This window comes from Simochromis diagramma, unplaced genomic scaffold (genome assembly GCF_900408965.1).
Source record: "Simochromis diagramma unplaced genomic scaffold, fSimDia1.1 OVJJ01000585.1, whole genome shotgun sequence".
NCBI classification, from domain to species: domain Eukaryota; kingdom Metazoa; phylum Chordata; class Actinopteri; order Cichliformes; family Cichlidae; genus Simochromis; species Simochromis diagramma.
This window is the reverse complement of record NW_024387398.1, coordinates 7,104,199-7,176,287: the sequence shown is the minus strand read 5'-3', so window position 1 is coordinate 7,176,287 and position 72,089 is coordinate 7,104,199. Positions and strand designations below refer to the sequence as shown.

General features: G+C 39.8%; 1 protein-coding gene and 1 long non-coding RNA gene across 2 annotated transcripts; both read left to right on the top strand.

Annotated features, from left to right (window-relative positions):
• Window positions 1–19,028: 19,028 nt before the first annotated feature.
• On the top strand, window positions 19,029–55,319 carry ankrd50 (ankyrin repeat domain 50). Its single transcript, XM_040010299.1, has 6 exons — window positions 19,029–19,297; window positions 20,583–20,868; window positions 21,011–21,696; window positions 36,755–36,987; window positions 51,417–54,961; window positions 55,242–55,319. The coding sequence occupies exons 3-5, from the start codon at window positions 21,191–21,193 to the stop codon at window positions 54,956–54,958; spliced, it is 4,281 nt and encodes a 1,426-aa protein (XP_039866233.1). The 5' UTR covers window positions 19,029–19,297; window positions 20,583–20,868; window positions 21,011–21,190; the 3' UTR covers window positions 54,959–54,961; window positions 55,242–55,319.
• Window positions 37,005–48,113, top strand: LOC120720576. Its single transcript, XR_005692990.1, has 2 exons — window positions 37,005–45,584; window positions 46,316–48,113. It is a non-coding gene; the product is annotated as an uncharacterized LOC120720576 (long non-coding RNA).
• Window positions 55,320–72,089: the final 16,770 nt, after the last annotated feature.

Genomic DNA, 72,089 nt, shown 5'->3' with positions numbered 1-72,089 from the left:
TAGGTGGTTGTGGGCCCGTGTTGCACCAAAACAGAGTTAACAGTGAGTTTTCTGCTTCTTTCCCATTCATTATTTCCCCTGCGCCAGCATTGGAGGAAGAAAGGCTATGCTCTTTTTTTTGTGTTCATTTTCCTTAGGTCATCAACAATGTCAATTCACAAGCTTTTAAATCTGTGTCAATCATCATATCTGCATAGATATTATGCTGCATTTACATAAAGGGCCCATAATAGCAAGAGGAAAAAAGTTAATGTCTGACTGGATATCATTCCTGCAAAACACTATTTCCAGCACCTGCTACAGCATAGAGCCCACTTTAGGCAATAATTGCATATTGGTTGCGAAGGGGAAGGAAGTGGCACGCTGTGAATCGCCACCTTTAAAGAGGTTGACAGAGCAATCTTCCCTGAAATGCATTGGAGGATCGCTAGAGCACGCTCAGAAAGGGAGAGAAGAGGAATACAGAGACAGATAGAAAGAAAATAGGTGAACAGCTTGTGAATGTTGTAGATTATTTGTGTTTTTCTCAAGGCATTAGAACCCTGTTCATATTGCACTTTCAAGTTACAGTTGCTGCTAATAATTTTACTAGCACATGAAAAACAAAACAAAAAATGTGATTCACACTGTATTTGTGAATTTTGGGGGAGGGTTGCTGCAAAAATTGGATATGGGATTTATCCAACTCCATCGCTGTAATGGAGACCAGGGGTTCCATTACCTGGTTGGTATTGTTAATAATAAATTGTTGGATTGGGAATTTAAAATAGGGTAATAAAGACAACACATTAGTTCTTTTGGAGTCTTTTATTAGGTTATTTGACATACGATTAAATTGACAGCTTGTAACAGAAAAGAGACAGTGGGACTGGCCATCCTACCTGTGTCGGAGAAGAGCCAAAGTTAGAGCTGCTTGCAGTTAATCATTTATCAATAACCTAAACATATGTGAAATGAGAACTTGTAAAGGTACTCACCGGTCCTGGTTGCTTCTTGCAGGATGTGGAGCAAAAGAGTGAAAGCGGCTCAATCACCTGTTTAAGAGCACTTGGAGCAGACCAGTGTGCCAGGTTAGGGAGTATGGTTAAAGAGGGTTTTAATTTAGATAGGAATGGGTGAAGCTTATGTTATTGGTTTGTTTATAGTATGTGTTGGAAATATGTATATGTTTGTGATGTGCTTTAATGTTATTGTATGTTTGTTTGTGTGGAGGGTTATGTGTTCATTTTGATTATTTAACCCCCATACTTGGGCTATTCCAGATGCTCACCTGAAAAGGTAGAGTATAAAAGGAAGCCATTTTGTTTAGTTGTAGTTAGTGTTTTGTGCTGTTATCATGCTCCTTCTTTAATAAAGTGCCAATCCATGGATGTCTTTTACTCCAGTCTCGCGTCATATTATTGGACAGAACCTATGACCGCCGGCCAAAACTGACAATCGCTCAGAATGTGAAGATGTCAGAGTTTCAAAAAGAAAGCGTGCTGTCTCCAAAAGCAGAAAAGTTCACCTTTAGAGCAAACAGAGTTTGGAGTTTCCACAGACAGCTGATCAGAACAGAAAGCTTTAGTTTAAAGCATCACAGACTTGCTGACTTCAACATGAACTTTGAGTGCACAATGTTTTGCCAATAACTATTTTTGTTGTTTCTGGTCTGAATGAAAATGAAGATGGAACTCTCACTTTAAACCATTCAAGCAGTCATTTATGTAATTTTACCACTTGAGGATGAGATGAGCTTGCTGGACACCTTGTTTCCATGGGTCTCCTCTGAAGTCAAAGTCTATAATTTATCTTTCACTGACACTTTCTCACTTTATTAAATTGATTGGAGAAGGGCGATTTTACCAGAGACTGTATGCAAAACACAAATGTTGTCTGAAAACTGGAGCCAGTGTAGAAGTATCATGTTTAACAGCCATCAGGAGGAGACACCTCTGGCTGCAAAAAGAAGTAGATTGTATGATTGTCTATGAGATACTTCCCACTCACTAAGGTCTCGGTCAAATGTCATTTTCAAAGTAATTACTGCACCTTTAGCTTGCAGTGATGCCACTGGGAACATATGGAAATGCATTTTTTCAGGAAACAATAAATTCATTTTAAGAAAAACCTTCTAAATTTGGACCACAATCCTAAACAAAGCAAATTGTTTAACAACCAGCCAGCAAGCCGTAGTCTCTTTGATTGAACACTTTTAAGCCAGTATATACTCTAAGTCCACAGACTCAGAGAAAGCTTCTTCAAAATATTCTGATACGATGCAGCATAGCCTTCTAAGCAACAAAACAAATACTCAAGGTTCTTCTTCCTCATGTTATTGGTCTATTCCAGACATTACTGTTTTTTTATGACTACTGTATATTACTTTATTGCAGCAGTGATGCTCAAACAGCTGCCATATCACTGTGTGACAAAGTGGGTGAGAAGACCATTTGTCTATATTCTTAGTTAACATTCTTGTTTTGATTTAACCATATTTCATATGTAGTCTGCAATAGGCAAACATCTACTATCCCGGGTTTGTTTATGTTTTGCACTTTTACAGATTATATAATATAGCATCTTGGTTTAAATCAATCCCTACAAGTTTGTTAAGTTAACATGTTCTTTATCTCAACTGTTAATTTGTATTGTTTAGAACTTACCTTACCTACCTGTCTCCCAGAAGCAAAAGGAGGAAATGTAGTTTTACTTCCTGCTTTATAACTTCTGGGTTCATCTGAGGTCACAGGAAGAGGCCAAGTGCAGAAGGAGAAGAACTCTTCTAATTTAATAAAGTTGATTTTAGAGGGTTTATGAAGAAATAGATTTATTGTTGTAATATGTATTGATTACACCACAGAGTTTATGTTGCCAGTAAAGAGGAGTAGTAGAGGTTTGAATATAATCGTGTTCATCTTACCTACATGCTGAATGAAATAGTCCAGAGGAGAAATTGTTTGGTTAAGTGGACTATTTAAGCTGAAGAACTCAGGTGTTTGAGGAAAAAAGAGGTTCCGGTCAGTGTAGCTGTGTGCAGTTTGACCTTAATTTCCGTTGATTTAAGTTGAGTTATGTTTATTTGAACTGAGTTGATTTGGAGTTGAGTTTCTTTATTTCTTTGTAAATATTGTTTGGGTCACAAAATGGTGAATAAATCACTTGCTACACTGGACAGCATCAGTCTCCTGCACTTCTTTGACCGCTTAAGTCAAGTCCTACCACACACTGAATCTTTAAAAGCAGACGTTAGATTCTGTGGTTAGCAGGGGGTTTCAGGAAAGCTATTTTAATGAGATGTTCAGTTAATAATTTAATTTTTTTCTCGATGACCTCCTGGCAACACTTTCAAAACTCCCACAGCTTGTGGGTGGGTCACGACTTGAAAGAAAAAATCCTTAGCATTAACTTCAGCTCTGCGGGAAATGAGATGGGACTAATCTCATGTCTCCAGTTTACCTTAAATTACCTCCATATGGAAAACGGTAAAAGAGATTTTGTTTTTGTTTGTCTAAATGTTTTTTTAATTTCCTTGCGTGACTTGCACTCTCTGAAAATAATTGTAGAAGGGTAATTGTACCTGTAAGGATTCAGGAACTAGTCCCTCAGGTAACCCTCTAACGTATTGTGATTGTACTGTTTAGAGAGTGAAACTTATTTGTGGTTTGTAAAAAACTTTAAGCTCTCTGGTGATAATTTTGTAATGGAAAAAAATCAATCATGTTTTTAAATGTGTAAAATGAGGTTTGCATTTGATTTATTTTGTATATTATAATCACTAGTCATTCATACGTCTCAAGGGGGACTGACATTTACATAGCATATTTATAGCCACACTGATGACTCAAAGCTTTAGCTGTTTAACATTGCCAGCAGTGCCTAACTTACCAGTTACTCTAAAATGCAAATCTTTGGACTGTTTGAAAGAGGCCCCACAAAGTTTTGACTTTGTTGCTGTGAGGTAAGCGTGCTAACTGAGTAAATCTCAAAAAAAATGGTGCTAACATGTTCCTCCTGCTGCTCGGAAACATCTTATTGTTCCTCAAGGATGTACACATAATTACTTTGAGGTTCACTCGTAAGTCCTATGCGCTACGTTCATTTGCACTGCTCTTGGAACTAAAACTGAGTTTATTGTATTGTGACTTTAAAGGTGGAATTAGCATAACAATGAACCGTTTATGATAAAGTGAGGTGTATTGCCAATAGAAAACACATTATTCACAAAAAACTGCAGGGCAACCAGGAATGATCAAAGTGTTGTGAGAAAAAGATCTGAAGAGAGCGTGAAAGACAGACAGGCCGGGGGGATTTTTTTAACAGCAACTGCATTTGTGATTGATTTTCATTTCACGTTCCATCTCACACTCTCTTCTTGCAGGACTTTTGAAAGAGATTTTGGTTTACCCACAGTTTGATGACAGTCGTCACTGTCCCTGACTGTCACAGAACCAAGACCAGCTTCCATATAAAGAAGTCCTCGTTTCACCCAAGCTTTCTTTTCTATTTTTTTTTTTTCAAGCGGTGAGCATTTATGATGCATTTTATGGCTTCTATACACTTATTCATTTATGGGAAGTTTTACTGCAGCACCACTTTTAGCTTTATGCAAGTCAACTCTTTCTGCAAGGCACTGGTCATTAAGTCACCAAATTAGTCCATGTGGAAGAGAGAGAAGAAAAGTTCAGAGCCTCTGCTCAGAGTGCAGTGACCTTTGAACCTTGGCCATTGCACACTTGAGTGAGTGTGACTGTGTGTGACAGCGCGGGGTTAACCAGAGAATGCATGAAGTCTGCTGGTACCTTGGATAATTGAGCCATTTGTTGCAAGGTCACTGCAGAGCATATGCCCCTCCCACCAAAAAAAACAACCATGTGTTATTTGTAGCCATGACCAAAGCAACCAAGCCAAGGTTTGATGGCATGTGTACAAAAATCATTTGTTTAAGTTATTTTTCATCTTTGACACAGAGTAAAAAAATTTTTGGAACAACACAGATGTTTTATATTTGTAGTGAAAGATTTATTGTCAACTTAAAATTATCATTTGGCCTAACATGCATACCTTTGACCGCAGGCCCAGGACCGTCTGGCTGTGAGACAACAGTGCTAACCACTGTGACACCACGAATGCTTTTCATTCAATTTTAATAAATGAGGAAACAGTAAAACCTCAAAATTCAAGAGTAAAATTCCTATTTTACCTTACTCTGTTTTGTATTTGATGACATATAGACTCTCCACTGTTTTCTGGAAGAAAACCCACTATAGCTAGATATATATTTATTATAAGAAATATATATAGGAAATGTTACTTTTACAGATACACTTACCTACAGTTTGTTGTAGAAATCAAATAATCCCTTTTAATCTTATCAAAATGGCCACATTTGTAGTCACACAACCTTAAAAATGTGTTTTGTTTTGTTTTTTAGTGTCCTGTCCTTACATTGCAGGACTGGTCTCTAGGCCTCTGTGACCGACATCCTAGTCACAGTTTTCATATTCCTGTGTCACACCCCTCTCATTCATCTATTTAAAGATGTGTTCTGCAGTTATGTAAAAGATCAGACAAACAGGAAAGTGTAAAGAGGAAAGCCTAGAGAAGCTTTGGTGTAATTGTCTTTATGGCGTCTGCAAACATAAACTGCATTTTGAACAACCACTGTTAGGGTCATAAAATCCCACAGCGCAGCTCCTCTCTAAATACAGAAGGAAACTCTGAGTGAAAGTCAACAAATCCAAGGCAAACTTTGTTTAATTTCTTTAATTTCACAAAATCCTTTTTAATTAAGCTTTTTTTCCCCAATTGACAGTCACAAACAAACAAACTGCGCTGTCTGTTTGCATTTACTTACAAAGGAATACAGTTTGCGCACAGATTTGGGAGTAAAGTGCCCATTGCACAAACCTGGCTCGTGTATTTGTCCGACTCGCAACTGCTCTCCAAGACTGCACCTAATGGCATTGAAGAAAGCTGCAGGAAACACCCAACAACGCGATTTTCTGTTAAAACTGTTCAGTTTTGCTGCTGTAGAGCCTCTGTGCTACACTAGGTTTCCCCTTTATGTAAACATGTTGGTATTCTAACCACCACTGAAATAAATCTCAAATATCAAAAGGAAGCTTTTGAAATTAACATTTTACATTTCCACCATTTTTATTTTTTACGCAGCCTCTTAATTTGAAGTCTTCTTTTGTGTTTCCTGGCATGACTGCAAAAAGAGGAAACAAATAGGCATTTCATTACTCAGGGCTGCATTGGATTCAGCTACTTGTCAACATAAACACTACAGCAATGACACTTCTGAGACCACATTGCACCGAGCTCTCCTTAAGGAATGGGTAGACACTATGGAGTTTAATTTGAATGCCTCCTGTTCCATCTGCAGGGAGAAAACTGCCATTCTAGAGGAATGCAATCTCAAGCAGCATGACTCCACTAAATATGCAGTGAAGAAACGATGGAATGACTTCAATGTCTTCAGTATATTTGAGTCATTTATTCTATTTTCTACTCATATTTTGTACATAAAAAACATTTATTATTAAATGAATCATTTAATAACCGTCTTTATCTCACCGAGTGCTCGGCGGTCATATTTAGAGCTAACGCCTCAGAATTCAGAACTGAGGAGGGGAAAAAAAGGATGGCTGTAGCTGTGGTGGTGGTTATGTAACAGAAGCACAACCAGATGATATTTTTAAACCCAGTCCTGTGCAGAGGTAGAGAAACAAACATCACACAGCTCACCCACCTCTATTGTCTCCTTCATCATATTTGTCATTAATGATGCACAAACTGTATGAGCTGTTTTACGGTGTTCGCAAGTCGATTTCCATGTCCCAGATTTCAGGAAATAACATGTAGGTACGTATTCCTGTTGTTTTGGAATAAATTAAGAATGAGGAGTTATGAATTTACAATGAAACGGAAACTGCAGTAATATCATCACCTCAGAGCAGCCAAGGTCCTTTTGGCAGGTTGGTGAAGACGGCGGTTAAATTAATTTATTCATTTTGATTAGCACCCTCCTTCTTTATATAATTAAATTGATTGGCTTCATCATTTAGTTGTTTTGTTTAATTATTTGTTAGCATCATCCCAAATAGTCACAATAAGGCATAACAAACACAACATTAGAGATGACTTTATAAGGAAGCATTGCATGGTGCTCTTAGCTGCTATTATGCTAGCATGCTAACATGCTTCCAGTGGCAATGTTAAACACCTCTAATGTTTATCATGGTAATTACTCACATTTAATGTGTCACCACACCATTGTTTTCCATTTAAAGCTTCAAAAGGTCATGGTTTGGAATGAAATCCCCCCTTTTGAAATGTTAAACCCAGTGTTAGAAAGCTCAATTTCTTAGCTTCCATACTAACAAATTCTCCAATCCATTAAAGAAATCAGATAGTTTTCAATGAATCAAAGATTTTAGCCTGCTGGCAATTAGGGGATCAACAGAGTTATTACAGCTTGTGCATTTTCTGGAAACAATAAACATCAACAGAATCAGATTTGGCGCTAATGTATATTTCCAGTCTGTGTTTACTGAATCACTCGAGCTGCTAATTATAAGCATCATTCAGACCTTACAAATTGATATCCATGTTAAGCTCTTCTGTACTAACATCACCTGTCGTGTCAGATTTCTTGTCTATTGTGGGATTTTTCAGGGCCTTTAATTCTTACAAAGTGGATCTGGTAATCTGAGCCAAACTGCTTGTGTTTCTAGGTCAACTGTGAAGCATTGTTGAAGAAGCTACTGTGTTCAGATAGCGGCCATCATTCTGGAGAATTTGATGAAAATTATATACTAATATGGAAATATCTACAAAAAAAAAAAAAAAGTAACAAAAGAAAAAACTTCCGAATGCATTTTGTTTTTCTGATTTAAAATAACCCCCAAACTACAAACTCTAAAGGTTTTTTTTTGAATGCCTGTGACAAAATGGTATAAGGACTGATTTATGTACCTGACAACCTTAATAATTGTGTGAATTTGAGGTAATGCTGACAGTGACAAAGAAGGAAACAGCCTGCAGGCAAAGGGAAAAAACAAGGAAAAACCTTTTCTTTTATGCAGGGTACACAGAGCTGGGAAGTTTATTGTGCCACTTCTAAACACACACACACAGAGACCCACACAGACACACACACACCCTTAGATGGTCTCTGGAGACATAAATATTTCAGAGAGTTGTTGTTAGTTTCAGTCTGCTGGGCTGGACAAGCCCATAGCAAAGGAGCATAAACCAGAGTAGATGCACACGAGTTCATGACCCATATAGATGAAATAAAGTCAATAAAAGCAATCTGGCTTAATGATTTTATGTTTTCTTGCATCAAAGGGAAGTCTTTTGGTGTAATATTAAAATTTAGAAAATAAACACGAAAGCTTAATATATCAGGACGGGTTGGTTTCTTTACGTGCCAACTTTTCCTTTTGCTATCTTCTGTGCTGAAGGTAGATTTTTCTCCGCTCTGCTTCAGTTTGACCTTTGACTCCAATTAAATCAATTAGCTTCATTAGCTTGGTGAAGATGCCAGATGTTCAGTCACAACAGCTTCAGTAATTATTCAGCTCAGTCTGTCCTTTACTTAAATACATTTTGCAGTAATTATTTTATCTTGGGGTTTTTTTTTTCTTATAAAAGCACATCCTTCTCATCGTTGTATGGTGTGAATATAAACTGAAGTTAAAAAACTTTCCACAAAATGTCAAAAATTTAATGCGAAGAACAAGAAAGATTTTAAGAGCCAGGATGAGCTTAATAAATGTAAGATGGATGTTTCTGCAATGCAATCTGCAAGCCCTAAAGCATTACAACTGGAAAAGATTCAAAAGATGACATTTTAATTTCGTCCTCTTCTTCTTAGCAGACATACCGCAATTTCCACCTCAAAAAAATACCTAAGTATGCTACCAAGCTACTGACATATTTATCACCATATCCCTCTGATCTGAGGAACGCTGTGCTGTGAAACACAACATAATTTTCCGCTTTCAAATGTCATGCAGCTCAGTAGCCTTGAAACTGCCATGTGTGCTCCCTCGTTTTCTCAGGGGTCACTCATCTGAATCATGCAGTTTGCCTGTCAGCTGTTTGCGTATAAGCCTGAGGACAGTGAGCATGGACGACTTGTCCAATCTGACAGAGAAAAAAGAAAAACTATATTCACCCCAAAAAGCTTTGGGCTCTTCTTTTTGTAATGTACCATCTTCACCATGTTTGCAGCAACCAAAGCAAGACACAAAGAACATGTTGGATTTACTTAATTCAATAGTGGACAGTGGTGCACACAATTGTTTTGCTTTGGCAGGAAATTAAACAACTGAGTTAAATCAACACAACTTATTCATATTCAATAAACCTGTGCATTTTATGTCAATAAAACATGATTGAAACATGTTTAGATGAAGTAAGTTGAGCTCTTGGAATATTTTAGTCCTTCACGATTGTGTCACTTTAGTCCAACACTATTCAATAACTTTTTCCCCAAAACTACTTGGTCACTTAAATACTACATGTTGTCTACATATTACATAATGTTCAACAAGTCTAGAGTCTGGTTAACATAAAAATTGAATAGATTTACAACAACTTCCATCCTCATATTTTTATCTGGCTCGCAGGGGGTCTGGGGCATAACCAAGAAGTGATAGGGTAAGAAGCAGGGTACACCCTGGACAGCTCACCAGTCTATCACATAGAGACAAACAACCATTTACACTTATGGGTAATTTAGACTCACCAATTAACCTAACTTTAATAACTGCATGACTTTTAACTGTAGAAGGAAACCAGAGTACTCAGGGGAACCCACTGCAAACTAGCCAGATTGTGGATTTGAACCCAGGACTTTGTTGCTGTGTGTGTGTAGTTGTCTGCCTCTTATAACTCCAGTGATTTTCCTACAGTTTGAAATCTCGTGTGATCGTGTGAATTTCGTGAGTCCAGGCAACTAACCACTCTTACTAGATCCTATTATGTCATCTCAACAAGAACAAATTAAGTTGTTGAATTTCATACAGATCCTACATGATTTAATTACGTTCACGATAGAAACGTGAAATTATTTTGTTCAAATTACAAGTTAGACTTTTGTAAATGTAACAACCACCCAATTTCTTTTTTTCAGTGTGAATCCATTATTTGAAAGCAAGAACGTAGTCTGATAAAAAAAAAATTTTTTTGGAGGCTAAAAGCAGCAAAACTAAAAGAAAAAAGAGTTATTACATCTTATGCATTTTCTGGAAACAATAAACATCAACAGTATCAGATTTGGTGCTAATGCATAAGCATATTTCCAGTCTGTGTTTGCTATATCACTCAAGCTGCTAATTATCAACATCATTCAGACCTTACAAACGGATATCCATGTTAAGCTCTTCTGTACTAACGTTACCTGTCGGTGTCAGATTTCTTGTCTATTGTGAGATTATTCAGGGCCTTTCAGGGAAACTCACCTTTTGGATTTATTTCTTGCAAAGTGGATGTAGCAGCACACCTGTGCTGGTGGTTACTATTAATGTAATAACATTACATTTTTCAGTACTGCAGTAATGTACTGTATTAAAGTCAGTTATTTCATTACAGTCACAGTTGTGCTCTTAGTTCTTACAATGGTTCTTCAGTTATCTCGACACTGTGCAGATAGCTGTTTGTTTTCACTTTGTGTGCCAGGAAGAGGAAAATTGTGGCTTTGTACATCACTTCTGACGAGTGGAGATATGAACATTATTGATGGTTTTTTGTGCACAGACACACAGGAAGCCTAAATATGTTTTCCGATTCTGTTCATAATTTTTATGGATAGAATTTCTGGGCGTAGCCAAGTGACGGAGTGGAAGAGTCTAAGTATCTCTGGGTCTTGTTCATGAGTTAGTGGAGAGGGGAGATCAACAGATGGATTGTTGCTGCTGCTGCAGTGATGCCGGACGTTGTAACAGTCCGTTGTGGTGAAGAGAGAGCTGAGCGTAAAACCACAGCTGTCGATTCACTGGTCGATCTATGTCCCTACCCTGAGCTATTGTCACGAGTTTTCGGTAGTGAACGAAAGAACGAGATCGCGGGTACAAGCAAAAGAAACGAACTTTCTCCGAAGGGTGGCTGGCCTTTCCCTTATAGATAAGGTGAGGAGTTGTTCCATCCAGGACCAGCTCAGAGTAGAGCTGTTACTGCTCCACATTGCCAGTTGATGAGCCAGTTGAGGTTGTTTGGGCATCTCACAAGGATGCCTGCACAGTGCCTCCTAGGTAAGGTGTCCGGGAATGTCTCACCCACGGACAATCTGGAGGAGGTGGCTGGGGAGAGGGAGGTCTGGGCTTAAGCTGCTGTCTCCACGACACAGCCCTAGATAAACGGAAGGAAAGGGATGGAACAATAACAATAACAATAACAATAACAATAATAATAACAATAATAATAATAATAATAATAACACCTCAATTGGCCAGGTGGATGAGTTAAACAAACATCACATTCAGAGTTGTTATGAAGAGGGAAACTATCTATAGAGAACAACCATTTTGTCACAGGGTTTATATATACTTTTTAATTACGTAGACTTGGTATTTTAACCCTTTCATGCATGAATTATGACAACCTAAATCTGGTTTTTTTCTCAAGTGTTTTTATTCATCTTTAGCATGAAAAAAAAAAACCATTTGAACTTTTAAAACATGTACTTTTCAAAGAGTTTTTTTACATGTCCACTTAGGTGGACAGCTGGCTGACCAGTGGGTGGCAGGGTATGGAGTGACACATCAGTGTCCAGTGTAGTGGTTTATGTGCAACACTGACACAAATACAAGAAAACAGCTTTTGAATAGTGTGTGAAAGGGTTGACAAGGAGTCTACGTGGACTGATTCACTTTTGGAGGCAACCCAAGTGTACAATAGAGGAACTGCAGGTATTTTCACATACGTGTCAGCTTCATTTTCCAGCTTTGAAGGATGTTCCTTGTCTTTGACCTGCAGAGGGAAGATGGTAACAGGCTGATATCAAATGCTGTTTGCTAGATGCTGCATCAGGTAATTCAAGTGACTGAAATAAACCTCTCAACCCAATTGTGATGTTGGTACAGCATTTGTAATAACATTATTTGACAAATAACACAGGTTACTGTGCAGTTTTTTATTCTGAAAGCTGCATTTTGAAGAGTATCATTTGGGTTTTTTTTAGCTTGGTGTAATATTTTGTATCTGTAGCATTTTGCTTGGCGCTAACTAGCAGGGACTGTCCCTGCTAGTTAGCGCTAGCAGTTTATCTGATAACTTTGGACTCCACCATCTTTTCCAAAGTTTGGTGTGTTTTGGATGAATTTTCAAGCAAATGAGTGATCTTCTCAAATTAAACAAGATATCAACAGGAATTGGCAAAACAATCCAGTGAACACATGTTGAAACAACTTTTGGATGTAACACAAACCAGATGTAACACAATGCTGGAGCTTTGTGAAAAACAGAATCCGACATGCAATAATTGCAAAATGCATTTAGAACACATTTCAGTGAATGTATGATGAATTCGTATTTCTCCTCCAAACAGCCTGCTGATCTGAGGTCAGTAAGGCAAGTCTATATTCAAAAACAATTCTAAAACCTTTTTGTACCCACAGTCTTACACTTAATAGCCCTGTTAGTGTGTATGTATCTTAACTTATTTATTTGTACAAATTAATCTTGTACTTCATATTAATTTAAGTCACATTTTTATGTTTTTATCTTTTAAGTTAAGCACATTCAGTTTACGTGAATAAAACTGCCACTGAGGACCGATATCAAAGACTGACAAAGGATTCTTTTTTTGTCAAAGTTGAGGCGAGCTGAGAATAATGCTGTTTCTTTTCTTCTTTTCACTCTTTATCGATAAGCCATTTTAGGGACTCGTATTACCAACAAAAATGGTTTAAGTTAGATTGATTTTTCCCACTGAATTTTCTTGTCTGGTGCTACACAAAGACGTATTGTATAAAAGGAAAGATGAACACTCTTTTATGAATCGAGTGTGTGCCACCACCAATCATTTAAATGAAATATTATTCTATAAATAAATGGACACACTAATTGGCTGCGAATGCTACCAAGGTACATGCCAGGTTTAATCTTTCCTCGTACAGCTTATTATCGCTCAAAGTAACAGAAATTGATCATGCATTCAAATTATTTCAGCAGTTTGTGACTCATGAGCACACACACACAAACGCACACACCCCGAATACTCTTGGAGTACCAGCGTTGCCCCATCCTGTGATTGCAAATTAGCGCTTACAGGCCTGTAGCTTCGGGTTCCATGATTGCCAATTATGTTTTACTCAGCCTCTATTCAGAGACTGAGTGGAGTGCTGTTGCATGAGTTATCACGGTCAGCATCCTCATTGTTCATTATTGCCACATTATCATTCTGGGTGGTGAAGTATTGATTTTGCTTGTCATTGTGTAGAAATCATGGCCATAAATATTACACAGTATTTGTTCTGCAGGGACGTGTACGGGCATTTTGAGAGGTGGTGGCTGAAATTTTAAAAAGGGCCCCCTGCCCCAGTAGTAATTTCTATTGTCCTCATTGCGGTGTCAGTTATAAGTCAGCAAACAAAATACCCTGCCAGGGCACACACATTTATCTCTCATATGTATGCACACACACACATTCGCATTTTTCTGCTGTAGTACTGATGTATTTAAATATTTTACACTGCAGACATTTTGTAATTGTGATGCTTACACTTTCAGGCACATCTGGTGGAGTTTTTCTCTCTGTTTAACATTGTTTAATATTTAAAGAATCATTAAATAGCCTTTAACCTGCCTGTTCCCTAGTATAGAATCCAATTGTGTGTATTCAGGGCTAGTGAGTGGTTAAACCAAAGAGAGCATTGCTATTTCCATTAGTGAGAACCCATTTGAATTGGATAATCTCCTGTTGTGTACCGCATATGAGAAAGGACAGGTTCTGACAATATCTAGGCCAGATTCTCCTGACATCCTCCCCCTGACACCATTTCGGTCAAACATGCAAAACACCACAATAACCAGAATTTATAGATAAGCTGTTTCTCCAGAGAGGAAAAGACACAAAAACAGAAAATCAACGGACCACTCCAACTCAATTTTCTAAAGCAAACCTAACGCTCTCTAGCCAAGCCCCAATCACCAAACATGCGTCATCGTGTTCTTAATAACAAGGTGGAGAATAATCGTGAGTATACACAAAAGTGGGAACAATTATGGCAGCTCAAGTTGGTCTGGCCTCCTGAGGACTATGACTTGGACTGGTTGATATTTAGTTGACAGAAAGACAAAAAATAGCCGTAATTATCTGAATTTGGCAGATTGGGGAGTGTGGATAGGAGCACACTGTGAAAAAAAACTGAATAAACGGCATGCAGCTTTGCAGTTTTCCTAAGGGGAGGAGTGAGCTTGTAACTTGGCTCCTGCTGATCCTGGAATGGCAGGCAGATTGGAGAGTACTAGTGTTTTGCACTCTTAGAACTACACACATTATCCTGACACTCACTGTGCATAAGAAAATATGTCTAAGCTACTTCAGGACTAAGGTTTACTTTGTAATATCTAAGGTGTGTAACAAATTCTAGTGCCAGGTGACAATTTGCATTCCAAATTTTGACACAAACAAGTCTCTAGCTTTGAGGTACATCCTAAAGTTAGCATGCTAAAATATTCACAATGACAATGTCCTGTTGATATTTAGTGCATAATGTTAACCATTGTCACTATCTAACATGATATTGTTGGCTTCATCATTCTGTCAAAGTATAAAAGGCGTAGATTGTGCACAATTGGCACCTATTGTACTTTTGTGTTTTTCTCAGGGCATCAAGTTGTTCATATACTTTATTCTTCCAAGCTGTGTTTTTTTTCTTTGTTTTTTCAGACTCGTAGAGGAGCCCCCTGTCCACTGTCACTCTCAAGCTGAGATGAATCAGATCTTTCAGTATGACATTACAGGAGTTGATGTGGAACACGTCCCAGTCAGCTTGGCTTTATTTGCAGCTTTATAATCTACAGGGTGTTTCACAATATCCAGTTCACCTGCTTTTGCTGTACAGTATTTTATACAAGCATCCATTTAATATATAAGTGACCTTAAAGAATATGACAAATGTTGCTTTAAAGCACATTTGGTGCTTCAGTATACATAAATATAAGATATATCTTTAACCTACTTTAGTGTGTGTAATTAAACTTTTTATAATCATGCAAAACTGCTGATTATTGTCATGCAAGAGTTTTGCATGTACATTATAATGCAACCACATGCAGAGTTATTAAAACCAAAGCAGAGATTTACTGAGTGCTGTTTCTTTGTTTTGCTTTGCTTTTTCGGTCCATTAAATGATTTTTCCTTGGAATTAACAGCTTAAAAGAAGCGGTGAACAAAAAGACTTAAAAGAAAAAAAATAAATGGGCCGGAGTTCAGAAAAAATACAGCTTTTCTGTTATGCAACAACAAAAAAGGTTTTTACTATGGATTATAGCCGTTGTGCTGAACAATTCTGATGAAATATTTATTTAATTACTGTGTTTGAAGTGACTACCTTTGAATTTTGGACAGTGATGAACAATTTTTTTCAAAAAAGTTGTTTATAGATTAATGGAAAGCATCATTAGTTTCAGCCCTATAATCGCCCAAAGTAAGATGTAAAATGGAAAACCTGAGTCATTTATCTGCCTCCTGTCTTCTTCTTGTTTATTTGCTGAGGGGCAACATTAGCAGACTGAGTATCATGTAAGGTAGATGAGTGTTTGTGATTACTCTGGAGGGGAGTTCAATATATGGATTTGCTTATCTCCTCTCTGCATCCAAAGGGGGCACGTCCATGTTTCCTGCTCTGGGTGGTAACACCAACAACAGGCTATCTGAAAGAACAAAAAACTGAAGCAGCTGGTAGATGTAGAGCAAGTGTTTTGTTTCTCTAAAGATGGGATATTTCCTATACTTGTTAAGTATTTTTTTCCAAAACTGCCTTTATCTGGATGGAATGATCATTTTGTGTAAGAGATAAAGCTATGACAAAGATCATTTTCCAACAATATTCCAGTGGATGCAGCTAATGTATTTGTGGAACTTTGTGCTTTGTAGTTTTAGAGAACCTTTTCAGAGTTAAGCCTATTAATGTTTTTAGTTATTCTTTAATAGTATATCTTCTAAGATGCTATCCATATGGCATCATGATCTCATCACTCTGTTTGTGTGCAATGTAGTCTGTTCAGATTAATCATTAATTCATCTGATTAATTAATTATTAGTTAATCATTCACTTTTTTGGTTTTTGTTGGGAGAAAGCAATTGTTAAGACATTAAAGCCTTGAACCTGCAAAGCCCAAGCGGTGTCACTGTGAGAATAGCACAGGTATACTCAGTGGATTCACAATGTCATGCCTCCTGCATTCACTAGTGAGTACAGTATTTCCAGTAGTGACAACAGAATTATTACCTATTTTGCGCATCATTTGAAAACTGTCAAGTGTGAACAATGTCCTGACTTGATTGCCCCAACATCGTTTGGAGTTTCCCATCATACTGAGTCTACAGTTTTGTCATCATCACACCAATCATCATTCCTCTTCTGCTTATCTGGTTCAGGGTTGCAGGGGTGCTGGAGCCTATGTTAGCTGCCAGTGGGCAGCGCATACCTTAGACAGGTCGCCCTATGGCTAATTCACTAGAAGTCAGCCAAAATGCACGTCTTTGGACTGCAGGAGGAAACCAGCATTTCCGGAGAGAAACTGCACAGGAAGAACACGCTAACTCCACACAGGCAGATGGATTTAAACCCAGGAACTTCTTACTGTGAGGTAACACTGGTGACCACCATACCACTGTGCTGCTGTGCTACCCACATCATCACACTTTGCATAATTTAATTATATAAGGTGTGGGATAGTTTGGAGGTTACACCTTTCAAACTTTTTCTATTATTGCGTATCCTCAGACTTTTTTGATTTTTACTTGTTTTGTGTCTGAGTCTATATCATGTCTTGTTTTGCCTTATTTTAACCACCAATCCTAGCTCCTGTCTTTTTCTTCCTGTCTGTCTTGAACCCAGCCTTGAGCCTATCCCCAAGCAATCATTTCTGTAATACCTTACCATGAAGAAAAAGGCTGTTATGCGACTATAGAAAATTAGATCTGAAGTGGAACTTCACTTTAGCACAAGACTGAATTATCTTCATTTGAGCACAGTCAGCTTCAGCCGGCAACACACTGTCAGCTATTACAACCTACTGCAGCTACACCTCACAGTAAAAGTCCCTGAAGTTATTCTTCAGGGAGTGATAAATAAGTTGTGAGATCAGCAGCCTCCAGTTAGATGAAAAAGTATCAGCGTGAAAGCCCCGTGTGCATCCCTGCTGGAAGGAAGAAAAAAACTTTTTGGGAAACTCATTTCTGCTGCATCTCGATCGCTTACGGATTTCATTTCTAAAGTGGCTTATGTAACAAACAGAATTTCTTTGTGCAGCTTTGGTCGAAACACACACAAATCAGCTGGTGTTGCTCATCAGTGAATTTCTCTTGAATTATAAAACACATGCAGCCATTTAGTTGGTTTGTTCACAAATCAAAAACAATCACTCAGAGACTAAAATGGGGAAGGTCTGCACACAGGTGAACTACAATTTAATCATCGGAGAATCCAGTCATTAAATTGTTTATTGTGTAGCCCTTTTCCATTTTGTCACATGCAGTGACTGAATATTTTGTCTTTGGTGTGAGCACACTCAGTCTTTTTTCCTGTCATTACTCTGGTGCTGCCAAATTTAGAAGCCTCATCAGAGTCAAAAGGAAGACCTAATTCTAAAGCACGCACCTGCCTTCTGCTCTCTAACAATGACAGCATCTGGTGTGTCAGCCATGAAGCAGGAAGTACATCACAGTTAATAGCTTTCTAATGAAAGGAAAAACCTGAGATTGATTATATATAGACGGTATAATGTAATTATAAAGACATTCTCATATACTCCCCAGATAAAGACCTTGGAGCCATAATTCAGCCAGGTATAAGGCATCGTTGATTTACTGTGAGTTCACAGCTAATCTTCTGCTCAACATCAGTGGCTGCACTTCATTCGTAAAAAGTGTGCAAATGTTGCAGTGTCCTTAATTAAAAAGCCTTAGGCAGAATCAAAGCAGGGTCATTTTTCTCATGTTCAAGTAATGAAATATTTTCAGACATCATCATGTGCATGTACAACTTTGCTGCTATCGGTTGCAATGGCAATAGTGTGAGTGAAAAGCAAACTATAAATCTTAGTCAATGTTATGTCATTCATGACAGTTCCTCCATCCCATGCATCTATCTATCTATCTATCTATCTATCTATCTATCTATCTATCTATCTATCTATCTATCTATAAACAAAATTCAGTTATTCATTTTTTTCAAGTAAGGTGCATATTTTATCTCTTTATAATTAAAACAACTTGGTGATCAACACAGTTAAATAAAAGTACCACAGGCACTCGGTGAGGGCCTTATACAATGTGAGAGAATTTTTTTTTTATATTTAAAACAATGATAAAAACAAATAAAAGTAAACACTAAAGTTAGTTAAAAACAGTAAATGTAAGACTGACATTGTGTAAGAGAAGAGATAAGTGCAGATTGCATGAACAAATACATATAAACTATAAATCAAAGAAAAACATTGGGATCTTAACCTGACAGGTGTGCTCACCTGTCATAAAATGAAAGTGTTCACTCCTGTCTAGTATAATTAGACAGGAAGTACATTATATTGAAAAACTGGATTGGATATGAGCAGAACCAGTCTTTGTAATGACATTATTGGACCGGTTTGTACCGTTCGTTTTGGCCCCCGGGCCACATGTTTGACACCCTGGCTTTAAAGCGAAATAACTGTTCCATGAGAAAATAATTCATCTGCAGTTGTTATTCCGCTTTTATATTGAACCACCTGTTTGTACACAATGAAGAGCGACCAAAGGTTGAAAACTACAAATCCCAAAAAGCTTTGCGCCACTCATTAGCGTGTGTTCTGCATGCAGTGGGGAGAAATGTAGAGTGTTAGGAGGCGGAGAGTCAGTCTGCTCACTGTGGAGCTGTGCAGGGGCAGCAGGAGGAGCCGACACCGACAGAAAGGAGCGATTCAAAGAAAGACGTGAACGTTGCTCAAATGCACAAAATTGGGCTTTGAATTACGCCGGGAGCAACGGTCGTGTGGTTTATTCGGAGCCTTTGGTTTGGACAGAAAGGGTGTAGACTACGGACACGGCAATCCCCTTTACCCCCCCTAAAACAGCGAGAGGAATCGGAAAGAGGTGAGAGGACAACCGTTTGGGACTGTGAGACATTTAAAACTAGCGAAGACAGAGAAACGCTCCACAATTGGCTCAATTGAAGTTGAAGGAACAGTTCTGGTGGGCTGCAGGAACATGACCGTCTTCAGTTAGCCTTTATATGATTTTTTCCTTCTTAATAAATGCAGTTGTTCGCCGGTCTAGTCATTTTTTAAAAGCCCCCATAGGTGTAAATTGTATCCCATTAGAAATGGGTGAGGTTTGTCTGCTATACAAAAGACTTGCGCTTCCTTTCCAGTCAGCTGAAGTGAATTTATGTCGTTTTCTCTGATGGATGTATTTTTTTGTTTGTTTTTTTGGTCGCCTTCCGTCTTAAGACAGCTAAGGTTTGATGTATTGAACACTTATTTGGAAGGCTTTGTGTTGACGGCGGGGAGCGCCTTAGAAAAACAGAAATGTGGAAATGCATAGCAGCCCGTGTAAACCCTTGTTATTTGGCAGTGTTACAAAGTAACCAGCAAGACTACGTGTGTGCGCGCGCACGTGTGCGTGTAAGCCTCTGGGTGTGTGTAAGCGTGTGGTTTCTTGGCTGGGGAGACTGGGGAATATTTGCATTTGCTCCAGTATAGAAACAACAGCGATGATGAACAACTAAATAGGAAGATGGTTAAAGTGCAGCTGACCACCAAAGCGCCAGAATCTTCTCGGTGAGAGCTTCAATGGGCCTTTTTGCCCTCTAAAGTTTAATCATTGCTGCAAAACCTTAGAAAAAAGCTGTTATGTTACATTTACGCCCATGTTAACGACCTTTGTACGTGCAGGAAAGGGGGTCCTGTTACTTGGACTTTATTCCCCCTCACAGTTCAGGACGGATGTGGACTGTTTGGGATTTAAAGCCACATAGGAAGGAAGAGGGGATCAGTGGATAGACTAGAGAAACTGGACGAACCCCTGCCAAGAATTTAGTTGCAGGGCAGGCAGGCAGTGATGTGGGATGTGGAGGATGAAAGCACCGAAAAACCAGCTTGCCCACCTCTTGTAGCTCACTAAATAGAGTTCACTCTTCTTTGTAGGCTGGAAAATATCTGTAAAAGTACTGTGCATGATGATAAATGGTGTCAAACTGCTTCAGCTTATATGGAGAATCTTTAGGGCAGTAGATGTGTAAATAAATTACGCACTTGTGTTTTCCACTGCCTGCTTCTAGGAGAGTAAAATATGTCTCATCAACTGCTTACTTGACTAATTAGGACATATTGATGATTTTTTTTAATTTGTGTCTTCTCATTTTGTTTCTGTTTTCCAGGGAAGGAGGCATGCTTAGTGTGTTATTGGAGAAAGCCATTCAGCACTGGCAGTCTATTCCATGTTAATGTAATGGAAACACCCTTTTGATCGGTGGCATCTGAAATGCATCAGTGGAAATATATCAGTAACTTCCATGGCTAATTCTATCAAGCAGCGGTGGCTTGAGTTTGCCAGTGGATGCACTCAAGAGCCGAGTGCCCTGCCATGCCCAGCGCCATGCTAAGGCAACACATTCATAATAACAAGGAGCACTTAGTTCAACCAGTGGGGAAGCTATGGAAAAAGTTGGTGGAAAATCTATGGTTTAAACCTCAATTTTAAACTTCCTTTTTTCAGTTTGACCTACATTTTCTCTAACGCTTCATAGCTCAGTTGCTTTTCCTGCCATCCACAGCGACTCTGCTTTTTTCTCTACTTTTCACCCAGCTTGCCTTCACTCTCGCTGCTTCTTAAAACCAAGGACATCTAAAGTGCATCCTTCTTTTGCACCTGACAAAATGGATGTTCGAATTTAAAGCCAGCCTTTGTTGGAGATGAAAATGTGAAGGGGCGTAATGAAGGGAACCTGAAGAGGAGGAATAGGTGGAACAGCAGCACTAGATCAAAATGGCCCAAACCAGTTTGCTGAAAGGGAAGCGCTTTTACTGCCGGGAGTGGGTGTTCCATAAGATCCAGCATTGCCTCCAGGAGAAAACCAACAACCTCAGTGGAGTAATCAGCACTCCCAGTAAACAGCCCCCGTTGGCACCTGGTGGTAGTGCGTCCAACCCTGGCACCCTCACAGCAGGATCTGCAAAGTCGGGTAGCTCCTGGGGTGTGTTGCTGGTGGGAGGGCCAGGGAGTGGGAAAACTGCACTGTGTACAGAGCTGTTATGGCCCACATCAGCCCAGGGAACCCACCGCGGTCTACACCAGCAAAGCCTGGCTTTCCACTTCTGCCGGGCAGATGACTCGGACACGCTGTGCGTCGGCGGTTTCATCCGAGGTCTGGTGGCTCAGATTTGCCGCAGCGGGCTACTGCCAGGATATGAGGAAAAGGTGCGCGATCCGGCTGTGCAGAACACTTTGCAGCCTGGAGAGTGCGAGAGGAACCCCACAGAGGCTTTCAAGAGGTAAAGACACACACACTCACACAGTTAAAGTATGACTGCAAGCAGATGATTTCACAGATTAGCACCTCTTTACAGTGAGACGGATAACTAATCCATGTCGACAGGACCTCATTCTTTGCTTAATCAATTAGTCAACATTGATAATAAAAGCAGATTTTGCAGCTTGCCTAATGTGACTATTATGTGTTTTTGTCAGCTTTTATCTCATTGTTAAATACTGGATGATTAGACATGTACACCACCATCCTGTTTTTCAGTCTCTATCAGTTTTTTCCTGTTGATTCATTAAAAAAAAATAAACTGATGCAGTTATATATCTTACTGAAACAGCTACCTATTGCAGCACTGCACAAAATTACCTGAATTATGATTCCTTTTTGGAAAATATAAATCTGCCTATTAAGTGTTTCTTCATATCTTCTTGCAACTTTAAGTTTAAAAAAAAAAAGAAATGGTAAAAAAAACGGTGTTTCAGGTAGTAACGGAAATCTAGGAATTTGGTTTGACTAGAAATGTAAAGTGCAGTCAGCCCATCCCCCCCAAACCTACCCTCTCCACCTCCTGACCCTGATGCACCTCCCCCCGTTTATTTTTTTTCCCTGCACACACTCATGACATAGCTCCGCCCCAGCAGCCTCTCTAGTTATTTCTTGTCATGGTTTTGTCTGTCCCCCCTGTGCGACATGCTGGGTGGGACTGTCCCTGCTTGGCTTCGGATTCAGGAAAGGTCAGATATTTTTAAGTTGTAGCTTAGCTCACGAGGTGAGAGACTCATGAGAAAGAAGCTTTGAAGTACCACTGACTCACTGACCTGGGTGAACTGAACTGTGATTGTTAGGTTCACCTGGGTCAGTCCAACACTGTGCAAGATGATGAAGTGCACATGTAAGGCTGAAGTACAGTAGGCTTGTGGGATTCGAGCACCCTGCCCGGACATGTAATACGATCAAGATGGACTGTTATTGCAGACGGGGGCTTTAAACGGAGCTGCGTGTGTGCGTTACTTGCACGACTTGTCTACACAGTATAGGTCAGGCCGTCTATGCAACACAGGCTGGAATGCAGCACTGTACACACACACGCTCACGTTTCTCATCTGGCCATCTGATGATGCTTATTGTACCATCTCAGCATCACACACAGGAAGAAAAGTAGGTCAAATGTTCAGTAAGGTAAATCATTTTTCAATTACTCACCAGAGTCAACCTAACCCACTTTTCTTTTTTTTTTTTTTTTTTTTTTAAACCCACTCATTCCTAAGGGAATGCTTGTCTTGTCATCGTCTTGTAATCACAAGGCTTCCACCAATGATTCAGACTTCAGTTTGCCCCTCTGAGGTAAAACACAGGTTATCATAGAAACATTGAAAAAAAGACTGAACCCAACAGGGACAGATTTTTCACTTCAGCTCTGCTCTGTGTCACTCTGAATGTTGAGGGCCTTTTGCGGACACTTCACTGAACCCAGCCTCGTTAAGCAAATATTCTGTAACACTCGAGACCTCAGGCTTTAAATCTGCAGACAACAAAGACACAAGGCCCATTATCTCTGCCTGTTGTGTTCGTCAGCCACATAAACAGTTGACTAAATGCCTTATCACCATCTCAGGTGTAAAAGCATCCCAGGCGCTGTTGTACACAAAAATCTGAACAGATCCCCTGCTGATTGAGATGCTATCTGGATTCAGGAAGTCAAGATTGCATCTGGCAGTGGCATTTAGAAAAGTACAACACAAAGCAGGACGTGGAACAGTGTTATTCTATGAGTAGTAATTTACATCAGGACTAACGTTTACACAGGGATTCACGTCTTGTTTGGGTTCAACTACCTTTGGGTTCACATTTATTGCAATAAAAGTCACACAAGTTTCATTTAGTTAAGGGTCTTGTTTAACACAGTTTTTTTTTTTGAGGAGCTGTTGACCCCCTCCTCCTCCTCCCCTGCCTTCCAGCTGTGATTTTAAACATTACCTAGTGAGTGCATGCAAGAGGCCCTGCAAAATTCTTTGGCCTAGTCAAAGACAAACAAGTCAGTTTGTTGGTAGTAATCACCAGCACTGTGTTAATACAATGGGTTTACATGGGTTTACGTCCACTTACTTCCACTCTGATACCACAACTAACCAAAATTTGGACATTTTAATAAATCCCTGCACATTTTTATGAACCTGAAGGTTTCCCCCATGTTGTAATCCTTAATTTCTGTGTTTTATTGCTGACAGGTTACAAACAGATGTAGCATGAGCAGTGACTTTAATAATAAGAACCAAATGTACTATTTAAATGAAGGATATCTTCAAAGTAGAGTTAATTTTTAAGTATCACTAGAACAATCTTGCATTTTAAGATGTGTCCTGTGGACATGATGATTAAATTAACAATAAATGGCAATCAAGTGAATAAACAGAATTAAAGCAAGTTCTTAAAATTTACCTGATTATCTACTCATTGATTCATTGATTGGATACTTATCTGTCGGTCCAGTATCTCTGTTACAGGACAGATCAGTTCAGTTTTGATGTTAGTTCATGTTTACTAGATCAGATGTCAGCAGTGCATCCGTAAACCTGCGTGTGGAGCACGGAGAGTGCTAATGACGAAAGGTCAGGACTTTGGAGGCATTTCACGCTGGCACACAACAAGTTTTGTTCATTTCTTTGCAGTTGTTTGTAACTTTACCGATTCAACAGCAAACGGTGATTCGACGATGACGGAAAAGAGGTTTTCCTTGTTTCCCTCGCTCTTAAGTCCAATTTGCTCAATCGGATGAATTTCCATCTTAACCTGTCTGTCAACTGCTCTGTAAAGTTTGCAAAGGAGCAAGTGGTGAAACAGAGAGCAGTGGAGGCAATACGGGAAAGAGGCACAGAAAAGCAATAATTCAGAAATTTACATGGGAATTTATGCTATCAAGTTTCTCAGATCCTGTTTTTTTTTTTTTTTTTTTTTAAAGTTTTTGTATGTTGGATAGACAAAAACATCTGAAATGCTTTTTCTGAGTTTTTTTGGCCTAAAATAATAGAAAGGAAATAACCCGAAGGTCAGTAAAAAAAGAAAAATCTGTGGCCTTAATCGTAACATTAACAAAAAAAATCCTTTATTAGATTGTGATCATGACTTTATAGAAAGTCTTGCTAAAAGAACTAAAGTCTTTTTTTAATTCATGCCTGCATCAAAAGGCAGTTTCACCTTTTAATTTGCCCTTTGTGTGCTTCAAGTCTGCCAGTGCCAACGTGTGTCTTGTTCAGACAATAAACTTCATAAAATAAACTTTGGTACATTCACTGCTTGCCGTCAGAGCTATCTAAAGGCTTTGACACTTGAGTTGCAGTGTATCATCAAAGATTCGACTTCCAGACAAAGCCAAAGCACATTCCTCTGTCTTTATCGCTTCTTCTGTAGTCTGTCTTAGCGCTATCAAAGGCCACTGCCATGTTTTGACTGGAGTCCTCCCGTTTGAATCAGTTTGTGATTTTTAAACAACCAGTCAGCCTCCTGTCATCCAACATGCGTCACTTTCTCCCTTCAGGACAAAAGAGCTGGCTTCGAAGAGGTGGAATTAACTCAGTCGCGTTGGTCAAATGACAGGCAACAGTTGCTTTTTTTTTTTTTTTTTTTTTTTTTTTTCCCCTGATGGGACAAAGCAGGCTTTTAGTGTAGGTGTGACTTATATGTTGTAAGGCTATTCTCCAGTAAGCAGGAGTTAAGTTTGAATTGCAGCTGGATGAGTTTCTATTTTTATAGAAAGGGCACAGACTTCAGAAATGATGAATGACTGTGGCTTTAACTGGTGAAAAAGATTTGAACTTTCTTGGCAATGTTTTATTCCCTGAAGAATTGTCTGTGGAAGAAATTGATGATGCAGTTTTGAGATTTTCCTAAAAGATGGTTAGAAATGTTGATTTTCTGGCAGCTTCATCAGACGGTTCTTTGTAAAAGATTTTGCTTGTTGCTTTGTTCCAAACAACTGTTGATACTCTGGAAAAATAGTCACATCAGTCAAAGCTAAAGAAAGATTAGATCAGCTGTTCTTGCCTCCGGTGAGATCATGAATATTGTTAAACCTTTTTTTTCCCCCTAGTCATTTTTCTAGACAGTATTGCAACAATGGGATTTCCTTTTTAAGCATCTTGACATGTGACCGATTATGCCAGAGAGATAAATGTAGTGACGTTTGCGAAGGCCTCCGATCTGATTGTTACCTAAACAAGAGAAAGCTTTAAATAATATAAAATTAACGTAAAACTGTGACCTCACCCATATTGGCTTCCCGAGTCTGAAGTAAAACTAACCAAGCGGGAGCTCTGCGGTGTTTTTTTCTCTTTGTGTTGACTTTTTGACTGTTACACGTTGGGCGGCCGTGCTTATTGGGGTTAAGGGACCTTAAATGAAAGCAGCTCGCTGGCTTTCATGTGGTGCACGGCTGTGGAAAACTCGCTGCAGATTAGGCCCACATTTTAGAAACCAAAAAAAGACTCCCAGTGTGACGCATCAGCTCCAGTAGAGCAGATGAGGAGAAATGGCAGCACTGGTGCGGCTGCACCGATGACTCAGCAATCTAATGCCAACGTCTGTCTCCACACCACCGGCTATGTGTGTACTTTTTGTTAGAGCTTATTTGTTTGTGGATATGTCTGCCTACATGCTGCATGTGGATATACAAAACTGATTCATGTAATTGTTACCCTCACACACTCACAGTCAGCATTGCTGCAAGTTTATACTCATTCATGAAGTGGAGCTCCTTTCTGATTGTTCATTTAGTCTACAGAATATTGGATAATTGTGGAAAATGTAAATCATGTTTGTAGAACCCAAGATTAAATCTCCATATGATCTCACAGTCTAAAAAGTCTCTAATTTATTAGGGCTTGGAACAGAGGAAAGCAGCAAATCCTAGCTTTTTTCAAAGCTAGACTTGCTGAATGTTTGCCTGACATATTACTTAAATGGTTAAAGCCCCTGAAAACTTGATGAAAAGTTGATGAGTCAGTTACAATTTGAAACTTTCAAATTAAATACAAGCAAACTTCTAAGACTTTCTAGTGTTTGAATGGTTTAAAGAAAAGGGTTAAAAACAAACTGGACAAGTCTTCTGTGGCTCATCCGGATTGTGTGGGTGTGTTTTAAACCCGTTTGATTGATAATGGTCTGGAAACCTAAGCAAACAATCCCACAACTGTCATCGCATTTTGCTGCAGAACCCTGATTGGTAGAGATGAATATGAGATCACCTTTTTCCAGCAGAGTTCCACCCACTTGAATACTAAGGAGCTTGGAAGAAAAATGTCTGGACTTCTTTAAGTCTCCTTGAAGATGTTTCACCTCTCATCCGAGAAGCTTCTTCAGTTCTAAGAGCAGTTGGTGGAGAGTCCCAGTTTTTAAGCCCTATCACATGTGGGACCACCACATGTCCCAGTGGATACTGGACTACCTCACAGAACGTCCACAGTATGTGAAGACACAGGGCTGTCTCTGACATGCTGGTCTGCAGTACGGGGGCCCCACAGGGAACTGTGCTGGCACCGTTCCTCTTCACCCTCTACACTGCACACTTCTCCATCAACTTCCCACGCTGCCACCTACAGAAGTTCTCTGACGACTCTGCCATAGTCTGCCTCATCACAGGTGAGGACGACTCAGAGTACAGACAGTGGACTCTGGACTTTGTTGACTGGTGTCAGCAGAACCACCTGCTGATCAACGCCGGGAAAACCAAGGAGTTGGTGGTGGACCTCTGGAGACGCAGACCCACCACACTGACACTGGTGAACATCCAGGGAGTGGACATTGAGATAGTGGACTCGTATAGGTACCTGGGTGTTCACCTGAATAATAAATTGGACTGGAGCCACAACACTGATGCTCTTTACAGGAAGGGTCAGAGCAGACTCCACCTGCTGAGGCGGCTCAGGTCATTTGGAGTACAGGGAGCGCTTTTAAAGACCTTCTATGACTCTGTGGTGGCATCTGTCATTTTTTTACAGTGTTGTATGTTGGAGCAGCGGTTTATCGGCAGCTGAGAGGAAGAGGTTGGATAAACTCATCAGGAAGGCCAGCTCTGTTCTGGGATGCATCCTGGACCCAGTGCAGGTGGTGGGAGACAGATGGACTCTGGCCAAAATAACATCTCTGATGGACAGAGTCTCCCACCCCATGCATGTAAATGTTGCTGAACTGCAGAGCTGCTTCAGTGACAGACTGCTGCATCCTCGATGCATGAAGGAGTGTTTCCGCAGGTCCTTCCTCCCTGCAGCTGTCAGACTGTACAATCAGAACTGCTCCCAACAAACATAGATGTTTACATCTGTGCTGAAACTGCAATAAGTTAATTAACCGATTCGCACTACAACCTGGTTTACCTCTTATCTGTAGTTATCTTTATTTAATTTAATAACTGTACAGTACTCTCTGTATATAGTAACCATTGTCCTTAATGTAAATATGTAAGAAAAATTGTGTATCTTTCTGTTCTGTGTCCTGTGTACTGTTTGTTTGTATATGTGTCTTTTTGGCTGCTGTTACAACCAAATTTCCCCTTGTGGGACAATTAAAGGATTATTCTATTCTATTGGAGTGTATTCAAGAAACTTAAAGAAGTCCAGATGCTTGTCTTTCCAAGCTCCTTAGCTTACGATGACCTTGACGGACACCCACTTTCAACCCATCGAAACAACTAAGGACCAAAAACAAAGACAAATTTTGCTCATTGGAGCACTTCTCGGGGGCTTTAATCGAATATTGAGATTATTTTTAGAAAGCAGAAAGCTTCAGCATCACTCTGCTGCCCTTTGTTACCAGAAATCTGTGAATCCAGGTAAAACCTCTGCTTGAAGGTTTACCTGTCAGTGCTGAAATCCTTCCCATTGTGTGTATTTGTGTGCTTAAGCTGCATGGACCCAGCTGTGGGTCTGTGTACATCTGTGTGTGAGGAGAGCAGGAGCACAGCAGAGTACTGGATGAGGACAAGAGGGAGGGGAGGGGGGCCCAAAAAGGATAAAATTTCAGATTCCTTTGACGGTATTGGATAGCTGGCCAGGAATGCACACCTCGTCTGGGTTGGGAAGAGCTCGGGGGGATTTGGAATAGTTATGGTATGAGGAGGTATGCATGGTGGCAATGAAAGAAGTGTGTTTACACTTTGTCAAATCATTAAAGAGCATCATTATATAGATGCATAACGTTGAATGAGGAGATCCCGTTTTATTATAATTTACCAAGAAATTGGTCCATTTTGAACAACTACAATTGGAATTACTTTGGGTAATAAGTTGACTATAATACTCTCACACAGTGAACACAGTGTAGTCATTGTGTGTGATCAGTCTCGTGAGATGCTTTCAAATAAAAAAATAAAAGTCATATGACTCACATTTTAGTTAATCTAATCTTTATCACTTTAGCAATGGTCTATTAAGAAGATTCTTTTCGGACTTGCCTTTGAAAGCTGTAGCTGTTTTTGCATGAAAGCAACTTGGATCTCTTTTCATATGCTTCTCACTTCCCCCTGACCAAGCAGTCTCCAACACACCATTTCTCGGTCAAGCAGGAGGCATTTGTCTGCTGAGGGATTCAGCGCAGAATTGATCGTGCAAATCCATTAAGAAGAGATCAGATTCTTGCATTGTCCAGCAGGTTTAAAGAACCGCTGAAGAGAACACTTTTCAAATACTTACAGGGCTTTTCTAAAATGATTTTTGTTTTGTTACTTTTGTGTTATGTCAGATAATCTGCCTTCAAGGTTTATACACCTGTTTTGATGCCACAGGCTAAAGCGTGGCCTGAAGTGGAGCACGGCTGAGATGTCGGAGCCCTTTTTCCAAATCCTGGGATACTTAAGACGTCAATATAGTAATTCATTTTTCTACCAATGGCACAAGCAGGTGCAGCTTTTCATGCTGTATGCCCACATTATAGCCTGACATAAACCCCCACCTATTGCAAATGTGGTGAACACTATACAATGTTCAAAAAATAATGCTGTCTCAAATTACTCTAAATAAAAGAAGAAATACACCAGATCAGCTACAGTCTTAGAGTTGTCATTAAGCTGTCAAAAATGATACTCGCATATTTTGTCATACTTTTTCTGTTATTGTTTTATGGTTGTCCATAAACTGCCTTTAAAAAATCTTTTTTATAGGGAATCTTTTAAAAAATATACATATAATTCAATTGAAAAATTAATAAATTAAGATGTAAAGGGTGGTGGTGGTGGACACAAGTTCATCAAGAAGAGGAGTTGGGCCCTAACTAGGCTTTGTTTTGACTCTAAAGTCTGTCTCGCAAGGGCAGCTGCCGGTCGTTGGCAGTCTGCTTCCACCTGGGGATGTCTGCGGGGGCAGATGAGGCGAAGAGAGAGCCCCAGGCGGCAGTGGACTCAGATGCCTGCTTGAGACATGCTCAGCAGCCAGTGGGTGAATATTAGAGAGCTGGTGCAGACATCTGAAAGTTGGATTGGGTAAGAGACCCTGAACAGTTTGGAGACACTAAGGAACCAATAACCCACCTACAGCTTTAACTGTGAGACTTTGAGAGATTTACGTCCTGTAGATGCGTCTTGTTGACCGAAGGCTCTCCGTCATCCTGGCTGAAGCTGCTCTAAGCAACAAGTGAGTTTAGTGTGGGTTTAAATTTCTCTGCTGTAAAGGAAAGGTGTGCGCTTGATTTGCTGCAAGTGCTTCATAGCAAAATTGAATGCTAGACAGTAATAATTTTCGCATTATTCCCACTTCCATAAGCATTCAAAGCAGAACTGATACTTAAATTATTTGGTCACCCAGCCCCAGGTCTACCTGCAGTTCTGGCAGTAGTCATATGTCTGTCTGGTTGTGGATGGAAATATTTGTCAGCAGTTGATCCCTTTTAGTTGTGATGGTTGGAGCCTTTGTGGATTGGGGTTTTCAGTTAAGATGCTAGTTACCCTTAGATTTAGACAAGGTCACACTTCCACAGTTAGCCCATTCCTCCACCTGACAAAAATAATGTCTCTCTTCTGAAAGGCTGTTGAACTCTCACCTTTTTCCTTCTGAAAGTAACACTGGAAATTGAATGCTCACTAAGAATTTGTTGGGATGAGGGAATTCACATGAATGCCAAGGTTTTCTAGCTGAATACTGGATTGTGAGGCGATAAGGTTGTTTGCTTTTCTTGACAGTGGTTTATTTGCTGTGGCTGATGAGTGTAAAATTTCAGTTTCTGTTATTTGATGTGGTATTTTTTCTATTTTAGATAAATTAGTCCTGAACACATTGATATTTTGTAAGAAATCTGTGTTTACATCCTGTAAATATATTAAACAATCTTAGAGGCTTTACAGTCAGGTATCTCTATTTAGATTACACGTTTACTGTTTTTTCTAAGAGACAACTCGAATGTCTTTTTGCTGATTAGGCAGCACTAAATGTACCATACTGGTGCACTTAGTACAACATACTGGTGGCTTTGTCAGGCTAGACATGAACAGAGTGGTGCGTTTTAAGCAAAATGTTTGTGTGGGTGTGCTAATATGGTTCACGATGACATTATTTGAAAAGTCAAAGGATCACCGAAGTTAATAGCAGCCATCTTAGTTGGCTTTTTACTCCAAACGGGAAATGTCAACCTCAAAGTCGTGTTGGAGTAAAAGTGAAGGGATCACCAAAGTCAACAGACTGTGTCCTTTGGGGACCTGGAATGGCAATCCATCAAGAAGTAATTTAAATACCCAAGTCAGGAGTAAAGTGGTGGGATAAATAATAAATTGTCATAATTTTTTTTTTTAATCGAAATTATAAATCTATTATAATTCAGCCCTGTCCAGGAAACAACATACAGTCCTGCAGAGTCTTGTGAAAACTAAATATATCCTTACTCTCTTAATTCCTATAGAATCAGTAAGTAGTAGCCATGTGCTGATAATCAAATGGACTTGATTACTTGATCATCAGCGTGTGTGATATTGTGCCATTTACAGGTCAGGAGAGTTCAGATGTGTCTTAACACAATGCCACAATCTTCCCAAGAGGGGATGTCCCCAACAGATTTATCTAAAGGTTGGACTATGCAGTCCAAACTTTAGGTAAACCCCAAAAGCATTGGGTCTCACAGACAACAGGCCTCAATTGGCATATTAAAAGTTCATCACGGCACAATTAGAAATTGAGTCAACAAGGATGGCTTGCTTGTAAAGGTTGTCAAGCGAAGGCCTCTTTTCTCAAAAAACAGCGTAGCAGCACATTTTAAGGCTTGCCAACCTGGATCTGAACAAACTAATAGACCGCTGTGTCCTTTCGAGAGATGAGACCAAAGTGGAGATGTCTGAATTTAAGGCAAAGCACCACTTTGGCAAAAACCAAACGCTTACTGTCATCTCGGTTGTTGGCAACTGCAACTGACAAAGGCTACCTCATGTCATCATTATTGGCTTAAACTTCTCATACCACCTGTCAAGCAAGGTGGCCGAGGGGCAGCGAAATTGGTGATTGGCTTTTTTGCGGAGTTGATCATGAACTGTCACATAGTTAAAAAGAACTATGATTAAATGCCTGTGAACCTCAACGGACAGAAGTAATGTTGAAATGAAGAGAATTCATCCACCACGACATAAGAGACTGATAAGTCATTCAGAAAATGAGGAGAATAAGTTATTGATGCGAAATGAGGTTCTGCAAGCTATTGAATCATGGGCCGTACTTGCTTCTTACAAGCTCACATAGAGAACGAGAAGTGTGTGCAGAGTAGCTTTATGTCAGGGGGGATGTTAATAAAATGGTGCCGTTAATCAGAAAAATGTCATGACATGTTTTAAGCTCATATTCCACTCCAACAAAATACAGTTGTTTGAGTTTAATAGGGATTTTTTTTAACATCACCTAATTCTCCGCTCAGTCATTTTGAACAAATGATTATCATGCCCATTTCAGTATTTTTGAAAAGCAACTAATTTTCTGCTGCAAGGTTGACATCCTCAGAGGATTATCTGTCTAATAACTCAACTCAAATTAATGTAAATATGCCAGTCCAAAGCTTACATAAGTGCTGTTCTGCTCCTGTGTAACCACTCTGGATCAGACCACGTTTTTTTGTTTTTGTTAAAGCTTAAAAGTCCAGCTTTTTTCAGTGCATAAATGTTTTCCCCAAGTCTGTAATAAACCCATAGAATTGCAATTTATGTCCAATCAGATGAAACTGGAGTTGGATGATAACAGATTGAGCAGGAAACAAGACCATATGGTCGATCCCAACATAATGGGAAGAATACAGTTAAAGTGTGTGAGCCTCTTTGTTCAGAACATTTTGCCCACAGCACCAGTCACTCTTATTGTTCTTGTCAGTGTGATTACTTTCGACGGGATGATTGCAGTAATATAATTCATAATGTACGAATCGCAAAGGAAACTGTGAGCAAACGATCTGCAAGATAGTCGTCCCTTTCAGTTTGGATGAGCCGGTGTATGAGTCAGCTGATGTCATTGAGCTCTGTGGTATTAAATTGTCTTGATTTTGCAAAGATGCTGAGCAGGCTTCCTCCAAATTGACTCAATACTAAATGAAGAGAGAGAGGGTTTTTTTGCTTTGTTTTTTAAAAGCAAAGGCCTCGCTTCAACTTTTGTGTCTTTTTAAGCCATTATGGAAGAAAGATTTGTCGGTATCTCTCCATGTTGTGATCTGTCTGAAGCTAAGCGCTAAACTCACCTGCTGGTTATTCTTCAATTAACAGAGCAGTGTCAAGGCCATGCATGAATCTTATTTTTGCTGTTTTCTAATCATAGTTTTGGTGTGCATACAGTGTGTGGGTATGGGCTAGCTCTCTAAAATGAGCTGCGTAAATTTACAAGGCACTGGCTCGGTGCCCAGCGCTGCCTTGTCGCCCCAGACGTCTTCACTGAACGTTTCACTGGAAGCTTCGCTTTGACCATTGTGGTGGGAGTGACGGCTGCCGCGGTTGTGAATACAACATGACAGATGGTGACTGCGTTAGGTGCATTTCACATCCCCCTCTTCTACTTTTTCTTTTCCTTTTTGCTCTAGACTTAAATGGCAATTGGCATTGGGTTGGGCATATGTTAAGGATTTGAACAAGAACTAAAAGGTTGGTAAAAAAGTCAGAGACCACCATGTGAAGCTTAAATACTTTTGGTTTTCTGGTCCAGGTATGCTGCAGGTTTGTCTGGCAAACTAAATCAGCTTTTCCTGAGCTCATTTTCTCTCCATGTCCCACATCCCGCTAAGTTTCCTTTGTCTGCAGTCCTTGTCTTTTGACTCTTTGACAGCCCGAAAGTAGCTGAATAGTGAGAGAAGAATGGCTCTTTGTTTCGACCGCTTGCTGTCGCTGTGGATTTGATTGTCTCAGTAGGCAACATGGCCTCAAACATGACTATTCACACACTCACACACACACAGTCACCCCTGTGGATGGACATTCCTTTTGGCAGGGCTCCCAGATGGCACTGCAGGTTCTGTGCGGGCTGCGACCATAAGAAGCAGTGATTGACTGTGTTTCTCAAAGGCTGAGCAGCATCACACTGGAGTGTGAAGGTTATAAAACCATAACTCTGTTTGTTTTTTTGCTGTTGAGAGTTCAGATTTCTCTGTAAAGTCTTCAACAAAAGTTGAAGCTTCACAGAAACATGTATAACTATTGATTGCGGACTTTGGACGGATTTCATCTGGTACTGAAATGACCAATTAAAAGAGAACAAACTTTTAATTCCAGCTTTTTAATTATGATTGATTGCTACTTTTCCAATTATAACATCAGTAATTTGGAGGTTATGTCTGTTTAGAAAAAAGAACATATTTTGAAGAGATTGCCTTAGGCTATCAAAACAACAATAGAATAGAATAGACATTGGATTTGCTTTTAATTTCCTGAATACTAGAAGTTAGGGTGTTATACGAGTCCCATATTGTCAGATTTCTGTATAACATAAAAGTTTTTCTTTTATTCTATCAGAGTTTTGGGGATTTTTTTTTTAGTCAAAGTTCTTTTAGTATTCAAGAAGAATTAATTGTAGAAGTGGCGTCTTTTGTATTTTAGACTGAAATTGCATCCCAAATAACATGGCTTTTCCTGCACTCATGTTCATTACGGACAATAAATTGAAGTAAAATTTAGGTCTTGAATGGTAGAACCTCAAAAAGGGAATGTCTTTGCAGCCGCAGGGTTAGTAACAGGCTGTTGAACATCCAAAAAAACATCTTGTTAAAACTGCGTCTTGGTGTTTTATGACAACGCTTACAAGCAATGTCAGTTCCATTAAAGAAGAGTGGTAGTTAAAGAGACCATCCCATCATCCGGAAGGTGACTGATTTTTATCTGCGCGGCAGCTACCCTAAAAGATCCTCAAATGCCCCGCAGCCACGTCTACTCTTGAGTCAAGTTTTTATGTTGAGTAATCGATTTGTTCAACCTCCTTTAAATGTTTAATTAACCTAGACCCAGAGTAAAATGTCACTAATATGAAATCCTCAGATCCTTTATCACAGCCAGCTGAGCTGGAAGCAATTTTGTGAGTATTAGGAGATGACATTTTCCCCAGGCAGACATCTTATGGGGGATTCAAACTAGTTGCAGTCACAGTGGAACAGAAGTCCTGCGAACAAAAATTAGTTCAGTGTACATTTACGTGTGATCTGCATATTAGCCTTGAAGCAGAATCATGCCTCACTTACATTTGGACTTTCATAAACGGTTAATGTGGCATATGCTTAAAATACACATTTGCTTTCTTACTGAATGCTACAGTTTGTTTTTTAATGGATGTTAATGTTCAGGCATCAATTTTAATGTTATTGGGAGATCAGTTGAGATTCGACTTGAAGAAAATATCCATGTTTAGTTGTGGTTAAAGTTGCAAAACACTTTTCTCCTTCCGCATCTTTGGCATAATCTCAAAGCTGAAAATCTAGTTGTCGGGCAAAGTTTTTTCACTGGGGGGGAGTGGTAGGCGGACGAATTATAGTGATTGTATCATCTGTAAATCTCTCTTTGAGCGCAGATCATCGGTAGCAGGCCTGTTAATGGATCCAATTTGAGCTGGATGGAGATGTACTTAAACACCTTTGCTCTCCCTATTTAAACAGTTTAACTGAAATTGGTTGTGTTGTGACTCTTGTGTCCTTGTAAAGCCACTGTTTCACTGTATTAGACCAACTGTTTGTATTCATCTTGAAGCGAAGCACTTGCTGTGCAGAGAATGTCAATAGTATGTTTATTACTGTTACTAACAGTTTTTATTTCATAAGCATGAATATCTGAGCTCATTAGAAGGGGAAATAAAAACATGCATCACTTTCTGGGTAAATAAGAGTGAATATAGAATTTAGCTAGCTAAACCAACATAAAAAAATAAAAGTGACAATGCACTGACCTATCAAGGTTTAGGTAGGTTTTTTTTTTTGTTTTTTTTTGTTTTTTTGTTTTTTTTTACTCTTTGTCAAGATAGGTTGACAGATGATGTCAGGACAGAGTCTACATGGATTAGGATGTTTGTAGATGACCCTGATCTGCAGTTAGAGTAGGGAGCAGGTGGAAGATGGTCTGGAGTGTTGGAGGTATGCTCTAGTGAGAAGTGGAATGAAAGCCGGTGGAGGCAAGACAGAATATGTGTGTGTGAATGAGAGGGAGACAGTTGTAACAGGGAAGATGCAGAGTGGAGGTACATGACTTTAAATACATGCTACAAAAAGACAGGAGGCCGAACTGGAGGTGGCAGAACTGAAGATTTTAAGATTTTTACTGGGAGTGGCCAACAACATTACATTAGTGTACATTGGAGGGACACCACAGGTGGAGCTGGTAAAGACGCAAGCTTAACATGGTTTGGACATATGTAGAGTACCAAGGCTGTTTGATATGAAGCTGCTAGGCAGGAGAAGAAGCAGAAAATTAGAAGATTCGTGGAAGTAGTGAAAGGGAACATGCAGATGAGTATGCTAGAGACCAGAATCTGCAGTGGCAACCCCTGAAAGAAGATGATTTATGTCATCAATTGAACAAAATCAAAAAGATGAAAACATTGTAACAGTTTGTTTTTTTTTTCTTTCTCCTTCCATGTCTCATCCTTTTTCATCAGGTGTGTACTCCTGCCTCTCTTGAGTGTGAAGCCTCCTCAGCAGGCACTCTTCCTGCTTGTGGACTCCATTGATGAAGGCAGTCAGCTGGGTGAGGGGGAACAGAGGTCCTCCCCAGGTTCTCCCAGGACCATTGCAGAGCTCCTGGCCAGTCACCATGAGTTTCTGCCTCCTTGGCTGCTGCTCATCTGCTCCGCACGACGACAGAACAAAGCCATTACCAAACTATTCACAGGTAAATGGTTCAACTTTTCTCGTTGCTCAGTTAAGATAACTGTTCTCCAAGTGTAGAGGCAATTTTCCAAAAGCTTTAGGGTGTTACATGTAGTTTTTTAAAAATCAATACATCATTGTCAAAATCACTATGATACCATTATTACAACTGAGCTGAGCTGTTGAAAAGAGACAGTTTGATGTATGAGAAAGTACTTGCAATTGTCAGTACTGCTGTATGCTTGTTCCGCTTGATGGCAACCATTTTTCAGATTTAATAATACACATTTTGACAAAAAAAATACAGCAGTTACAAACAAAGCCTGCAGCATCATTCTTTTTTTTTTTTGGTCACTGCTTCGAATGCTTTCTAACATTATGACATGCCTGAAGGGATTAGTCACCACTGCAGACTTCTGTAAGAGATGCAGCTTTTCCTTGTCTTGTGACACTGTACCATACCCACTGCTATTATCTCCTTGTCAGGCCAGCAGCCTACTCTGTGGCGATGAGCTGGCATAACATTAATCAAAAACCTAACTGTGTGGGAGGAAGTTGCCTCTGCAGACTCACATTGCTGCGTGTCCCCCGTCTACCTTTCCAAAGCCATTGAATGTGGGAGCTTCTAGTGCCCTCACTTTACCCTGTTTACTGTTACACAACATCCCAGCAGTCTGAATAGTTGTGCTGCTCCCTCCTCAGGAGGTGCTTGCAGTCAGGTTTGGGGATGAACAAGCTACATGCGTTCTTCCTTTTGTTCCTGCATAAATTATGAAATGCCTATGTTTGTATGATCTAATTCTCCAAAAGCAGTTCTATTTGTAGTGCTGATATTTCTATTGATTTTATATTGGATCGGGTATGATCGCGATTAGGTCTCTGTGCATAGTATGTACAGAAATGCTAAAATCCTATAGAATTAATAGGACAGGTAACAAGCATCCTTCTTTAATATCTAGTCCCAGCAGCAAATTAATTTGCTTGGCAGTCTGTTCATGTTCTGGCTTGTCTTCAGTGGATTATGTTGCTTGCCTCTTATCATTTTAGATAATACAAATAGTATTCCTGTATATATTCCAAATTAAATGCAACAGTGTAATTAGAATTAAGAGGTCACGCTCAAAGTTGTTTTCAGGACTCTTAAAATATGCTTTCCATATATACAGCAGGTAAAGTAAATCATGAACGCGTCACCAGTTTTCTTAGTAACTATATTTCTAAAGGTGCTATTGACATGAAATTTTCACCAGATGTTGGTAACCCCTCAATCCAATTCACACATGCAAAGTAATCAAACTATAACTGTCCATATTTTAAGTTGTTTGCAATAATGAGACATGACACAGGGAAAAGCTGTTGAACACATGAAGAAATGGAGGTGCAAAAAGACCTAGAAAGTCATGACAGCAGCTGAAATCTATCAGTAATTAGAAAGCAATCCTGCCACTTAATGCTAATGAATAACAGCTGGTTCAGTCCCTATAAAAAGGTATCTCATTACCAAAGATACAACCCATGATGGGTAAAACCAGTGAGCTCTTGCAAGACCTTGCAACCTTATTTTTGCAACAGATACTGATGGCATTGGTTGCAGAAGAATTTCAAAACCACTTGAAGATTCCAGTGAGCGCTGCTGGAGCCATAATCCAGGAGTGGAAAGAATATCATTTCACCATAAACTGGCCACGACCAGGTTCTCCCAGCACGATTTCAGACAGAGGAGTGAAAAGAATTATCAGATGAGCTTTCCAGGAGCCAAGGACCACTTGTGGAGAGCTACACAAAGAGTTGGAATCAGCAGGAACAATTGTTTTAAAGAAAACAATAAGAAATGCAGTCAACCACCATGGCCTGTATGCACGCTCGCTACACAAGACTTTGTTGCTAAAGGAAAAGCATGTTGGAGCAAGTTTAAAGTTTGCTGAGAAGCTCAAAAGGCACTGCATAACATCCCAAAAGTAAATAAGTTTGGAGGTGGGACCATCATGGTGTGGGGCTGTTTTCCAGCATACAACAATGGCACGCTTCATATAATTAAAGGAAGGATAAATAGAAAACATATACAGAGACATTCCTAATAGAAAACTGCTGCCGTCAGGAGGATGAAGACTAAACGAGGATGGATGTTTCACCAAAACAATGATCCCAAACACAGCTGAGGAAACTCTTTTGGTTTCAGAGAAAGACAATAAAGCTGCTAGAATGGCCGAGTCAATCACCTGCTCTCAATCCAATTGAAAATCTATGGAAAGAACAAAAGTTCATAGAAGGGGTCAAGGAAACCTTCAGGTATGTGTGTAAGAACGGGCCAAAATCACCCCTGAGCAATGCATGAGAAGAATTTCTCTATACAGGAGGCATCACCAAAGGCTTCTGTACAAAGTATTAAATACATTTCAGTAAGTGTGTTCAATACTGTGTCATTTCTCATTATTACACTTAATTTTATGGACATCTATGGTTTGATTTCTTTGTTTGTGGGGCTTGGATGGGACATCTGGTGAGAATTTCATCTCAATAGCACATTTTGTATTAACTTAGAAAACTGGTAACACATTTAGTACTTATTTAACCCACTGTAGGTCTCCTGCAAGAAAATGAATTGTCAGCTATTTTGATCATTATTTCCGTGCAAAAGTTCCAGCCACTCCGTGGGTCTAGTTTCTCCATTGGGAGTTTGTTTCTTAGTCATTGTTTGTATAAGAGTGGAAACAGGAATTCAGGACACTAGAGTCTCACTTTGAGTCGTTCATGGGCATCGTGCATGTAATTCAACAAACCAACCGTGATGCAGGCTGCCCACTTCATAATTTCAAAGACACGCCCACCCACGCTTTCCTCTAACTTAAAAGGTTCTGTGTAGGAACCCGTGTGGATTGGTATCAGTTTAGTTTAAAGCGTTTTCCAAAACTTTGTGTCCACAGACAACACAGATGGAAGAAGTTTTATATTTGATTTTCTTTCGGCAGCAGTTTGTGTCTGGCCCAAATCATTAATTTCAATAGTGAGATTTTATCTGGTGTGCACTTCATGTTCAGAGCAGACTCAGCAGGGGAACATAGTCTTAAAAAACATTTTCGTCTTTGGTATATGTTTTTTTTTTTTTTTTTTTTTTTTTTTTTTAACTTGTTAGTTCTGTTTCTGCTTGTTGCACCTCTTTTGTTTGTACTTATCTTTTGTTTTTTTTTTTAACTTGTTAGTTCTGTTTCTGCTTGTTGCACCTCTTTTGTTTGTACTTATCTTTTTTTTTTTTTTTTTTTTTTTTAATATATGGTTTGAGGTGAGTTTCATCGTGGAACAATCTGATAAGTGGCAGTTATCATCTTTTTCTCCATTTTTGAAGCTCATTCTCTCTTTACTGCCTCTTTGATGATGGCCAAGCTTTTGTTGAGCTCTTACTCCAATTGCCAAGCAATTGGTTCAAAAAGATTAATCTACTTTTGAAAAGAGTGCCAGCCTCACATATGAGATGTGATGTCCCTACTTGAAGGGAGTGAAGGACATATTTGGTTTTGTTTTTCCTTTCCGTTTAGACTTGCTGATGTCTTTTTATTTCTATGAACATATTCCACAGTTAAAGAACTGAAATAAAAGGTATTATCTAGTCTATGCACTGAAATCCTCCTGCAGAACTACAGTAAGCCTTGATCTAATGCTTTTAGCAGTGTCTTTGTTTTGTCTGGATCCAGTCTTCCGCTTTTAGTCCAGTGCTGGAAATTCTTCTACAAGACTGACTTTTTCTTTTTTTCCCATCACACTTAGACGGATGTGGACTTGCACACACACACACTCACTCACTCACTCACAGTGTATTCTATTGCCTTTTGTACCTTATTATTAATATGGCACTATGAATGCTCCTTATTCATGCAGCAGTGGACTGAAAATAGACCAAAGAACTTCAGAGTATCAGACTGAGGCCAAGTGTCCCCTAAAAATATCTTGCATATTGTTTACAATTTAGAGATGGCAGTGACCTGCCAAAAGCGTCCACTTTCATGCTCGCTGCAAAGCAAACTACTATTTTATATGAGCGTCCGTTTTAGTCGCAGTGGAGGTTGTCAGTTTCCCAGTATACTCTGGTTTGTGGTAATACGAACTTTGTGGTTTTGTAAATACAGTGCTGATAAAGTTTGAGGAATGACCTTTAACCACAAGGTTTTGAAGGGAGCTCACTGGACCTGAATTTTGGTCCTGTATTTCTAAAATGACTAAAAGAATTCAGACTCCTTTTATGTGAGTAACTCAAAGCTTTCTGTTACCTTTGATTTTTGCAAAATTTGCTTCAGTCTGACTCACAGCAAGTGCATTCAGCTGGAATTTCTCATTTAATTTTTTTTAAGGAGATGACTTTATTCCCCAGGAGCAAAACTCAGAGTTCCTTGTCTCTTGCTCAACTGTTATTCCTTGTGTCTATCTCTGAGTGGAATGTGCTTTGGGAAGTTTTCAGCACCTCAGAGACCGAACAGGAAGGAGGCATACTGACTTCTGCTGCAGAATGCCTCACTCACATCCGCTTGGCTAATGCCTCACAAACAAAGAGTGGTCAGTTTGTGAGGAGTACAAGAATTTTGCACAGTATCCCTCTGGCAGACCCGTGTTATGTGATCATTCCGATTCGAATAAGCGTCAGACTTGTTACCTTTGACTTGGACTAAAATTTCACTCTTGAGATGCAAATTGTAGCGAAAAAAAATCCTGCTTTTTCTGACTTTACCTTTTCTTTGAGCTGTGCTACTGTAAGGGCATTGTAGCGGTAGCGCAGTGGAAACACTTAGGCAGCGATTTTGGTTGGGAGCCGGGTAGAATCTGTGCCAATTTATCAAGGCCTCCAGCAGAAGGTGGAGCAGGGACAGAGAAAAGAGGGCTGTATGAAGGTGCAAGGTGGGGGTTGGCTGTTTAAATACCCCCCCCCCCCCCCCCCCCCCCCCCCCCCGTGTGTGTGTGTGTGTGTGTGTGTGTGTATTTATTTTTTTCAGCTCAAACCTCAATCTCTTGCCATCTTTTTTTTCTTTTTTCTTCCTACTTTGCTATTGGTCTCATCGAAATACTTACAGCCCATTTTTTAAATCATAGTTCCAACATAGCATTTGAATCAGACTCATGTGATTTTTTTTTTTTTTTTCCATCTGTCACATGAAAGCATCACTGGACTGTAAGGGCTCCTATCCGAACAATACTGTTTGATTCATACTTGTTAAAGTCACTGTTTCTCAACAGGCATGTATGTGTGGGGGCTCGAGAGAGTACTGCACGGACTACATGAAGGTGTCTGATCAGCTGATGAATATATATATATTTTTTTTATTAGGGAATGGCTCATATTGACATTTACTTCTGGAAAAGCAAGGCTTCATTTTTCATTTCTTTAAGTAAAAATGCCTTCTTCTTCCCAGTCAGAAAGTGTGACATCCAGCCAACAAGTCATTTAAGGTCACAGTTGTAGCACGGTGACGACATTCCTGACAGTGACACAAAAATGCAGACAGGGTTGACTCATCAGATCAAAGTGTAAATCCAGTCTGGTGCTATAAATAGATAAAATATATACAACTGGACTAAGGTAATAATCACTGCCATCTCTTACTTGTAAACGATATGGGGGGTATTTTTAGCAGACACTTTGCCTCAGTCTGATAATCTAAAGTCTTGGTTTGTTCTCTAGGTACAAAGTGCTTAAAATTATGTTTTATAATTTATCAGAAATGAACTGCATCATTAACTTTTTGCTAATAACTTTAAAAAATTTAGATAAAACATTTTTGGTTAAGAACCAAACATAAAATTTTATGATTAACAGGCCACAGCGTCTCAGATACATGTGTATCTGGGTCCTGTATACTGTCACTTAAATTCACTCTGTTTACCTTTCTTTTGCCAACCTTGGCACAAACATATATGGGCAGTACTTGTGGATGGAAGTCTTGCTGTCCTGCAAGACTTCCACTGGAACAGTTAGGCAAACCTCTCCACCAATTAGCATCCAGAAAGGGCTGTGCAATGTTCGAGCTGTACGCTGAATATTTCATTTGCTGATGATTACTACTGAAGCTTCTGCACTCAAAAATCATAACTCCTACCTAATGTCCATATTTTAGCTTATTTTTTTTATTTAATTCAAGTATTACTGGCTAACAGCCAACCTTATGGAGAGCTCAAGGCATGTGTTTTTAAGATCTGAGATAATCAGAGTGAGGAGAGAATTGCTACCGAAATCTTTTCTTCTGTCTGCAAGCATCTTCTGACTAATCCTCGAGTACAGGAGGAGGAAGGTAACCGTGATAGAGCCTGTTTTAAAGGAAACGCAAAACAAAACCTCGTGCAAGCTGTATTTAGGATTTTGAGTGAAAAGCCAACATGAGCGAGGGATGAGGAAGGATGGAGAAGGCATGGAGTGCCAGTAGTTATAATAATATAGTATCAGTGTGCTCCTGAAGCTGTGAAACATAATGACTCCCCTTAAACAAGCACATTCCTGCTCAGGAGTGTTACAGCAACTTCAATTAGATTGATTTCCACTGTAATAAAATACATAATTATTTTAACTCCTTTCCCGATTTTACTTCTTCAAGTGGGTGAAAAGGAGCAACGTTGCCAGCGTTAAGGGGGGCCTACCAGTCAAAACTTGGAAAGTAGCCACCACAAAACCTCACATAAAAGCTTGTCTTGGTTATGAATCACAGCTTTAATTAATACGGTTATACCCCAGCTTAGTCTTAGGAATGTTACAGGAGTGTGTGGCTGCTTTAAAAAGACACTCATCCTTTGAGACATTTTGATGGTGGGTTTACTCATTTCCTTCCCAACGTGACACATTTGCTCATGCTCGTGAGGATTTTTGTTTTTAAAAAAAAAAAACCAAGAGTAATTTGCAGGACTGCTTGCATATAGATAAGTCATTAGATTTCACAGCTATTGTGTAGTAAAAGCTACACTTTCAGGAAATTGTGCTACTCTGGGGTGGGACTGTGTTTCTGTTTCCTGTATTTGTGTCTTTTTCGGGTGAGGGTAGACCACCCTAGCAAGGGCTTGAACCACATCTTCCACCTTCGTTCTGTCCACCATGAATGGAGCTTTCTTAACCCAACATGCCAAGAAGCTGAACTAATTTACCACTAGTGACCACAAAAGAAAAGAGAAGCTCTGTTTTAAAGTGCATGCACTTCTTCAAGAAGCCCTTTGTCTGGAGGCCTATGGTTGAATCCCTTCACAGAAAGGTCAGCAAAACTCTTAACATCGCACTAGATGTGTTTTTTTTTTTTTGGTAAGGTTTCTTTTTGGTCAAATGTAAGACCTCTCTGGAGGGACCACAAGATCTTACTGGCCAACTGACAAGACAAACACAGTCATAAAGCAGAGAGGACAGTTTATTTCTTTTCTGCTGTGGAATGCTCCCCGAAGAGAGGCAAAAACTGCTTTGCTTACTGACTCCACAGTAAAATGCCATTTTGTGGCACAGTTTGGACAACTGGATATATGGTTGCACAAACAACAGATGAATTTGGAGCTTAACAATGCCAAGACTTTTCAGCAGTGAAAGAAGAAGCACTTCCACAGTTAATAGTCAAAAGAATTTAATAATTGATTCCAACATATTTTGGTCATGCTGCGGCCTTCACCAGAAACTAAATTGCTCAACACTAAACCAAAATCACGTTCAGCAAATGCCTCCTGCTATTAAAACACAAAGTTCACTCTGTTCTCTTTTTAGTTTTCGTTATAGATTCTCTGTCACCATGGCTAACAAAAGCAAGCAAGATGCTATTAATAAGCTTACCCCTCTTTGGTTTTTTTTGTTTTTTTTTTTCTTTAGTTGGCTTACACGGACAAACTGATTTATGTCCATATTCATGTATAAGTTGTCGTCTGTGAGGCTGCATGTTGAGCCTCACTTTGGATGAGCTGGAGACCATAATCCCTGTTGAATACTGTAATTTTACCACCATGCCGTCTGTCAGCCGGGCAAATTACAGGTCTACCATGTCTGTATCTATAACACCTTGGGTGCTGCAGTGCAGTCACATGACTGTGAGCACGGCGAACAAAACTGGCTGGCCTCTTCCTACCTGAGGTGATGCCCTTTGGTATGTGGCATGCCTCTGCCAGATTTTAATGAACCTGTGATTTTATTTTATTTTTTCACATTTCTTTTGGTGGCACAGAGCAAGACTTGTTGGTTTTTGATTTAATTGAAGGGTTTTTACATTAAGCCTTAATTAAAATACCCTTCAAGAATTCCTGGGATGGTTTTCAGTTGGTTGCTGCAACTAAAGACATATTTTATCTTTTAAATATACCACACTGTCTCTTCACTTGTGTGCCAAGAATGACTTTGCAAGTGCCTGATTCCGCAGCAAGCCGTCAAAGCTTTCCTCATGCTGAATCTGTAATCTGTACATGCGAAGTCTTCCCAAAATGCTTCCAGGCCTACCTGGCAACACTTGTTGATCGTAGATAATGGATTATTTGACTTGATTGCTGTCAAGCTAGTCTGAGCAGTTTTTTTTTTTTTTTTTTTTTTTTTTTATATGCAGGTGAATGGAAACATGTGGCGGTAGAGCCAAATGAGGTTACTCATAGGTCAACCCGTGTAATGATGAACAAAAACATGGTCAGAAGGTCAGTTGCAGAAGCTTACCATTATTGCAAAGCTACAACATTGCATCTTCAGAAAGAATCAGTTCTTTTTGATGATTCAGTGACAGTTAGTCTGGAACAGATTCCATGGGAATTCCATATCCACTTCCAAACAGCCCTTATTTAGGTTGGGGGCCAAGGTATATTCATAACCGCCAATGTATACTTGGCAACTTATTTTAAAATTTTTAAATATTTGAGAGAATTGTATGACATCCAAAACTGGTAAACTAGTAAAGAATTCCCACAGTTAGTTTACACCTCGCTCATATTGTCTGATGTGCTCCGATCATCACCCTATTCCCTAAAACTCGAAAACACTAGCATTTGACTCACAGTGGACACTGTGACAGTCTGAACGTTTAATGGAGTAATGGATAAATGTGCACTTGGAACAAATGTCATGCTACTTTTTATGATTTATGTCTGTTGTTTGGGGTTTCTGTTAGAATCTTTGGCATGAATGAAATTTGCAGCCATCTGTGCAGCTGCAAGAAGCTAGCTGTAATAGCAGTGACAAGTCTCTTAGAGTAGATATCTCATATGGGGTAGACAGGTGCTCTGCTTTGAGTCAGCCTCTTGTCACCATCTTAATGAGCTTCTGCCATTCAAAATAATAACTAAGCTCTTTGTGGGTTAGTGGAAAAAAACCTAGTATTTCTACTGTGTTTTGCATAGTTTTATATATGATTGATGTAGTATTCTTTGCACAGGTGGCCTTGTTGTGAATATGTTCCTGTTAACCCAACCCCCAACACATCAGCCCTCTTCAGCTGCCCTACAACAGGTTTGACTGGAACTCTTTCACATCCCGTTTGAAAGTCAGCAGAGGCATGTTCGGGCGGGAGTGTTTTCATGTGCCTCGCCTCAAGCAAACCTAAATTAATTGTTAAGTGTAATCATTTCTGCGTCTCGCCTGGTGGTCGCGTAGCATGGCAACTGTTTGCATCTTTGCGCTGTTAAATCAGCTCCAGATTTGAGCCGAAACCTCTCAGATCTCAGCTCCTCAGTCTGTTCTCACTTGTGAATAAGCCACATTTATCCAAAATAAAACAGAAAGAGTTGTTGCCTTTTGACTGTTAAACTCCAAATTGGAGTCTGTAAACAATCAAACAAAGAATTCAGCAGTATTTTTCAAAGATTGAAGAGTAGCACACTTGCACAGGACTTGAGTTTGCAGACCGTTGGAGCTCACTCTCTTCCACATACTTGTGTTTAGGAGGTTGGCTCTCTCGTGTTTTTTGGAGCTGGGAACGCTGCAGCTGTCGAACAGACGTTTGGTTGAGCGCGGGTTTACTGGAGAGCCTGAGGAGAGGGCAGTGAGGCTTGGATTTCTGTTTTCTTTATGGATCCAGTGACTTAAGATGGTGTCTCGCGAAAGATCGTGCTGAATCTGAGAAGCTGCCGTTCCACAGTCCCAGTTGATGAGCTTAGACCTCAAGTTTTTTTGACAGACATGCGCGCACACACGCTGGCTCATTCGTCATTTGAAAAATTAATCTAGAAAGCAAACAGTCACTCTTTTGTACGCGAGACCCTGTCTCTTGTGGCTGGTATCCAGCTCTGTAACGAGCAGCAGCTGGCTCAGAGGCCTGCACTCAGGAGCTGCATCCCTCACCCTGATGAATGTGTCATTTGTTGCTTGTTTAGCAGTCGCTTTTGTTCTGGGTCTGAACCACACACACACACACACACACACACACACACACACACACACACACACACACACACAATGCTCAGCTACAGTTTGTGTAACCTACTTAAAATGGTGCAAAATCTAGGCCTTCATGACTGCTGGGTTTTGGAAAGAAAGAAAATGGTTCTTGGAAGGCGTCTGGGTATTTGTAGCCAATGAGAGTTCATGCATTCTTGTGTAGTACTTAATAGTGGTTCCTGTTACACCGCAGTCATCAAATGCAGGTTGGATGACATTCCCCCTGCGGTTGTTTTATTGCTTTATCGGCAGGAGTAGGGCAATAATATTGCCATGACTTCACAGTTGATATCCAGTGAAGTGATGTCTGCTGATGACTTAAGTGGAAACTGTAGGCTATCTTTCAGTATGTGACTGAAGGGAGATGTAATTTTGGTGAGCAAAGGCACTTAAGTAGGTCTATTGTTTTATTTCTTGTTGTAGGTTCTTTTGTCTTATCTGAGCAAGTGCTTTATTTCATGGTGGCTGCAGTCAAATTTCGATCTCTTCCCTCCTCCAGCTTTCCTATTCACTGTATCTTCATAATTGGTGTGTCAGCGACCGTGGAATGTAGAAGAAACAGTTTATCATAAACTACGGCACAGAAGCATTTTTCTTCTGTTCCCCAGAGAAAATATTCATGATAGAGCAGCATCTCCAGAATTGGGCTGTAATGCATACTGAATGTTTTTCTTAGTCCCACTGTGAATAGAAGAAATCATCACATGACAAAATATTAGTTGTCATACTTTGCTAACATCAGTGGCTGGGTGGAGGGGAGATAGAGATATATATATACACACACATACATAACAAAAAACAAATGCATTTTAAGGTCTCTTAAAGCGTGAAGCCTTTTTTGTCTTATTTTTCCCTTTCATGGCCTCTTTCCCCCTTCCAAGCTAGTGGGTTTCCTGTTCCAGCTGGAGCAAACCCAGAATGCCCAAAGAAGGATTTGGTCCAGAAGAAGTAGGAGGACCCATCACTGACATCCGAGCATCAGAAAGTCGCACCAGACATAAGCTCTCTGTCGTTAGCGAGAGAGACTGTAAATGTAAATTTGAAACTGTGTGCTTGTGTCAAGTGGAGCACTTGTGATTGTGCACTGGCCTGCAAAGCAGAACAGTAGAAGAGAAAGGAAGCATGTACACCAGTTAGATTAGCTTTCAAGCTGAGGGAAAAAGAAAACAAACCCCCCACACACTGGACACCTGACAGGAAACAAGAGGCTAGACAAAATGAGATATAAGGATGAGTGAGAGATCCTCTGATGATAACATGATGGGCTGAAATTTGATCTTTACTGCTTGAAGTTTCAGCCAGGGGAGTTGTGAGCACACAGAGAGACCAGGAATGCGAATTAGGATCGTGTGGTGCCTTCAGTCAAGTCTGTATCTTTTTGATATAAACCCTGAAGTAACCCCAGAGTCATGATAACGAAGGGCTTTTTAAATGAGTACTTAGCCAAGGTTTGTAAACAAAGAATGAAATAAAGACATCACAACTGCTCTAAGTACTCAGAAACAGAAGTGATTTTTACATGGCTACATCACATGCTTCCCATGAATTTGGCTCTTGTAATGTCAGTGACTCCTCCAGGACTGAAGTAGTGGGAGTTGATACGGGAGGTCATGGAGCTGGAGAGAAGAGGCTGAAGGGAGTGTGGAAAATGTGCACAGTTATTGAAAACAGTGGCATACTAGAAGTGGGTTAGGGCCTTTCAGTGGCTGTAATGATGGGGAATATTACTTAAAAGCTTGTTAAAGTGTAAAGAATTCCCATAACCGCCCCATACATAAACCTGTGTTTACATGTTCATATTTAATATTTTCATAATATTTATTTTTTTTTTTTATATGGGAGTTTGGTTTTTTCCTTACTCGGGTTTTCATTCTGTCCCAGATTGTAGACTTAATACTACATAATGCTGTATGCAGACAGATGTGGGGAGTGCACGGACTGTGATTGGCTGTTGAGTCTCTTAGATGTATATATTTTTTTGTTGTAGTTAAGAAGCATTCTTAGTCTCCTCTTTTTCATTTAGATCTACCACAGGCCACCACATCACTAAAGAAATAAAACGATACAGACAAATGTAAAGAACAATGGAACGTGATTTTTGTATAATAGATCTCTGGGTGAAATCTTACATGAATCCTATTTCATCCTGTCCTGTCTTAATCCCAGTAACTGTTCACTCCTTAGCGTCTCAGTCATAAGATGTTTCATGACACTTAAGTAGTGCCTTTTAAAAAGTAAATACAAAGTAAATATTTGTCTTGTATCACAGATTAAATTCTTTCATTCAGTTTTATTTATACAGTACTGATTAAAACACTCTTCTCAGTGGGCTTTAGGTTGTACAGTAAAGACCTTACAATAAAGTGTAACCATTATCCGAAGCGTGAGTGCTTTAATTTCACCAAGTAACCAGTTTTTCACAGGCTGAAATGTGACGAAGGGCCTCAAGGACAGAGTAAAAGGGAATCATTGTGAGATACCGTTTGAAGGAACCTGCTTATCTTAAACAAACACAGAAGCCAGCGATAAAGGGAACCTGTTGCTCCTTCTGTTTACCAGGATCTGTTGTCCAAACTATCAGTGCCTGCTTGGGAATTCTTGTTAAAGTCATTAGGTTTGCTATTTGGCCTGGAAGTGTGTGGTTACCGTTGGGCCTATGTGGAATAAGATTTCACTCTTTTCTACCCACACAATAGCAGTCGGATGAAGAGAGGACTGCTCCAGGCCTGGTGACAGAATCTGATTCATACTGAGGAGAGATGTTATATAACCAAAGCAATCACATTTCACTATGGAGAATAAAAGTTTTGAACTTGTTAGTAAACCTTTCTAAATGTGCTCTTCTTTTAAGCTGTTTTATCTGAAGATAAAATATCTTTATTTTAATGAATTGATGCTCAGGCTGGCAAAGAAGCACATCAGTTTAGGGAGCGAAAGTGCCAGATAGTTGTTCCCATAGTAGGAGGCTTGTTAGATGTTGGGGAAAAAACAGTATGTCAACAACACTGAGACAGACTCTGGTGACTTTCTTTCCTGTCCTAGTAACCCTGAGAAGCATGGGAACTGTAAATAAAAGTATGCAAAAATGCTCCTACTGCCCTCAAGGCTGCAGACTACACAGACCATGAACAGATTGTTTAAGCATGAAGGAAAGTTCACTTTATGCCCATTAGCAGAGGCCATTATGGAGCCATTTTTCCACATCTCAGAGAGGATTTCCCATTAAAGATCATTCATTAAGTGATTGTGATTATTTTTTCCCCCCAGTAGGATTTCTAAAGGTCAATGTGGGAGCATGTTGCATGATAAGTAAGGCATTGGAGAAATGTTTTACAGACCATTGATGTGTTACAGTCATGCAAATAACGTGTCCCTTGCTCTCTTCCATTTTACAGCAGATATGCTTTAGCTGATTAGTCTCTGCAATTAATGAATGGGCTGAATCACCAATGTAGTGGATTCCAGTGTTGAAATAAATTGTTTTCTCTCAGGGTGTGAGATTTGTTTCTTAAATGGTTATCTGCATTGTTACTTCAAGGCTTTCTAGCTTGTTTTTTATTATTATTATTATTATTATTATTATTACGCTGTATTCATTGTTTCAGCCATGTTTACACTTAAATTATTATACATTTTTCCCTAATGCTGGCACTCTCTATCTAAGCTGAAATAGCTGTTTTAGGCAATACACTAAAGCCACTAATTGACATGATTTTGTTTTTGTTGGTATTTCATGGGCTAAGCTGAGAGTGGACACTCACTGATTGTCTCCGTTTCCAGCAGTTAGAGGGGTTATGCTCTCAATTCCTCTGAAAGGATTTTCTTTAACAACCTGACTTTACTATTAATTACCTTAAGAACCTTGGGAAATAAGATTGACTTAACCTAATTATCCAAAGGTACATGATCAGTGACTAAGTACAGGGCAGGATCTCAAGGTCAGACATGACCAGTGTGGGGAGAGTAACTCTACTCATCATTAGCAAATAATGCAGCAAAGGTCATTCTTGAATTAATCTTTTGGATCTTTTAATATACTGAGTAAGTTATTAGCTCAATTTGCCATCAGTCTCATCTTATGTCCTTCCCTTCTGTTTCAGGATTCCGCAAAATCAGCCTTGATGATCTGCGTAAGGCCTACATCGTCAAGGACGTGCAACAGTACATCCTTCACAGGCTGGATCAGGAGGAGGCCCTGAGGCAGCATCTAACAAAGGAGACAGCTGAGATGCTTAACCAACTTCACATCAAGAGCAGTGGTTGTTTCCTTTACCTGGAACGTGTCCTGGATGGTGTGGTGGAAAACTTTATCATGCTTCGTGAGATCCGCGACATCCCGGGCACTCTTAATGGCCTCTACCTGTGGCTCTGCCAGAGACTGTTTGTCAGAAAACAGTTTGCCAAAGTACAACCAATTCTTAATGTAATCCTTGCAACTTGTAGGCCACTCACAGTCAAAGAACTGTACCATGCAGTCTGGACCAAAAACATGACACTGACCATGGAAGAGTTTCAGAAAAAGATGGACATTCTCTCCAAATTATTGGTCGATGGCCTTGGGAGCACTAAAATCCTCTTTCACTACAGTTTTGCAGAGTGGCTACTAGATGTTAAGCACTGCACCCAAAAGTACTTGTGCAATGCAGCAGAGGGACATAGGATGTTGGCAATGAGTTATACTTGCCGGGCAAAGCAGCTCAAGCCGCTTGAGGTGCAGGAATTTGCATTGCATCTTGTGAACTCCAATCTACAGATTGAAGCATTTAATCTGGCTCTTTGGATGGTTTGGAATGGAACTCCTGCTAAAGACTCTTTGAGCACCTCTATACCAAGGGAACAGGAGGTTCTGCAGCTACTGGTCAAAGCTGGTGCACACGTAAACAATGAGGATGATCATGCTTCATGTATTGTACAACAGGCCCTAGAAAGAGAGGATTCGATAAGGACACTACTTGACAATGGGGCATCTGTAAACCAGTGTGACTCCGGTGGAAAAACTCTGCTGAGTAATGCTGCATACAGTGGAAACCTTGATGTTGTCAACTTGCTTATATCTAGAGGGGCAAACATGGAGCTAGAAGATAACAATGGACAGACGGCACTTACCCTTGCTGCAAGGCAGGGCCATACTAAAGTGGTCAACTGCCTTATTGGCTGTGAGGCCAACATAAACCATACAGATCATGATGGGTGGACTGCTCTCCGTTCAGCAGCATGGGGTGGACATTCAGAAGTTGTGTCTGCTCTGCTTTATGCTGGTGCCAAAGTGGACTGTGCTGATGCCGATGGCAGAACTGCTTTAAGAGCTGCTGCTTGGGGAGGTCATGAAGACATTGTGTTGAACCTTCTTCAACATGGCGCTGAGGTCAACAAAGCAGACAATGAAGGAAGAACGGCTCTTATTGCTGCAGCCTATATGGGACACAGAGAAATTGTCGAGCACCTGTTGGACCATGGAGCCGAAGTTAATCATGAAGACGTTGATGGAAGGACTGCCCTTTCAGTCGCTGCTCTCTGTGTTCCTGCAAGTAAAGGCCATGCATCTGTTGTGAGCCTTTTGATCGACAGGGGTGCAGAGGTCGACCACTGTGACAAAGACTGCATGACTCCTCTCCTCGTGGCTGGCTATGAAGGACATGTAGATGTAGTTGACTTGCTTTTAGAAGGCGGGGCTGATGTGGATCATACAGACAACAATGGTCGCACCCCTCTTCTGGCTGCTGCATCAATGGGCCATGCATCTGTAGTCAACACACTACTTTTTTGGGGGGCTGCTGTTGATAGTATTGACAGTGAGGGAAGGACTGTGCTGAGCATTGCATCTGCTCAGGGTAATGTGGAGGTGGTCAGAACTCTGCTGGACAGAGGTCTTGATGAGAATCACAGGGATGATGCAGGCTGGACCCCGCTTCACATGGCTTCATTTGAGGGCCACCGGCAAGTTTGCGATGCCCTTATTGAACAAGGTGCTCGTTGCACAGAGGTAGATAATGATGGTCGAATACCGCTGATATTAGCTGCACAAGAGGGACATTATGACTGTGTGCAAATTCTTCTGGAACACAAGTCATGCAGTGACCAGAGGGGATATGATGGGAGGAATGCTCTCAGGGTAGCTGCATTAGAAGGTCACAGGGAGATTGTTGAACTGCTGCTGAGCCACGGTGCTGATATAGATTACAAAGATGCAGACGGACGCCCGACGCTTTACATACTAGCACTTGAAAATCAGCTGGCCATGACAGAATATTTCCTTGAAAATGGCGCAAATGTGGAAGCTTGTGACACTGAGGGCAGAACGGCCCTGCATGTATCCTGCTGGCAAGGGCATATTGAAATGGTGAGGCTGCTGATTAACTACCATGCTGATGTGAATGCCTGTGACAATGAAAAAAGATCTGCCCTCCAGTCTGCTGCATGGCAAGGCCATACAAAAGTCGTGCAGTTTTTGATAGAGAATGGCACACATGTAGATCACACATGCAATCAGGGAGCAACGGCACTAGGCATAGCTGCCCAGGAGGGTCACATCGATGTTGTACAAATACTTCTTGAAAACGGTGCTGACCCCAACCACGCTGATCAGTTTGGAAGAACGGCAATGAGAGTAGCAGCAAAAGGTGGCCATTCAATGATTATAAAACTTCTAGAAAAATATGGAGCTACAACTCTAAATGGCTGCAACCCCTCCCCAGTGCATACCATGGAAGAAAAAACACCATTGGCAGTGACTGGTAAAATGCAGTCCCTCACCATCAAATCAAGTAGTTCTGGCAGCACTGGGGCAGGAGACGTGCAGTCATCTGGACGAGGTCTACAGAACGGGCCTGTTCATGCCTTCAGTTCACCGTCAGAGTCTCCTGATTCCACTGTAGATAGACAGAAATCCTCCCTGTCAAATAATTCTCTCAAGAGTTCAAAAAACTCCTCTTTGAGAACCACATCATCTACAGCCACAGCACAGACAGTGCCCATTGACAGTTTTCACGGACTGACATTTACAGAACAGATTCAGCAGCACTCACTGCCCCGCAGCCGGAGCAGACAGTCTATTGTATCTCCGTCCTCTACGACAAAGTCCATTAGTCAGCAGCCATCATCCCCATCCAGTGACTTTGACTGGTCTCAGCTGAAATCCGGTCTTAAATCAACAAAGGGAACTAAAACTGGAAATAGCACAGCAAACAGCAAAACAACACTGGGAGACAAGAAGAAAATCAAGAACAGTGGCTCAACCCAAGGTCAGGTTCTGGAGTATGAGATGACCCAGTTTGACAAGAGAATTGCCATTAATAAATCGGTAGCTAACATTGCAGTGAAAGATCCTCATTGTAAGATCATGATTGGTGGTTCAGTTCAGCAGGAAAGGGGACAGTGCCAGGATCAGTTTTTCATACAGCAGCAAAGCTGTTCTGAGAAGAAGAGGAATGGGATAATGACAAACCCCAACTATCATCTACAGGGTAATCAGGTTTTCTTGGGTAGGGTATCAGTTCCACGGACTGTTCAAAACAGGGGCCACCAGGATGTTCTAGAGAACTATCCCATAGGGGAAACGGAGCTAAGCCTTAAACAAGCCCTGAAACTGCAGATTGAAGGATCAGACCATGGGTTTAACTACAAAAAGGAGACTCCATTATAGCTGGTAAGAGAGAGTTTGTTTGTTTTTAAATATTCCAGCACGTGATTTTAATGTAATACAGCAACCATGTGTTTATATGTTGAAATCAAGAAAAGGCGAGGGCACATAGCAAACAACACATGCTTTTGGCTTGTCTAAGGACTAATAAAGGAGCAAAAAATGGGCACATAGATGATACCGGAATGCACTGAATAGAACCACCATTAGTTGGATTTAATCAGACTTGCATGAAGAAAGCCTCCCAAGCAAAACATTAACCCAAATCATTCCTGTGCCATTTCAGATGTCTTGAATGCCATTCGTCATGCAGACGGCGGAGGGAATGTGCCAAAGCAACTGTTTTCATCTGCATTTAAAAAAACAAAAAAAAACAAAAAAAAACAACACTTTTTTTTTTTTTTTAACTTTTCATCAGTGGGAGACCTCAAAATGTTACCTAGGGAAGATTGTTTTCTGCCTAAGGCTTATGTGAACTGATACTTCAATGTGCCTACATCTGTTACAGCCTTCTCCATGTATCCATGCAAACTATCATCTTAATTTAATGTAATGCTATTTAATAAACAGTGTATGCACTTTTAAGAGTAAAATGACAGACATGCATTTGTTCTAGTCACTCGTATCCCATCCATGTTTTATCTAAGTAACTGTTTGAGAAAACGTACCAATGCTTTTTTCCTGTTATTTTATATTAATGTTTGTTCTACTTTTTAAACACTGACAACAATGTACTGCGAGTACAATGTAACAAACCAGAGGACATAACAGTAACTGATGCCATGGTATGAAGTAAGCGCATTGATAGTCTGCCTTTCTAGAGACCCCAAATAATCTGTGTTAACTTTGAGCAGCGTGTTAAACTTACTTTGTGTGTGATGTGTCAATAGCTATTTTCATCACAAGTATATAAAAGTGTATTTATTTTTTGGGGGAAAAAAAGCCACTTTTTGGTTTTGCATTACATTCTATCATGGTGCTGTGTTTTCAGACGTTGCCTGCAGTCATTTTGAACTCCCAATTTGTTGGCTATGTAAGTTTGTGCATTATTAAAATATCTAAGAAAGAGGGAGGTTCATCGAAAATGTAAACAAAAAAATAATTTTGTCCCTATGGGATTTTGTTTTTTGTTTTTTTTGTTTGTTTTTTTTTGGTTGTTGTTGTTGTGAGTCCTGTTTTGTGTGCATTAAAAAAATATTTAAATAATCCATTTTGGTGCTAAAAGCAGCAATGTCAAGTGATTAAAAATACATTTGTCAGCACAGTTACATGTATAACCTACTGCATCGCAAGAAACAAAATCCAAGCTTTGTTTCCGTATCGTCATGTGGTTCATTTTCAGTTAATTCCTGGCTGGATTTTTCAGGGGCATGACACAGACTCAGAAAGGCTTCAGCCATTAAGACAACTACTAGCTGTTAGTGACATTGTCTGTAATGCAAAGTTGTAAAGCCAAAGTTGAATGGGTATATTCTAACCCGCCTCCTCCCTGTGAGACACTGAGGATCAGTTGGACACGACTTACCCCTGCGGGAGACTGAGGGGAGGAGGTGCTCAGCTGTGACACTGAGGGAACTGAAACATCTGTTTCTTATGAATTCTATGGAGCTGCGTTAGTGTTTACAGGCTGTGTCATATTTTTTTGCAGGCTTTTCATAATGTTAACGGTGAGATATATTGCCAAGAACTGGGATCGAGGAGTAGAAGCCTATCGCATGCACGAACACTTATAAGCCCTAGTGAAAGCTCTCAGCTCTTCAGTACTACAGTAGCTCAAATGTATGCCATGAAGGGACGGTAGAAGGATTCTAAGCAGGACCGGGTTTAGAAACAGTGTTGGAAAAACATACTGTATAGTCTTATTAAGCAGTTATCTTGTTTGTCTTGACTGTGTTTTGTCTGCCATCTTTGATTTGACTGTCAGTGATTGGATTGTAAATAGCTTCCAATGTACATTCAACTTTCATTTAAAAAGAATTCCTGTATTCTATGAAGTGGAATTTTCTGATGTATATTAAAGTGCTTAATAAACATATTTGCTTTACTGCTGAAACAGACATTTTTGCTTATTTCATTTCGCATCCTTTTATAGTAACAGTGCCAGATAGTTGAGGCCAGTATGCTGACAGAAATGATTGTGTTGGCCGTTAATGGTCCAAAACAAGATGGATAATAAAAAAGCCACCAAAGGAAAGAGATTTGATTTATGGGGATGTACCAAAACCTGAAAAATCTGCACCATGCTTATATTTTTGTACTTGTATTCTTTTGACAGCTTTTTCCTCTCTCCCTTTCTCTCTCTCTCTTGTATTGGAGCTGTGAAACTACAGCATGTGCTGTTAATACCTACTTCACTGTTGGTCATTTGATATAGAGGGCCAAACCAGGACACTGCAGGCACTGCAACACATGGATCACGCTGAAGTGGAGCAGACAAGTGTGCCAAGTGCTATCGCGGCCTCCCCCTCTCCTGCATTTCACTCTGTTCATTTGAGTTAAAAGCAAACTGAAAGAGAGCTGTAACAGAAGTAGCTGAAAGATTTGATTTAATAGCGTTTTTATTTAATCTTACGCAGTTTCACAATAAAGAAACTGGGTGCTTTTACTGGATTTTGGCTGTGATTATGAATTATCTCCTATTCAAATTCCAAATTGATGCAAAGTATACAGTTAAAACATTCAGCTGTTTCAAAAAGATTTAACTTTGAACCAAAGAGTTAAATCTGAACAAAGTGGTTCTATTGACTAATTAGGTTTAACTGCCACCACCCAAAATGTCACGAAAAAATGCACCAAATAGCCGTTCAAGTGCCATTTAGACTTTTGGACCTTCAGCACAGGCTTCTCTGTGTGTTTTGAGAGGGTGGGTGTTAATGAATGAACCATCTGGTACTGATGTCATGCAGTGTGCACTGTCCAAGCTTGGAGGATCTCCTCATGAACCGTCTGCCAGTGGCCACATCTGGTTGCTCTCCACCCATGCCCTTGTTTTGGATACAGAGCTAACAAGTTCCCTCACAATATACACAACATGGAGACAGTTGTGGCTGGCTTGTTCCAGAGGTATTTTAAACCCAATGGCCTTCAACTAGTGCATGCCTTTGAGAGCCACGTGTGTGCTGAATTCACATTTAAGCAAATGTGATCTCTGTTTAGCACTTTAGCTACAAGCTTTCTTGTTTGGCTTCACAGAAACCTGCGTGTACTTCGATCTAAGCTGGCTCAAGGTGACTGTCGAATCACAAAATGCTGTTAATTCTCGTGTCCTTGTGGGGAACATATTTCCCAGCTTGTCTTGAGATCAGCAATCCTCACAAGAATGCAAACACTGAAAAGATTTCTTTTTGGCAGGTGTGTGTGTGTGTGGCTGGTGTCTTACTTCCAAGTTTCTCTGTGATCACATATGTTGAGCTTTAATCTGTGTATTTTCCAACTTCTGCATACAATTTTCAAAAATATACACTTTGAAGAGGGTTTTCAAGATAAAGCCTTTTCAGTTGATCGAAGCTTAGTGAGACAAAACAAATAAAGGCTGCATTTTCAGATGTATTCTCGATTATGAGACTTTAGCCAGAGCAAAGCTTTGTTGGAAAAGAAAATACTGTATGCATTCAACAAATCCTCTTTTTGTGCAGAGATGAATGAGTATGTGCCAGACTTTGCTTCGTGGATTACATTACTAATTACATGCTAAATTACAATTTGTAAACATCACCAAACAGTCATTCTTACTAATCAATTACCTTGAGTAAACACATCGAAGAATTTGCGTTGACTCTTGGACAGAATGTGTAAGTTCAAATCTATAGCTGAACAATTTAAATCAGACTTCAAGCATGACTCTACATCATGTCAGACCAGTTTTATTCTCCAAATGTTAACTGTTGTTCTGGGAAACTGGCATCTGTACAAGTATGAATAGTCAGCATCTTGGGATGAGTGCCAGAAATGATTTGGTGAAGAAGCAGCCAAGTGGCAGACTTGTGGAGAAATTTTACAATGGGGTATTTAAATATGTCCGTCCAGTTTTATAATGACACGAGTGCAGCCATGCAGAGCCATTCATCTCAGTGGCGTTCAAATTAGATTGACTGGAACTACTAGCCTGCGAGCTTTGTTAAAACTGTGACCTGAAATAAAGGTGAATTTCTCCAAACTCACAGCGAAGAGGAAATGGCTGCAATTTGGTTGGAGAGAGAGACTTTAAATCCATTAACTGCTACATTTATGTGTTATGTTGTTCTGAAGAAGTTTGTGTAGATCTTGTTTTTTACATATAGTATGTTTAATTTTTAGATTATCTGGGAAATATTTTTATTAATTAATAATTAATAATTAACTGATTAATAATAATAATTATTATTATTATTATTTATTTTTACAAAATCCTGCTTTAAAGCGATTTTTTGTTTGTTTGTTTAGAAAACAATTTGCCCTGAAAGTGACACTATACAAAGAAAAAATGTGTTATAATTGACTCATCAATAAAATCTTACACTCAGTGTTCTATTGTAAACTAATTTTTTTTTTAAGCTGCATACACACAGGAAGTAATTTGCTCTATGAATTGCTTTGAAGTTGACCTCTGATCGCTAGTCTAGATAACCCCTAATAGATTTACTTTCCTGTCATATGTTAGTCACCAGTATCACTCGTTATCCTGCGCTCTCATTGGTTATCACTTCAATCGCTTGCCTCAAAAGTGAGTTCATCTCAGGACCTGCCCACTTCCTGTCACCAACTATTTTATTGCAGGTTTTGTGCCAAAAAGTGATTGCAGATGTTTCTATGTGAATTTTGTTTTAATATTATGTGTAATATTCTTACTTATATTGGCAAACAGGCTGCAATCAACAGGATTTGCTAATAAAATAAACAAATGACCAATTTTGCAAGAAACGTCATGACTGCATTATTGTACCTACATTATAATCATGTGACATAGCAACAGTGCATGAAATTTAATTTACAAAAAAAAGTTTCCTTTCGGTCAGTTGCAGACCAAAGAATAGCAACACACAGATGGGCAGTAGATAATGAAACCCTTGTGCAAACATGAGCGTTAGTTTATATGTGTCATTTCAGTCACAAAGGAAGCTGAGTTAGACAGATCAAATGGGTATCTTTTTTTTTTTTGGCAGGGAAACATTAGCTCTAATCCCACAATTTATCACATGAACAAACCTACATGTTATTGCCAGCAGTGGCTATGGAAACAAATATAGAGAATGTCATGATAAATAGACCATAACTTTGGAAAGCAGATTCTTCTTGATTTAATATTTGAACTCAAACAAGCTTAATACTTCTTTGTGGGTCAGAGCCAGTCTGCAGAGGTGAAATTATCCCAATACTCAACTTGTATACATTGCATATTATAAAAATGCCATATTACTACTGTGCTACAAACACCTAAAACACATCCGAACCCATCCTTTAATGTCTAGTTGCTGGCAGCCATGTATGCAATGGAAACTCAACAACAGGCTGTGTAAGCCCATTTCACACTCCTCTTTCCTACAAACATCACGTGATCAGCCATAATTCATAGAAGCACACTTAAATTTGCAAGATTTTTAGCTCCAACAACCCCACAAAATGGGTTTGAAAGACAGACATCTCTAAACCCCTGAAAGTAGTATTTGAGCCAGAGATATGGATCTAAAATCCCATCATCCTCCTGCACGTACATTATGATCATACTGTGCACTACTATGTTAGTATAATATCTCACTCATACTCCCACAAAGCTAACAAACAGTAATCGCAAAGCCGGTTTCGGACGCTGTTGTGACAAGGAAGCCTGCTGAATTTCATACTGTTTACTGGCAACAGTTCATTCATGAAGAGTTTCAGTTAAAAAAAGACCATTCCAGTTTGGATTTGTGTCAGCACAGTCCAGCAGCAGGTGGGCAACGAATACATTCATCAAGCTTTCACAACTGAGGCATTTAAAACATGCATACAGTATACTGCTCTCAGATCCAGCAAAGCACTAAATGCATTTTTTATGAATGCACGTCTTATACAAGGTACAATTTCAAAATGAGTTTATTTGAAAAAAATAAGTGTGCTCCTTTATGTGTCGCAGCGCAGTATCAACCGAAAAGTCAAATTCATTTTTTAGATAAAAGCCTGTGCTTAAAAACAGGCAGCTTTCAAAGCAGCCTCCGCTCAACAACAATGCACCAACTCATGGCCAACAAAGCTGCAGAATGAGAGATTACTGACATACTGTATTCCTCTTTGTTGCCTGTTTACATAATCCCCACAGTCTCTCATCAAGGATCGTGGATGAAAAGCTTTCATCAACTCTCGCCGGAAAACCTGTTTTCTTCTTTGAAACTCAACCCACTGGTCCAGCGTGAACACAGGTGTTCCACTTTCACTAAACTCTGAACAGGATAAGTAACACACCTGATGGTACAATCTAAAGCTGAAATGCCTGGCTGTGAGGACACAAAAACCCTAAAGAACCTGTCTTTTGAGCTTGGGTGAGTTTACAATAGTGCACCACCATACTAAGCATCATTAATCATTATGGTTGAAGCCAAGGACAATAAATGGACCCAAGCTCTACATAATAAAAAGACTATAGCTTCACAGACTGAGATACTCAGGTATGAGACAAAAGCAGCTGTCTGTTAAGCAGAGAATTCAGGATTTCACAGCTCTGTGGTCTCTTTCCATCATAGTCACTTTCAGATGCAAACCGTGTATCTCCAAAATGTCAGCTTTTGAGGAAGTAGGAAAAATGACATTGTTTACATCATGAAGACGAGACATTTTTGAGAACAGTTGGTGCTTTTGTGAGGGTTTCATAAACCCAGGAGGTCGGTGAACTTTCCCAGGCCACGCGGGGCATGTAATGTTACAATTCATCCCTATTGGAGTTAAGAGGTTTGCATCAGGCAGTGGTGATATGTGGGAACGTGGAATCTGTAAGAAACAGCTGGGAATTGTAAGACCAAAATATCTACCCTGTGACACAGTGAAACAATATATGAAACAATATTTAGTAAAACAAGGCGTCGTTATGAGAGCTACAAAAAAATTTACAAAGTAAATAGTGAATACAGTATAAATGTTAAACAATCAAAAGGAAAAGTTGAAACTAAAGCAGGGATTTAAACATGTATTCAGCCACATTTAGCTTGTGGCTGTGTTTCATTAGTCAAAGACAAACTGTGAGAAACCAAGTTTGCCAAGTTCAACAGTTTGCAGATTGTTATTTCATTTCTAAGAGACAAAGTAACTAAAGGCTTATTTTCCGAGTGCAGAGTGTGCAGTGCTAAGCAGAATTACATTTGATTTTTAGAACAAAGTACAGTAAATAGGTTTTTCTTAGGAATATTTATAAAGATTGCAGCAAGAAATGTGATTTTTTTTTTTTTACATATGTTAACAGCAAGATTTTCTATAAAAGGCAGTGCCAATGAGCTGATGCATCATTGTTGTCTACAATTGTTTCAAATTTTCCACAGTTTATAGTACCCATTTGATGAACCCTAACAACTCTGGTGATCCTCTTACTTTTTTCCCCCTATTTCTTTAGGAAATGAACATTTCTGCTGTTACGTTAGTTACACTAGAGAAAACAGGGTTTGGAGGCTGCAGCATGAACAAAACTTTTTGCAACCCTCTTCTTGTTGTGTCTGTCAGTTGCTATCTTCAATACAACTTTGGTATTTCAAGATGGCAATAAAATGGGATTCAGTCTGCTATCAGTTTGCATTTGAATGGGGTCAAGTTGACATTTACATGCAATCTGATTATAATGTGATGATGGTAATCAGGGCTGGACTATTAATCTGGCATACTGGGCATTTCCCAGGTGGACTGACATACTTTGGGGCTGATGGGTCAATTAAAGGGCCGCTGTGCACCGGCCCATTTTCATTACATCTACTATTGCCCAATCAAATCTCTTTAACACAACGGGTCTTCCCCTATGTTTGCTGCGCACTCATGCACCTCGTAGAACAGAGTTAAGTGTGGAAGAAGTGGTGAAAAGGTGAAGCTGCAAAGCTGAGACAGAAAAAGAAATAAATGCAGCAGATGTGTCAAATTAACTGACATGTTAGCTGTTGGGGCTGCTGCTGCACCGTCACCTGCAGTATCAGCAACAACTAGTAACAAGCCCTCTGAGTCACAGGAGGCTGCTGGTAGCACCAGCCGTGGAGAAGCGCAGGAGGAAGGACCGCAGTCCCAACAAGAGAGCGAGGAAGAGACACCGGAAGGTGAAATTACCATGGTAAGAAAAAACAGGGACATAATTAGGAAGCGAGAGAGTCAATGATTAAAGTAAAATAAATGACTGCTTTAATCACGGGTCACTCCTAACAGCTAAAGTGTAATTTGTCACACGCTGTAGTGCAGTGCAACTAAGAACTAACCTAACAACAACTGTACCAACCTGATTAAAAAGAAAAACTGTTTCAATATCAATAATCAAACAAAATGAAACATATACATAATGCATGTATGCATGATATTGGCCAGGGTTGTTTTGTTGTCCCAGTCCAGTCCTGATGGTGATGACTACAGGGAGTGCAGAATTATTAGGCAAATGAGTATTTTGTCCACATCATCCTCTCCATGCATGTTGTCTTACTCCAAGCTGTATAGGCTCGAAAGCCTACTACCAATTAAGCATATTAGGTGATGTGCATCTCTGTAATGAGAAGGGGTGTGGTCTAATGACATCAACACCCTATATCAGGTGTGCATAATTATTAGGCAACGTCCTTTCCTTTGGTAAAATGGGTCAAAAGAAGGACTTGACAGGCTCAGAAAAGTCAAAAATAGTGAGATATCTTGCAGAGGGATGCAGCAGTCTCAAAATTGCAAAGCTTCTGAAGCGTGATCATCGAACAATCAAGCGTTTCATTCAAAATAGTCAACAGGGTCGCAAGAAGCGTGTGGAAAAACCAAGGCGCAAAATAACTGCCCATGAACTGAGAAAAGTCAAGCGTGCAGCTGCCAAGATGCCACTTGCCACCAGTTTGGCCATATTTCAGAGCTGCAACATCACTGGAGTGCCCAAAAGCACAAGGTGTGCAATACTCAGAGACATGGCCAAGGTAAGAAAGGCTGAAAGACGACCACCACTGAACAAGACACACAAGCTGAAACGTCAAGACTGTGCCAAGAAATATCTCGAGACTGATTTTTCTAAGGTTTTATGGACTGATGAAATGAGAGTGAGTCTTGATGGGCCAGATGGATGGGCCCATGGCTGGATTGGTAAAGGGCAGAGAGCTCCAGTCCGACTCAGACGCCAGCAAGGTGGAGGTGGAGTACTGGTTTGGGCTGGTATCATCAAAGATGAGCTTGTGGGGCCTTTCCGGGTTGAGGATGGAGTCAAGCTCAACTCCCAGTCCTACTGCCAGTTTCTGGAAGACACCTTCTTCAAGCAGTGGTACAGGAAGAAGTCTGCATCCTTCAAGAAAAACATGATTTTCATGCAGGACAATGCTCCATCACACGCGTCCAAGTACTCCACACCGTGGCTGGCAAGAAAGGGTATAAAAGAAGAAAAACTAATGACATGGCCTCCTTGTTCACCTGATCTGAACCCCATTGAGAACCTGTGGTCCATCATCAAATGTGAGATTTACAAGGAGGGAAAACAGTACACCTCTCTGAACAGTGTCTGGGAGGCTGTGGTTGCTGCTGCACGCAATGTTGATGGTGAACAGATCAAAACACTGACAGAATCCATGGATGGCAGGCTTTTGAGTGTCCTTGCAAAGAAAGGTGGCTATATTGGTCGCTGATTTGTTTTTGTTTTGTTTTTGAATGTCAGAAATGTATATTTGTGAATGTGGAGATGTTATATTGGTTTCACTGGTAAAAATAAATAATTGAAATGGGTATATATTTGTTTTTTGTTAAGTTGCCTAATAATTATGCACAGTAATAGTCACCTGCACACACAGATATCCCCCTAAAATAGCTAAAACTAAAAACAAACTGAAAACTACTTCCAAAAACATTCAGCTTTGATATTAATGAGTTTTTTGGGTTCATTGAGAACATGGTTGTTGTTCAATAATAAAATTATTCCTCAAAAATACAACTTGCCTAATAATTCTGCACTCCCTGTACTTGCATTCACTCCAGAACCTCATACATTAGAAAATAAATTCTCTCCAAATAGTGAGGTAGATGCTACAGGATAGAAATTTATCTGTAAAAATGTAACCAGAGTACAAGCCTTTGGCGACTAATTGACTTGAGTCCGCTATTGCAAAGAGAAGAACGGAGCTCATCAGCGCAGACTGACTCGGATTGAATGTGTCGACAATCTGTCTGCTTATAAATTTATATAAAGTTTATAAATTAGATGACAATTCTTTGTAGACCTTTGACGATATATCTGAAAGTATTTGCAGTCATTCCCAGTCAGACTGTGATTGTTTGGAGATATGATGCCTCCCACCAGAAGTTGAGAGCATTGCGCACTGAACCTCTGTGCAACCACGTAGTCTCTACAACCACTGACTCCAAATAAATTCAGCACCGTCACCAAGCAAACTCGGATTTTTCCCAGTTACAAGCAGGATCCGGTTCTACTTTTACTCTAAGCCTCTACTGAGCCTGCAGCTGTTGGACGAATTGTTCAGAAAAAACTTGATGTCTTGATAACTTTTTATCTCCTGCCACCAGTAAGTCAAAATTTCTATTTCCATTAAGCATAAACTAGGTGCAGTGTCACAATACTGTGCACATACATCAGTGCTTTCCAATCAGTTCACTGCTGTCTTAATGTTACTGGTGATCGTCTGCCTCATTTAGGCTAACCACAAAGTAAAACTATTTATAGATTTTAATGTCTCAACAATTACGGGAAAACACTGAAAATTAGTACACGTTCATGCTGATCTCAAAAATGATTACTATAATTTCATCGGACTCCATCATTAGCTAATAGCTATGGTTTGTTTCCCAATTATGTTAGCTTGCTAGCATGCTAAACTAACATGAAAACTATTATACTTGCCAAACATTAGCATGTCACTGTATGCATGTCTAGCTGTCCCCTCTCCTTACAACAGAAGTGAAATCTTTAAGAATCTCAAAAGGTGTTTTATTCAGTTCATATACAGAAAGATTTACATACATGAAAAAACAAAAATGAGCATCCATAAATGATAATGCTAATGGAATAAAAGTGGGAGATTTAGAGTTGCTGACATTAAAAAGTACCACATAAATTTATGTTAAAAGTCCATTCTAACCAGCAGTGTCCTACCTATTTCAAGCACGCAGGCCAATAAACACAGCACGACAATGTAATCTTTATCTACTCTACAAAAATCACTGACACCATGTGACCCTAAATTAAAGCGCCTTTTTCTTCAGTTTTACAGCAGCTGAACATTACGAGCATAGCACGAATAGAACAATGAGAAGCAGATTTGCTTGAAACACAGCATTTGTCCGTCAAGCTGAGAAAAGTGAGCACCACCTGGGTGTTTTATTGGTACTGAGCTGCTAAATCGGCTTATTATGCAGAGCTATTATCGCCAGGAGTTGAGGAAATTTCACAGTTGGCAAGGGTTCTCTCTTTCTCTCCCTCTGGGTACCTGGCTCTCTCTCTTCTTTGGCTCTGTTTCCTTTATTTTATTAAATTTTTTATATTTATTTTGTAGCTGTTTTTGATGCCTTGCTCACTTGCTTTCGGTTTGAATTTTCTTCTGCCATTCTCTCCCAGACCACTGTATTTCCCCTACCCCCATCCTTTTGTTTAGCTTTATCTTTCTTAGTCTTGGCCATTCTCCTTTGAGATTTTTCACGTCTTTGCTTGCAACATCCCCTTTCTCTTGCCTGTCCCTATCTGTATTTTCTTCTTCCTCCTGTCTTTGCCCCATTGCTTTTTCTCATTTTCCTGTCTTGTTTTTGTGCCTACATACAATTTTTCCATTGTTCTTCTTTTTTGTGGCTCATTCTCTCCCCCCGTGTCACTCACTCACGTGCTGTTTATTCTGTTTTTGGTTTTTCTGTCTTTGGCTCTCGTAGACTTTTCTTCTCTCTCTTATTTGTTATGTCCGCCTTCTGTGTCGCTCTTCTTTTCTTTCAGGCAGATTTTTACCCTCCCCTGTCTTTTGCTCTCCCTCCCTCTGTCTCTTCCCTCCGTCCCTCCCTCTCTCTGTTTCTTCCCTCCGTCAGCAGCAGCAGCCCTCACCACGGCTGCTGCAGAGTTCAACTCAGGACAAAAACCCCCGCTCTGCTGCTGCTGCTGCTGCTGCACATACACACCGTTTGTCGACTGAATCAAAGTCTTGGGTGTAACGGGGCCCGGGGACAGATGGAGAACAGTGACGGTAAAACAAAGACATTCTCTGGGTTTCACTGGTATATAGGAGAGAAATATTGAAATGACAACATGGGCTAAGACTCTAATGGCACATGATTTCAAAAATGGTTCCTGCTCAACAATGTTTTGCACATGAACACATGAAAAAAAACTGGCACAGCCGTGGACTCATGGCTTCAATTTTACGATCAGTTTGCTCCCTCTCGCTTTTGCCAGGATTTACATTTGTTTTGTGAAGAGTGCTAGGGAGATTTGACCTGATTTGACTTTTGCTGCAGATGTTAATCAGCTGTCTCAAGACTTTGATGGATAGTGTTTTTTGCGGTGTACACAGCAAAACAAAGGTGAAAAATTAGGAAAGTGATTTTCTTGTTGTCATCTTTGGGACAAACACGTCAATGGTGTGTTTCTGTCATGGCAATAATGCAACAAAATGAATAGAAGTCACTCCGTAGTGGGTATATCTGTTTCTAGAATGGCTATTGTTCTTTGGTTCCAAATGGTAACACCAGTGATTAGCTATACCAGATCTGTTTCTCTTGGGACAGTAATGAGAGCCTATTTATCGTTTTCCCCAAATTATGATGGAAGTACCTCAATGTCTAGGGATGCATTTAGATGAAATATCTTGGAGTAAAGTAGTGAACAATGAATGTCAAGGATTTTGTTACTAATGATCCACCTATGCAATCTCCCCTCAGACTTGATAGGGGTCAAAATAGAGGTAAGAAGAAGAAGAAGGTTCATTAGACTTAATGGACCCAGTGTTCATATGAGAAGTGTTGGTTTCCAATGCATTTTAAACATCATTTTTGTTTACACTCCAAACACATTGTTTATGTATGTGTCTAAAAGCTTATTAGTCGATAGCACTGCGACTTTGAACAGATTCAAAATGGAAACCAGAAAGCTTTGGTTACCAAAGCTGTTGTCCACTGCCTAAACATTCTTCACAAAAATCTCCATAGATTTAAAAAAAAAAATAAGTACAAAAAGAAAGATTATTGCAAGTCTCCTTTAATGCAATATTTAAACTGGCTATCTTAGCACTGACACTACTGTCTAAACTTGCCTAATGTTTTGTGGCTAGCTCAAGTTACCAGCTGTTTACTGTGACAGTGAGATTAAAAACGTCATCCAACAGTTAGAGTATTATAGGAAAGTACGTCTTGCATCAATAAGCAGTATCAGTACTGACACAATACGCATCCCTGGTGAAAAGGATCCAGTAATAGCAACATGCTGTCAAGATGCACACACAAACTCTGCATTTTGTTGTATCTGTGTAGATTCTTCTAGTGAGACACTGGGGTGCGACCGTGGCTCAGGGGGTTGGGAAGCGCATCTGTAACCGGAAGGTCGCCGGTTCGATCCCCGGCCGATGGCGCGATATTGCAGCCTCGCCTCTGTCAGTCTGCCCCAGGGCAACCGTAGCTTGCCTCCACCAGTGTGTCAATGTGAGAGTGAATGAATAGTGGCATTGTAAAGCACTTTGGGTGCCTTGAAAAGCGCTATATAAATCCAATCCATTATTATTATTACTGTAATACCTGCACTACAAGAGCACCAGCTGTTTCCTCCAATCAGACTTGAACATAATATAATAAAAACTAGGTGTTCACAGCAGCCTGTGTGTGCATTACAGTCCAAGCTTTAGTTGTGGTAGCTGCTAGGGTTCTTCCCCTTAGACATTCACTTACCGCCTTCAAATCACTGGCCAAGCTTTTGTGTGTGACACCAGACCTTGAAAGCAACTTCTATTCAGCACAACCAGTGCATGACATTTCAAATCAGGACTGACCTGGCAACCCTGAACTTCCCCTCACATTTCTCTGCCGCTCTCTCCCTCTCCTCATTAGCACGAACCCTATTCAAGGTCATTACCTATGGCACAGAAAGCACACCGTGTCAGATATACATAGTTACATAAATTCTTTATCCCAGGGTTTCTCTGCCACAAAACAAAAACACACACAAAAGGCTTTCTACTTGCTTTCTCTCCCATACACCCTCACATAATGGCACACATATTGCAGATCAGGGCAGATGAGCAGGCAGGAGTCTGACCTCATTAGGAACCATGGCGGTTCGCCAAGAGAGAGTCTGTCGATGAATGACCAAGAAGAACTGGTGCGAGTGCAGGATGGACTCATTTATAGAGCAACAGGAAGAGATCTAAGAGTTTCTCCAGTAAAGCTAATGATAATCCCATATTTCTAAGAATTCTTTCCCTTCCCTTTTTCATTTTTACTGCACATACGCCATTTATGTATTCCTTAAAACATATGCAATTTACCAAAAGCTGATGATGTGATGCATGTTAAAGTGATGAAATGCATGATCCAGTAAAACATCTCAGCTAAAGGATCAGTTTAGTGCAAATGTTCCTAGAAGAGTTTTTAAAAAGGCATTCAAGAGTCACTGACTTTTTATCAAGTATGTCAAAATTTCTGTTTGTCTTGTGAAATTTCATCATCTACTATAGATGATTAAATTTAAGTCAGCCAATGACTTCCATCAGATGGTAAGATAATTATACTAAAAAAGCTTAATTTTTATAGGCTCAGGTATAACTGGAAAAACTACCATAATTTTAAACACCTGAATAAAAATCCTTTGCCATCATTGACTGCCCGAAGTCTAAAACCCATGGACATCATGATATACTATGTTTTCTCCCTCAAGATGCTCCGCTAGGGCTTTACTGCAGTCACCTTCACTTGCTTCTTGGTTGTGGGTCTCAACATTCAGATTTATATTTAATAACTTAAAAGCCTTCTTTGAGATCATATGACTGCCATCACCATTGAAGAATATCCCATTTCTCTGACATGGGAAGCTCTTGGGTTGCTTTTGCAGTATATTTTGGATCATTTGCACTGTGATGTGCAGTCCAGTAAGTTTTGCAGCATTTGGTTGAATCTAAGTAGAGTACAGCACTGTACATTTTGTCCTGCTACTTCTAGCAGCAGTCACAAAATCACAAAACATCAGTGATTTGGTACTATTGCCTGCACCACAACACTGTCTCCAGATGACAGATGTGTCATGTGTAAATGTGTACTTTTCTCTTCTGATCATTTTACTACATGTTCACCTTTCACTTGAGTGTAGCCAATGGTTTGCACTTTGTTGGAAATCTTCTCTATTTCCTTTAACAATGTGTCTCTAGGCTTTTGACAATAATACATCTCCCAAAAAGTGATACTGACTTTGTTAGAAGTTGTGAAGTTGTTTTTCTTAACCATGAAAATAATTCTGCGATCATGCACGTTAGGACTTTGGTGTTGCTGAATTAGCCATTCAATTCATTCTTATCAGACTGTTTATTTGGCCACCCCTAAAGTTCGTTTTTTTAGCCAAAATAATGGTCTTCTTTAATTGCATGAACCCTTCTGTGTGTCTCATATTTAAAATTACAGTGAAAAACTACAAAATACAAATTTAAAACTTTAAAATTACTTTAGACTTTGGGTTTGCCTCATTTGTCAAGAAATCACAAGGGAACAGGCCTCACCTGGCCTAACTGCTAATCTGTCGATTTTCTTTTTTGTTAATTCATTGTTAATTTTTAGCTTCGATTTATAAAAATGGCTAATGGCTTAAAGATAAAAGTCTGAACTTACTCAAAGTTATGGATCTAACTGTATGTATCAATGCAATGCATCAAAGAGTTCAGCGACTAAAAAGTAAAACCATATTTCAATTAATTTAGCCATTCAAAGTATTCATATTTATAACAATAAATATACTTCTCCCAGCACTAATCAACTGGATTGTTACCTAGAAGGACTGTTATGTAGGTTTATCAAGCATTACCTTTGATGTACAGCAATACTGCAAAATCCTAACACGTTAAAATCATAATGCTACAGTGTCCACCATAAATTATGTCACACGTCAGACAGATTCTACCTTGTGTTCCAGATAAGATTTTATTTATTTATTTTTTTAATATGCAACCTTTTCAAAGAGTGACCAGCTCAATCCAAAGCCTTTATTTTTCCCATCAGACAATAGCGTCCATCCATCATATGACTACTTCCATGACTTTCAACAGGCATGTGTTTGCATTAGTGGCTATGAAAATTGTTCCTCCGTTCCTGCCTACAGTTGGCACTTATGGTTTTCAATGGGAATGAATGGAAAGAAAGTGTTGTGAATTATACATAGTCAAACTCTTACTTTTTCTTTTGGATTTATGACACAAGGTAACCTCAGCTTCCCTTACTATTCAATATTCAACTAACAATTTATTGCTAGTGGAACAGTTATGGAGAGTGGAAGGCGGACATGCAGCCAAACCTCACAAATGATAGATTGCTTCTGCACTACAAGGATGTATAGGCTTTCCACTGCTGTCAGAATATGTCCAGCTGAATACATTACCAAACGTTATGCTGGAATCACTCAAATCCCAACCAAGGTCCACAGATAGATTAACATATAAATGAAACTACAGGCAAGATCCTGCCCTTCATTTCCTATCTGTTTATGGGAATGATGTGCAGCAAAAGAGTCTTGGAGCAGACAAGTCAGGTGGATGTCAAACCTCTGTATCATTAATAGTAGAAAACATTGCCCTAAAACCAGGGAATCCGCTAAATAGATGGCCTGAAATGTTTCCACTTGTAAACTCATGATAGTTGAAATTGCAAAGCACATCAGTAACACAAATAATTCTGTTCCTCACTCATTATTTCTTGTTTTTTCTCCAAGTCCAGAAGAAGAAGAAGAACAATCTATTTCGCTGCTTTTGCCAAATTATTAAACAGTACCTCTGAGCTTTTCTTGAGAGAGAAAAAATACCTA

Bases quoted from the DNA above. Each gene is read 5' to 3' on its own strand.
- ankrd50 (XM_040010299.1), top strand. From the start codon at position 21,191: ATGGCCCAAACCAGTTTGCTGAAAGGGAAGCGCTTTTACTGCCGGGAG. The intron at 21,697-36,754 runs GTAAAGACACAC...CTTTTTCATCAG, and splicing joins CCCACAGAGGCTTTCAAGAG to GTGTGTACTCCTGCCTCTCT. The intron at 36,988-51,416 runs GTAAATGGTTCA...CTTCTGTTTCAG, and splicing joins CATTACCAAACTATTCACAG to GATTCCGCAAAATCAGCCTT.